This window comes from Salvelinus fontinalis, chromosome 5, assembly GCF_029448725.1.
Source record: "Salvelinus fontinalis isolate EN_2023a chromosome 5, ASM2944872v1, whole genome shotgun sequence".
NCBI classification, from domain to species: domain Eukaryota; kingdom Metazoa; phylum Chordata; class Actinopteri; order Salmoniformes; family Salmonidae; genus Salvelinus; species Salvelinus fontinalis.
Window position 1 is genome coordinate 55,065,519 of NC_074669.1, and position 64,170 is coordinate 55,129,688.

General features: G+C 40.6%; 4 protein-coding genes across 5 annotated transcripts; 2 read left to right on the forward strand and 2 right to left on the reverse strand.

The window, feature by feature from the left end:
* Positions 1 to 6,406: 6,406 nt before the first annotated feature.
* On the forward strand, positions 6,407 to 21,105 carry LOC129855873 (ribosomal protein S6 kinase beta-2-like). 2 transcript variants are annotated; one of them, XM_055923967.1, is made up of 16 exons: positions 6,407 to 6,627; positions 7,502 to 7,556; positions 7,846 to 7,883; positions 11,514 to 11,628; positions 11,797 to 11,865; positions 12,081 to 12,228; positions 12,389 to 12,446; positions 12,639 to 12,739; positions 12,876 to 12,966; positions 14,638 to 14,728; positions 14,897 to 15,004; positions 15,274 to 15,336; positions 15,597 to 15,674; positions 16,459 to 16,566; positions 17,063 to 17,175; positions 18,823 to 21,105. In XM_055923967.1, the coding sequence occupies exons 2-16, from the start codon at positions 7,503 to 7,505 to the stop codon at positions 19,013 to 19,015; spliced, it is 1,428 nt and encodes a 475-aa protein (XP_055779942.1). In that variant the 5' UTR covers positions 6,407 to 6,627; position 7,502; the 3' UTR covers positions 19,016 to 21,105. The 2 variants fall into 2 exon arrangements, with proteins under 2 accessions (XP_055779942.1, XP_055779944.1); XM_055923969.1 differs by lacking the exons at positions 6,407 to 6,627; positions 7,502 to 7,556 and adding an exon at positions 10,231 to 10,446 and having other exon boundaries at positions 7,869 to 7,883.
* A 771-nt stretch (positions 21,106 to 21,876) lies between these two features.
* LOC129854804 (uncharacterized) lies at positions 21,877 to 24,593 on the reverse strand. Its single transcript, XM_055921949.1, has 2 exons — positions 24,448 to 24,593; positions 21,877 to 23,015 (listed from the first exon to the last, which is right to left on the reverse strand). Exon 2 carries the CDS (start codon positions 23,008 to 23,010, stop codon positions 22,066 to 22,068), a length of 945 nt encoding a protein of 314 aa, XP_055777924.1. The 5' UTR covers positions 23,011 to 23,015; positions 24,448 to 24,593; the 3' UTR covers positions 21,877 to 22,065.
* LOC129856129 (SLAM family member 5-like) lies at positions 24,304 to 33,501 on the forward strand. The gene is made up of 6 exons (XM_055924235.1): positions 24,304 to 24,361; positions 27,085 to 27,226; positions 28,963 to 29,198; positions 31,209 to 31,532; positions 31,725 to 32,021; positions 32,115 to 33,501. Exons 1-6 carry the CDS (start codon positions 24,304 to 24,306, stop codon positions 32,252 to 32,254), a joined length of 1,197 nt encoding a protein of 398 aa, XP_055780210.1. The 3' UTR covers positions 32,255 to 33,501.
* Positions 33,502 to 37,113: 3,612 nt separating this feature from the next.
* On the reverse strand, positions 37,114 to 40,438 carry LOC129856131 (SLAM family member 5-like; the record flags this gene model as incomplete). Its single annotated transcript, XM_055924236.1, has 3 exons — positions 37,114 to 37,145; positions 37,700 to 37,999; positions 40,072 to 40,438. Coding segments are annotated over 3 exons (699 nt in total), but the record flags the coding sequence as incomplete, so codon positions are not given.
* Positions 40,439 to 64,170: the final 23,732 nt, after the last annotated feature.

Sequence of the window (64,170 nt, forward strand, 5' to 3'; positions counted from 1 at the left end):
TTATGAAAACTTAGGACACTAAAGAGGCCTTTCTGCTGACTCTGAAAAACACCAAAAGAAAGATGCCCACGCTCATCTGCGTGAAATTGCCTTAGGCATGCTGCAAGGAGGCATGAGGAATGCAGATGTGAGACGCCTAAGATGGCTACACAGAAGAAGCAGTATGGCTGGTGGCACTGTCATGCTGGAGGGTCATGTCAGGTTGAGCCTGCAGGAAGGGTACCACATGAGGGAGGAGAATGTCTTCCCTGTAACGCACAGTGTTGAGATTGCCTGCAATGACAACAAGTCCAGTCCGATGATGCTGTGACACATCGCCCCAGACCATGACGGACCCTCTACCTCCAAATCGATCCCGCTCCAGAGTACAGGCCTCTGTGTAACGCTCATTCCTTCTGTGATAAACGTGAATCCGACCATCACCCCTGGTGAGACAAAACCGCGACTCGTCAGTGAAGAGCACTTTTTGCCAGTCCTATCTGGTCCAGCGACGGTGTGTTTGTGCCCATAGGCGACGTTGTTGCCGGTGATTTCTGGTGAGGACCTGCCTTACAACAGGCCTACAAGCCCTCAGTCCAGCCTCTCTCAGCCTATTGCGGACAGTCTGAGCACTGGTGGAGGGATTGTGCGTTCCTGGTGTAACTCGGGCAGTTGTTGTTGCCATCCTGTACCTGTCCCGCAGGTGTGATGTATCAATCCTGTGCAGTTGTTGTTACACGTGATCTGCCACTGCGAGGACGATCAGCTGTCCGTCCCGTCTCCCTGTAGTGCTGTCTTAAGCGTCTCACTGTACGGACATTGCAATTTATTACCCTGCCCACATCTGAAGTCCTCACGCCTCCTTGCAGCATGCCTAAGGCACGTTCATGCAGATAAGCAGGGACCCTGGGCATCTTTCAGCGTCCCTACTGGGGTCCCTCAGGGGTGCGTGCTTAGTCCCCTCCTGTACTCCCTGTTCACCCATGACTGCGTGGCCAAACACGACACCAACACCATCATTAAGTTTGCTGACGACACAACAGTGGTAGGCCTGATCACCAACAATGATGAGACAGCCTATAGGGAGGTCAGAGACCTGGCAGTGTGGTGCAAGGACAACAACCTCTCCCTCAATGTGAGCAAGACAAAGGAGCTGATCGTGGACTGCAGGAAAAGGTGGGCCGAACAGGCACCCATTGACATCGACAGGGCTGTAGTGGAGCGGGTCGAGAGTTTCAACTTCCTTGGTGTCCACATCACCAACAAATTATTATGGTCCAAACACACCAAGACAGTCATGAAGAGGGCAAGATGACGCCTTTTCCCTGTCAGGAGATTGAAAATATTTGGCATGGGTCCCCAGATCTTCAAAACATTCTACAGCTGCACCATTGAGAGCATCCTGACCGGTTGCATCACCGCCTGGTATGGCAACTGCTCGACATCTGACCGTAAGGCACTACAGAGAGTAGTGCGTACGGCCCAGTACATCGCTGGTGCCAAGCTTCCTGCCATCCAGGACCTACATAAGGCGTTGTCAGAGGAAGGCCCCAAAAATTGTCAGAGACTCTAGTCACCCAAGTTATAGACTGTTTTCTCTGCTACCGCACAGCAAGCGGTACCGGAGCGCCAAGTCTAGGACCAAAAGGCTCCTTAACAGCTTCTACCCCCAAGCCATAAGACTGCTGAACAATTAATCAAATGGCCACTGGACTATTTACATTGAACCCCCCCCCCCCCCCCCCCCCCCATTTGTTCTGTACACTGCTGCTACTCGCTGTTTATTATCTATGCATAGTCACTTCACCCCTACCTACATGTACAGATTAACTCTACTACCCTGTACACCTGCACATTGACTCGGCACCGGTACCCACTGTATATAGCCTTGTTATTGTTATTTTATTGTGTTACTTTTTCTTATTTTTTACTTGAGTTTATTTGGTAAATATTTTCTTAACTCTTCTTGTACTACACTGTTGGTTTAAGTAAGCATTTCACGGTAAGGTCTACACCTGTTGTATTTGGCGCATGTGACAAAGTTTGATTTGAATTCTCAATCAGATGAGATCCACAGCTAACTCAAATGTAGTTTAATTCTTAAATGTGGGCACTAATTAAAGTTAATATTCTAATTCTCTAGGTCCTCCATTCCCAAACCTGAAGCAGCCTGTCCCCAGCAGGAAAGAGCAGGAAAATGTGTTCGCTTAAGGTACAACTTCCTATTGACGAAATGTAAGATATTTCGATTTTCTGACATGAATAGAATCATATACAAGCAATCAATGACATTAGTTTTATAAAGCCCCTTTTACATCAGTAGTTGTCACAAGTGCTTATACAGATACCCAGCCTAAAACCCCAAAGAGCAAGCAATGCAGATGTAAATCAAATCAAATCAAATTGTATTTGTCACATGCGCTGACTACAACAGGTCTAGACTTTACTTACAAGCCCTTAGCTCCCATTCAGCATGATATTCTATACTGGCATTCAGCTCCGCTTTCAATAGACTTTCTGCTCTAGACATTGAATATACTGATCATCCACTGCATTAGAAGCCATGTCCATTTTCTTTACCACAGTAGTAACTTAAAGAATGGAGAGTAGTTAAACATATTATTTCAACCAAGAAAAACTGGCAAACTACCCATGTGGGACCCAACTTTTCATGACAACTTCTAATTCTCTTAATAACTATAACTCCTTACACTCAGACGAATTGGCCTATATGGAGAGGGCCAAGTCGAAATGTTTCTCACTGAAGAAATATGAGACGCCTATGCATAACCATGGTAAAAACTGAAAGGGAACACTTTGGAGATTATGTGAAAATGATCAGAACAAAGGTGAGGACACAACAGTCAACCTGACACAATACAGAATCCCCCAAAAATGTATGTACCCAGGCCATTCCCTGCTAGCCATCCACATCGCTCCGGCCAAACTGATGTTTGTTCTCCACAATGAATGCATGTAGCGATTTAAAAACTAGGCAACCAAAGACTAGAGAGAGAGATGACCTGGAGAGAGTTCCAGACCTCAGCTTTTTATGAAGCAGAAAAGCAGAGATGAGTGGCTGACAAGGGAAAATGAAGACAACATGCATCTCTCTCTCACACACACAGTCTATAAATATGTAAATACCTTGTAAGATATCTAGGCCTAAAACTCTAGAGTGCAGTAAAACATGTTTATCATTAATAACTGACAGAATTCTATAATGAATACATATTACAATAATAATACATAGGGTGACCAGTAGTTACAGTATTGTGATTTTTTAGTGTTTTAATTACTCAACAAGTAGTGCCCCAAGGTGGGATTGAACCGTGTCTCAAAAGCAGCAGAAAAGGTTAACTAAGGTCACAAAAATGTCCTTTACGGCTATACACGTCACGTCTGGCCCGGCACGGATAGCTGCAACAAAAAAGATGCTAAACTAGGTGACATTAGCTAACATTAGCTGGCTAGCAAGTAGAGGTAGCTAGCTAAATGCTTGCACGCTCAATGGCTAGCTAGCTAGCTATCAATGTTGTTGGATAGCTGGGGAAAAAACATGCTAAACTAAGCGGCATTATGCAACAGCATATTTACACATCATTTCAATCTAAAACTGCTTATAACTCACCTGAGCACTGTTGAGACTTAGCTAGGCAGACAGGTCAGAACAGGTGTCTGTCTGCTCTTCGATTTGTTTTGCTAGCTTTACAACAACACACAGAACCAATTAATGTATGAGCATTGGACATGTACTTAATTAATCGATTTGTTCCATAGACAGTAGAGTCAACAACTCACTGCAAAAATATTTTGTAGTGTACAGACTACCGGTACACATGTTTGCATTTCTGATTAAATTGCAAAGAGGTGGGACAGACAGTAGGTGGAAGTTAGTATAAAAGTATAGCTCCTTTTCCTATTATTATAAAGTCACATTGTAGGCCAAGCCCTCATGCAGTCTTTTTTAAAATTTTAATTTCAAAAGGCCCAAGTGCAATACAAATACGAATGACAAAATATGCAGCAGGAAATCTTACACACTGAGACAAAATAATTCCTTCCTTCCTGATAAACTTGACCCAAATTCCAGAGCTGTTGACCACAATATCATTTGTCTTAAGATAAATAATCAAAATACATGCTGTAGGACTATAGCATTCAGGTGTCTTATACATTATACTGTAATCAGACACTGAAACACACTGAGCAAGACAAGCATACAGAGCAGCTTATTCTGACCAGACCGTTTAGGTTGCCATGTTTCTTTTCTTGGTCTTGTGATGAGTGATGCAAACTGCCAGTATCATCCCCAACAGACCCAGTCCAACTACAGCTGCATGCAGATGAGCGAAGGAGAGCCCGGAGGTACAACTACACAATGCAGGCGAAGCTAAAAAGGAGAAGTATAGGAGAGAGGCAGGGGTTAACTTTACCTTTTTGTTAGTGTTGAATGCAGTAGGACACAGCATTTAAGTTGTAATATCATTTTGTTTCTAGATTTATGTTACCTTGTTCATAAGTGGCAGAAGATCCATTTATAGCTTCAAGGCCAGACACTGAAAAATAGTGACATAAATTACTTATGAGATCGGTTGATGATTATGTGTACCCCCAGTGATGATGAATAGGTTTGTAAACTTCAAAGTTCACAGTTGGAGAGACTGAACATAAAGTGAGAATATTATTTTGTGACAGATTTAACAATTCAATTGTTCTAAATTAAGTAGCTGGCCAGCGCAAGTGAGATTTGGCTCTGGATGCCAAGATGAATGTGAGAGTAAACATGATATTAAAAGGATTTTGTGAAACATACACGTATGTTTTTGACTAGCAAAAATCCCCTCTTACCGTGAAGTCTGCTTCCTCCCCCAAGCATCATACTTTTCCCAACCTTTCCCATGCAGTAATACAATCCACGGTCTGCATCCTCAACGGTCTTGATTTTCAATGCCAATGACCTGTTGGCAATCTCTGCCTCGAAATGAAGATTGGATCGATGCCCATAGATGATATTTCCACCATTTAGACTCACACACATTAAAACGGCAGGAGTCTGCTCAGGTTTGTGCTTCAACCAGGTTATCTCGTAATGGTAAGAGATATTACAGAGCAAAATGGCAGTATCTCCAAGCTGGACCTCTCGAAACACAGACTCCTCCACAGACTGCCGTGGCTTGACAATGAACACTGTTTGATAGATAGGTCACAACACATTAGGCAATTTTTCTATTTCAATCAAAGAAGAAGAAAAAAACATGTATAATCAAATCAGGCTATTCATTAAGAAGACCCTCTGAAATTCCAATAAATTGTACTCACAAATCATTAAGATAAACCAAAGAGATGCCATTCTCTGTGTGCTGTTACTAGCAGAATTACAGGTCACAGGTTCCAGTCTGACAATGGACAGTTATGTTTACTTGTAAAACCACTAGTTCCGAGAAAGTTCCACTTCCTTTCAGATGTAGACCACCTTTATTAAAAAAAAGTTAGCAGCCCAAATCAGGTTTGCCATTTGCAAACCTTCAGCCTCATACCTTGAAACATATGATTTTATACAAAATTGCCTAAGCCTCCTCCTAAAAAAAAAAAAGAAGCTTTGTCGTAAATGGTAGCATGCATAGTGCGATGGTTTGGTGTTGTATTCTCATAGGTGAAACAACAGTTGCTTTTGAGCTGGTGTGTTATGGACTGGTCTTGCAGGAAGCTGCACTCACAGAGGTGTTTAGGTTGTAGGCCTAAGTGGCCTTTCTCTCTCTCACTTCTGTTTACCCAAGAAATGAAACCACCAAAAGAGCTACTGCCTTTGATTGAAACAGTCAAAGCCAGAGACAATAACCAAAAACAAAGATTGCTTGTTACTTCCAAATAGGCTAGGTAACGCATCTGTTGGAGTGGGGGTTTTTCTTAGGTTTTGTTACTTTTTTATCAGTTTGATAAAATAGTTGAATTGTCTCCAGAGATATAAATATCATTGTCATCCTTATAATAACAAAAACATGGCATTCTATTCCCTATAAAGTGCGCTTCTTTTGACCAGAGCCCTATGGGGTGCTCGACAATAGGGTGTCAGGGCCGCATACATAATGTCCATAACCTCGATATTGAAACTGGGATAAAGCCAGTTGGTGGAGAGACCACAATGTCCCTGACCCCTGAACAGCTTCTACGGAGCTGGAATGCAATTTTTTCCACCAATGGGAATTGCCTCTCTGACCCATGTCTGCACTTGTCAAAATGCCCATGTCCACTTTTCTATAAACTTTTTTTCATGTACGTATCTTGCTATATTTGTGATTTTACATTGTATATTGATTGTTCTGTTTTGTTTATAATAAAATAAAAAACAGTGCCATAAACTGATATACTGCTATAAAATAAAAAGCTGCCAATCGCAAGACTTTTACTGATGACGTAGCTAAAAAAAGGTAAAAGTTCAATCACACATGCCAAAAGAAACAAACATCAGAACAGCAACAAGGACCAGAGCGAGGTGACAGACAGCTTTTTAAGATAATCGTATTCTTATTTATGACTACAGTTTAGATCAAACGAGATTGTTGCGAGCGACACGGCAAGGAAAGTGGAATCAGCCAACCTGGGTTCCTTATAAGCTCACTGACTCAGTGGTCACGACGAATGAAGGTATGAGCCGAGGTGAAATGCTAGGCTAGGTTAGCTAACGAACGTTAACTGCATAAGACGACTCACAGGTGATAAGTTAACGTAACTAGCTAGCGGTAACGTTAGCTGTCAACCCGATGTGATCATTACATAAATATGTATGTTTGATACAGTCAATTTTGTCATTTTACCTAGCTCAAGTGACACAACAAACTTGGTTCTCTAATGTCTTACTAACATTACATTCCAACACAGTCTGAACTTTCACATGAGCTGGCTAGCTCTCTGACTCTGGTTCTCTTGATTCTAACGTTAGCCGATTAAACTAAATAATGCGATTTTAAGATGGAGGCGACTAGTGTGGCTGTGAGCGGACTGGAACTCCGACATCACATAAATTACGTTTTTATCAATAACTACTGATTTCAGCACCCAACCATGCGGGCTATTCTTTTGAGTCCTGAAATAGTTCGTTTTTGATAACGTCTTTGTAACGTCGGGAGCTCCTGTCCCCCAGACTAGTCACCGCTGAACTCCATCGTAAATCGTTGAGTTTAGTCAGTTATTTCCAACTATGCCTGTTGACAACGCTCAACAGTATTAGCTAGCTAGCATTAGCATTGCCTTCCCTGCCCGCGGGCCCAGTAGGAAATATTCTCTACTGCATAAACTTCACCCATAAGACCGATTCGCCTGCCTAGATCCCATCTAGGTTAACGTTAGATAACGCCAGCTTCTTGTCCTGCTTTGACAGTGTAGTTGCTTAGTATTTTCACGTCAGGCATAGCTAGCTGGATAGTAACAACAACTGCGTGTTTCATTGCTAACTCTCTGTCGTTGTTTTTGTAATGACATATCACACCTAGCTAATCTATAACTCTAATTTATTTCGCAGGATGGCTGGTGTTTTCGATATTGACCTGGAGTCAGAAGACCTTAGCGATGCAGAGGTGGGGATTTGTCACTTGTTTTGTTGGTGATTTGAGGACACTTTTTTTTTTATGGAAGCAAGTTAGGGTACCTAACTAACTTGCTATCAGAGCGTCAGATCAGGGTTGTGTTCAGTGTAGTGAAGAAAACGCCCATAATAAACAGCATATAAACTACAACGTTGTTCCCCAAAACAAAGATGTATGCATGTTCTGTGATATTAAATAATGCTTTCGGCAGTGACCCTTCACTTCTCTACAATGAATTAACTTTGACCCCTCTCTCTTCTGTCCCTCTTGTGCTCTGTAGGATGACGTTTGTGACTTCACCTTAGCAGAGACAGACCCGTAAGTGGAACTCTGAATTTAGTCACTTGTTCACCATTCTTGCATGAGACTATATTGACGAGATGGCGCCGGAGAACAAGGCTGATGATTTACGTATTCCTAACCAATTGTGGTTTTTGGTTAGTTTCTTTCCGTTGTTTGTAACTTAATCTTTAACTTATTTTCTATGTAATGTTGCTGCTAACGTCTCTTATGACCGAAATTAACATCTGGGCATCAGAACTGCGATTACTCACCAAGAAGTGGCAGAATCCTTTTTTTCCTTTAATGAGCCTGAGGTGAATGATATACTGCTTCCCCGGGAACAGGCCCAGATCCCTGTCATTTGCGTGAAGAGAAGGTAGAGAAAAAGGGTCCAGAGGGTGGGCTGCCTTCTGAGAATTCGTAGGCGATCGAGTAAACCCCCATTGCCTTCCATTCTGCTAGCAAGCGTGCAATCTTTGGAAAATAAAATCGATGACCTACAAGGAAGATTAAACTACCAATGGGACATTCAAAACTGTAATATCTTATGCTTCACGGAGTCGTGGCTGAACGACGACATTATCAACATACAGCTGGCTGGTTATACTCTGTATCGACAGAACAGCGGCGGCGGATTATGTATTTTTGTAAATAGTAGCTGGTGCAAGATATCTAAGGAAGTCTCAAGGTTTTGCTCACCTGAGGTGGAGTATCTCATGATAAGCTGTAGACCACACTATCTACCTAAAGAGTTTATCTGTATTTTTCATGGCTGTCTACGTACCACCACAGACTGATGCTGGCACTGACTGCACTGAATGAGCTTATTCCACCGGAAGCAAACAGGAAAACGCTCACCCAGAGGCGGCGCTCCTAGTAGCCGGAGACTTTCATGCAGGGAAACTTAAATCCGTCTTAACAAATTTCTATCAGCATGTTAAATGTGCAACCAGAGGGGGGAAAAACTCTGGACCACCTTTACTCCACACACAGATATGTGTACAAAGCTCTCCCTCTCCTCATTTTGGCAAATCTGACCATAATTCTATCCTCCTGATTCCTGCTTACAAACTGTCAGATTCTGGGTTAAACTTGGGACATTGTTATACTCAGAAGTATAGTATCTAAGTAGAGATAGAGACTGTTTTTTACATCAGAAGTTAAGGTTTATCTGTAGGAGCATGTGTTGGGGTGGATGGGAGGAAGTCACAGGATTGCTAGAGGGGATACGGGTGGAGATCTTTGGATTAGGCATCAAGGGGGTTGAGGTCAGGTCAGATCCCCCTTAAGGTAATAAACCATTGCGTCTTCCTGTCGAACCATAAAAGATTGGAGAGAAAGAGTGCCTAAATTGAAGTGTATATATATATATATATATATTTGTGGTGGTGGAAACATGTATTTGTCTGAATGCAGCTGTATTGACCCTCTGGGCAGAATACACTTGGTTAAGCTTTCATATTGTCCGTTGAGTGTTTTTACTCTGAGAAATAGAACCGAACAAAAATTAAAGGAGGAAGCACCAGTGACTCAATCAATGAAAAAGTGGTCAGATGAAGCAGTTACCAAACTACAGGACTGTTTTGCTAGCACAGACAGTTCTGGGATTCCTCCAATGGCATTGAGGAGTACACCACATCAGTCATTGGCTTCATCAATAAGTGCGACGACGTCATCCCCACAGTGACTGTACGTACATACCCCAACCAAAAGCCATGGAATCCAGGCAACATCCGCGTCGAGCCACAGGCTAGAGCTGCCGCTTTCAAGGAGCGGGACTCTAACCCCGAAGCTTATAAGAAAATCCGCTATGCCCTCTGACGAACCATCAAACAGGCAAAGCGTCAATACAGGACTAAGATCGAATCTTACAACACTGGCTCAGATGCTCGACGGATGTGGCAGGGCTTGCAAACCATTACATACTACAAAGGGAGGCACAGTCGGGAGCTGCGCAGTGGCATGAGCATACTAGACGAGCTAAACTACTTATGTTCGCTTCGAGGCAAATAACACTGAAACATGCTTGAGAGCAACAGCTGTTCCGGAAGATTGTGTGATCACGCTGTCTGCAGATGTAAGACCTTTAAACAGGTCAGCATTCACAAGGCCGCAGGGCCAGACGGATTACCAGTACGTGTACTGTGAGCATGCGCTGACCAACTGGCACGTGTCATCACTGACAGTCTGTAATATCAACATGTTTTAAGCAGACCACCATAGTCCCTGTGCCCAAGAACACTGTTACCTGCCTAAATGACTACTGACCTGTAGCACTCACATCTGTAGCCATGAAGTGCTTTGAAAGGCTGGTCATGGCTCACATCAACACCATTATCCCAGAAACACTAGACTCACTCCAATTTCCATACCGCCCTAACAGATCCACAGATGATGCAATCTCTATTGTACTCCACACTGCCCTTTCCCACCTGGACAAAAGGAACACCTATGTGAGAATGCTATTCATTGACTACAGCTCAGCATTCAACACCATAGTGCCCTCAAAGCTCATCAATAAGCTAAGGACCCTGGGACTAAACACCTCCCTCTGCAACTGGATCCTGAACTTCCTGACGGCCACCCCCAGGTGGTAAGGGTAGGTAACAACACATCCGCCACACTGATCCTCAACACGGGCCCCTCAGGGGTGTGTGCTCAGTCCTCTCCTGTACTCCCTGTTCACTCATGACTGCACAGCCAGGCACGACTCCAAACCATCATTAAGTTTGCAGATGACACAGCAGTGGTAGGCCTGATCACCGACAATGATGAGACAGCCTATAGGGAGGAGGTCAGAGACCTGGCTGTGTGGTGCCAGGACAACAACCTCTCCCTCAACAAGATCAAGACAAAGGAGATGATTGTGGACTACAGGAAATAGAGGGCTGAGCACGCCCCCATTCTCATCAACAGGGCTGTAGTGGAGCAGGTTGAGAGCTTCAAGTTCCTTGGTGTCCACATCGCCAACAAACTAACATGGTCCAAGCACACCAAGACAGTCGTGAAGAGGGTACGACAAAACCTATTCCCCTCAGGAGACTTAAAAGAAGCTTCTGGCCATCCAGGACCTCTACACCAGACGGTGTCAGAGGAAGGCCCTAAAAATTGTCAAAGACTCCAGCCACCCTAGTCATAGACTGTTCTCTCTGCTACCGCACGGCAAGCGGTACCAGAGCACCAAGTCTAGGTCCAAGAGGCTTCTTAACAGCTTCTACACCCAAGCCATAAGACTCCTGAACATCTAATTAAATGGCTACCCAGACTATTTGCATTGTCCCCCTTCCCCCCTCTTACACTGTTGTAACTCTCTGTTGTTATCATCTATGCATAGTCACTTTAATAATTTTACCTACATGTACATATTACCTCAACTAACCGGTGCCCCTGCACATTGACTCTGTACCGGTACCCCCCTTTGTGTTGTCTGGCTATTGTTATTTTACTGCTGCTCTTTAATTACTTGTTACTTTTATTCGTACTCATTTTAAAAAAACTGCATTGTTGGTTAGTGGCTCGTAAGTAAGCATTTCACTGTAAGGTGTACACCTGTTGTATTCGACGCATGTGACTAATACAATTTGATTTGATCTTTCACTGAATCCTTTAAACTCACCCTCACTCATTCCCCTCTTCCTAACTCTCTCTTATCCCCCTCTCACTTAGTGTTCAGACAGAAGAGATAGAGCTGACCAGTGCCATTGTCAACAGAGACAGTGAGAGGATCGGACCAGACAGCTTTGAGCTGCTAAGTGTGCTGGGCAAGGGGGGCTATGGCAAGGTGTGTGTTTGTGTGTGTGTGCGCGTGCGCACTTGTCAGTTAATCAGTGCGTGTTTGCGTTTCTAAGAGTTTCAGCTTCACAATGTACTTGGATATACACCATGCTCTTGATCAGAAACTCATCCCGTTTGTCATCGACCTATTTAACAATTGTATTTCGACTTGCAGGTTTTCCAGGTACGGAAAGTGCAGGGTGCACAGACAGGGAAGATATTTGCAATGAAGGTTTTAAAGAAGGTACATATGATTCCTCTTAATCATTTTTCTCAACCAAAAGAATGCTCTAAACATTGCTACGGTACCAGGGCAAAATGTAATATCTCTAATTACACAACTGACTTTCTCCTATCTCCACCCCCTCCTCCTTTCTCTCTTTCCACCCATCCCTCTCGTTCTCTTTCTCTCCTTCTGCCCATCCCTCTCTCTCCTTCCTGACTTTCTCTCCCTGCCAGGCGAAGATCGTGTGTAACGCCAAGGACACGGCCCACACGCGTGCAGAGCGGGAGGTTCTGGAGACTGTGCGGCACCCCTTCATCGTGGACCTGCTGTACGCCTTCCAGACCGGGGGTAAACTCTACCTCATCCTGGAGTGTCTCAGTGGTGAGCGACGGAGGGAGAGGGACCTGCTGTATGCTTTTGACCTCATCCTGGAGGGAGGGAGGAGACATGGGTCGGACAACCATGTCTATCTCTGAATCCTGGCACTTCAACTTCGACACTTCTATTGCTCTGTCTCCTTCATCTTGTTTTTGTTTATCAGGTGGAGAACTGTTCATGCAGCTGGAGAAAGAAGGAATCTTCATGGAGGACACAGCCTGGTAAAAGCGAGAGATGCTTAGTTTCAGGTTATCATTGAGAAAGGATACAAGTGTGAGGCTGAGGCCAGTGGATTTCCATGTGAACATTTTGTAGAAGAGAGGAGGAGAAGATGAGATAATAGTTTGACAGTATGTGTTGCGCATGTGTAAAGAGGAGTGTTTAATAAATGTTTTTCCCTCTTTGACAAACAGTTTTTATCTGGGCGAGATCGTGCTAGCTTTGGGACACCTCCACTCAAATGGAATCATCTACCGAGACCTCAAACCAGAGAATATCATGCTGAACCACCAAGGTGTGTCTGTCTGTTACGTAGAAATCAATGTCAGTGAGATTAAAATAGTATCTTTTTTTTTTATAATTGATCTGCTATGGATTGGATTAATGTTAGAATTTAGAATTGACACAGATATTGTGTTTCTGTCTCCCAGGACACATCAAGCTGACTGACTTTGGCCTGTGTAAGGAGTCCATTCACGACGGAGCGGTCACGCACACCTTCTGTGGGACCATAGAGTACATGTGAGTCTAGCACCACGCTGATGAGGATGCCGTCTCTGAGTAGGCTATCGCCAAAGATTTTATAGCTAAACCAAGATAGACCACAGCCTGTCGTTTCCAATGTGAACAGATGAGTCATAGTGGGTAGAACAAGCAAAGAGGTGGGCAGAGCCAAGCACGAGCTAGCGAGATCCTATTGGCCCGTTCTAGCATACATCTGCATATTTCCGTTAGGGAACACCTACTCTGTGAAATGTGCGTGTACAATGACTCAATTCAACTTTGCACTCCTAAAGAATGCAATTTGTTCAACTTTGGCAAAGGCTACGGTCTACAAAATGTAGTCCACTCTGTTCATAACATATTCTTGTTTTGGGAACAGAACTGTGTTGAGATCCAATGTTTCATCGATGAGAAAATGTGCAGAATGTAGGCCAAAATCCTTCTCGTTCCGTCTTCTCCCACTGCCCGCCAGTGGGCTTCCTCTCACTACCATATTTGGTAGTGAGTGGAAACGCCACGCGGATGCTTCATATTTATGCGTCCAGTGAAATATCTGTCTCATTGTTCTATCTGTGCTATCGCTCTCTGAGACTGCACTACGGGTCGCTGTAGTTCAGATAGGTCTTCGTTCACCTAACTAGTTCTAGTGCAATTCTTTCCCTCCTCCCCGAAGTCAAGTGTGGATTTAAAAACATTACATTTGTCAATGGGCTGCATGGCCTAGTGTGACATTTCCACCATTTTCCTTACACTAACTATATTTTTATCCACTGTTTTTATGTGAGTTAAAGTCATAGCGTAAATAAAATAAATCACAACAGTTATGATGGTACAATTTTATAAAGGGGGGTAGCTAGACAGTAATGCGAACAGATAATTTGTTGAATCAACATCTTTTTGTTTCTGTAAAATTAATTATATGAGAAATGGCGGTGGAAACTCCTTTATGTGCACATATTGATGTAATAACCATCATATTGAAGTAAACTTGAGTCACAAGATGATATGGTGTGTGGTCGTCCCACTACGACTGGGCAAAACCATTCAATTTATTAGGCTACAGATGACGTTACTTATGATAAACTTCACAGGGGGGGTGAAAGGTCACATTGATCTTGATGCTTTTTTACAATAAATATGGAGTCTGATTCTGGTCACATGATGATGGATGCTTGACATATAAAAATATTCTTATCCATAATAGAATATATTTATGTAGACTAGCTTACCTGCGCGCACGCTATCTGAGCGCACTTGCCAAGACCAGCGTAGGTACATTTGCTACAGTTTGTGACAACTGTAGGTAGAGTTGAAAATGCTAATGAAACACAGAATTTTAGATTTTGGTTTCGTACATGAAAACTTAAGCGCAAAATGTTTTTTTGCGTGTACTACGTCATCACACACTGATTTAAAAAAAAAAAATTTTTTATCCGCACCAATTCTGTTTGGTGGGGAAGATGTGCAGATTTTATTTATTCGGATTTTAGGATATTCGCATACAAATCTGTCGCATATTGGGTTCTCTTTCAATCCATGAAGGGGAGTGAACAGTTCACACGTCCAGGAGAAGGTTGAGAATCGAATCACAGCCAATGCTTATGACTCTTCTACTTAAGTCTCTGCGTTCTCTATCCCCTCACGCTTTCCCTCTTACATTTTCTCGCCCTCCACCTCTCTCGCTCTCAGGGCTCCAGAGATTCTGACGCGTACAGGACACAACCGGGCGGTGGACTGGTGGAGTCTTGGAGCCCTGATGTATGACATGATGACGGGATCGGTGAGAGAGCGCCTACATGAATGAAGGAACAAATGATTGGGAACGTTTTTGATGCTTCTGAGTGTTAAGTACAGTAAGCCACTATTCTAAACCAATCAGATACCATTTGAAAGACGTTTGACTCAAACCTCTGTGGTCTTCCCGCCTGTCCCCGTCACTCCCCCGTAGCCTCCGTTCACTGCTGAGAACAGGAAGAAGACCATTGATAAGATCTTGAAGTGTAAACTCAACCTACCGCCCTACCTCACACTGGACGCCCGAGACATGATCAAAAAGGTAGAGACGCCCACACCTCTCCACCTGGTTAGGTTGAAGAACATTCATCATCCTAAGAATAGAGGTCAATTTCTCTCTCTCACCCACTGCCTTTACTCTCTCTTGTTCTGTCTCTCCTCTCTCGCTACATCTCTTTTTCTTCATCTCTCTCAGTTCAATGTAATTCAAAGGGCTTCATTGGCAGGGGAACGAACATATGTTTACGTTGCCAAAGCAAGTGAAATATATAATCGTCTCGCTCTCTCCGTCTCTTTTGTCTCTGTGTGTAGCTGCTGAAGAAGAGTCCTCTTCAGAGGCTAGGCTCCAGTGCGGCAGACTGCAAAGACATACAGGTGATAGACACACGTCTCCCGACGATTTTCTATTGACATCGTCAAGCTTCTGTAATAGGCTTGGGGTCAATACAGGAAGTGAACAGAAATGTCTACCTCCTTGAATTGACTGAAATGAAATGTACCCTGACCCTGCTTTATGATCAGCGCTAATACTGATGGCAATTGAACAAAATCCAATAGTTCATGAGCCTCTACCTGCGTTGTACAGGGATAAATTCTAAGTGCTGCAGTTTTTTGTTTTTCTGCTGGTTTTACAGAAGCATCCTTTCTTCAGACACATCAACTGGGACGACCTGCTGAATAAGAGGTGTGAGCCGCCCTACAAGCCATGCCTGGTACGACCACTATACTACTGTCACTCTCTCAATACTCCCTTTTTTATTCAATAGCTAAAAATGTCAAATCTGTACTGGGTCTTTTTAAATAATTGAGGAGGTACCTGTGAAGTTTGAAACTGTGGCATGCCACTCTGAGCACAGTTTCTCCATCCCTCTGAGTACGGTTACATGCACACAATAATAGGATTATTGGGGATAGTCAGGCGAATATAATAGTTGGTTTAAAACTTTTACATGCTTTGCAAGAAGATCGATTTCCCTAATAATCCTGCTTACATGGAAAGCGGAAATGGGACTGATGGGACTTTTTGATGAATGCAGAAAATCGGCACTCAAAATAAACGTTCTACCACAGCGACCATGTTTTTTTGGGGAAGCCTTTTTGATTCTGAGTTCTGAGAACAATTTCTAAGATGCATACATTTTTGTTTTTCCGAACTCACTTCACTCGTACATTAGACGGAGGCTTGCGCTGCTGGGACACCAATTGAGCTGTTTTACACCTAATAATTCAAACGATTGCTCAGAAAACCAGGTGTTTTAATCGGCGTATGCTTACTTTGATTTTGACCTTACTTAGATTATGATAAGCAGAGTAAAGTGTTTACATGACTATTGCTGTGCTCGGCCTACTGCCATAATCAGTTGAAGATCTAATTATTAGTGTGCATGTGAACGTACTCTCATCCCCCGCATTTATTTATCTTCTCTTACCATTTCTCTCTCTATTCAACCACTTCCCCTTCTCTTTTTCTCCTCTCTCTCGCTTCACCCCCTGTAGCAGTCGGATGAGGATGTGAGTCAGTTTGACACGAGGTTCACCAAGCAGACTCCGGTGGACAGTCCTGACGACTCCACAATCAGCCACCAGCACGAACACGCCTTCACTGTGAGACTTTTACATTTTAGTGCTTTAACAGATGCTCTTATCCAGAGTAACTTACAGTAGTGAGTGCATACATTTTCAGTACTGGTCACACATGGCATTGCAAGTGCCACGCTCTACCAACTGGGCCACACGGGACCACGATTACCTCCTTTGTCCACCTTTTTCACCGCTCCATCTCTCGTCTTTTGCTCCCTTCATCTTTTCCTTCAGTAATTTTCCTCCTCCTTTCACATCCTCTCTCTGTCATGGGTTCACACTTTCTTCTCAACCTGACACATGAGTCATGTTCATTTGGCACTAAACGGAACAAAATTGACAAATGGAGACTAGTCCAATAAAAGGTTGTGTTTAGTTTTAAAACGGTTTCAGTTGCGAGTATTATTGAACCTTTAATAAAACACCTCTTATTCTGGTCTTTCCCAAACCAACAGTAGTGAAAGTGTTGCTGGAATGACTAGTCATCCTATATAATTAATTAATGGATGTTGTCTGTCAGGGTTTTACCTATGTAGCTCCCTCTGTGTTGGAGAGTCTGAAGGAGGGCTTCTCCTTTGAGCCACGGACACGTCCCGTACGCAGACACAACAGCAGTCCACGCACCCCCATCAGGTGACACACACACACGTATGCACGGACATACTCACCTTCGGATTTGTTTTTGACTGAAGCTATATATTTTAATTTGGCTCTACTCCAGCATTTTGGATTTGAGATCAAATGTTTTATATGAGGCGGCAGTACAGAAATCCACCTTTTTTTATTTGAGGGTATTTTCACATATCTGTTTTACCGTTTAGTCTCCATTTGAATGTGTCATAAGTATTTGGACATATTCACTTAGTGTGTTAAAGTAGTCAACATTTTAGTGTTTGGTCCCATATCTCTAGCAAGAAAGTATTCGTACCCCTCGACTTATTCCACAGTTTTTGTTATTGCAGCCTGAATTCAATTATTCTTTAAAATCTTCAAGCACTGTCAAGTTGGTTGTTGATCATTGCTAGACAGCCATTTTCCAGTCTTGCCATAGATTTTCAAATAGAATTAAGTCAAAACTGTAACTAGCCACTCAGGAACATTCAATGTCGTCTTGGTAAGCAACTCCAGTGTATATTTGGCCTTGTGTTTTAGATAATTGTCCTGTTGAAAGGTGAATTTGTCTCCCAGTCTGAAAATCAATCTGAACCTGGTTTTCCTCTAGGATTTATTTTAAAACCCTAGTCCTTGCAGATGACGAACATACCAATAACATGATGCAGCCACCACCATGCTTGAAAATATGGAGAGTGGTACACAGTCGTGTTGGATTTGCCCCAAACATAACGCTTTGTATTCAGGACATAAAGTTATTTTATTTATTTTTTAATTTAATTTTAGTGCCTTTTCATTTTCAGTAAATGTTTGAAAATGTCAAAAAATTATTCCACTTTGACATTATGAGGTATTGTCTGTAGGCAAGTGACACAATCTCAATATATACATTTGGGGTGTGTGAATACTTTCTGAAGGCACTGTACCCCCCATAACATGATAACCTCTCACCATTACCAATAACAAGGGAGGTTAACACTTTTTGGGGGGAGAGGAATGATATTTATGCCTAACTCTCTCAGACTTCATTATTCACGATTTTAATTTGTGATTATCCGTAATCATGATGGCGTACATATTAATGTAGAAGTGTTCAGAAACATTCTATTCTTGTTTACAATAAAAGTGACTCAAATGACAGTTATTTAAAATTAATTTATGTAAGGTACAAAATAATCTGAAATGAAACCAAACTACAAATGCATCCAACAAGTTTTTAGAGTGACACGCGTAATGTAGTCATGTGTGCTAGGATTATGGGACCAAATACTACACTTTTGACTACTTTAATACACTAAGTGAATTTGTCCAAATACATATGAGACCTTCAAATGGGGGAGACTAGATACATAAAGTGCTTTCATTTCTTTACGGTAAAACAGATATGTATGAAAATACTTTCAAATAAAAGGTGGCTGTACTGTCTGTACTGTCGCCTCATATGAAACATTTGATCTCAAATCCAAAATGCTGGAGTATAAAGCCAAATGAAAAGATTTCGCTTCACTTTTCAAATAAATACTTAGGGTAGTGTATATGCATAAACATGCACGCCATATATATATACATACACACACACACACCTTAACCCCACCCCATGATTGATAGGTATTTCCCTTATCTAATGTCTCATTTCTTTCTATTATTGTTCTTCTTCTCTCTCCTCAGTCCTCTCAAGTTCTCTCTCCCCGGGTCATTCGCCAAGTCCACAGGAGGATCAGGGGGAGGAGAGAGCGAGTCGGACCTTCTCTCCCAGACCTCGTTCCATCTCCCGCCAACCACCCCGCCCACCGACAACGGCGCCACGCAGCCAATCCGCACGCCGGGCCGGAACAAGAAGCAGAAGGGTAACCGGAGATGAACTGGAGTAGGCGGAGTCCGCGCTTTTGGCCGCGTTCCAGGCCGATTACTTTGCAGTCGTGCCGCGCGCATCCACCAATGGCTGATTGCCACTTCATCAACAGTTGGGCGCTGGTTGCTATATCATACGATGTGGTTAGCTGATATGTTTAACACCTATCCAGGCATTGTGACATCTGGCAGACGACTGCTAGTCCGTCTGGAACGCGTCCGTCCTCAGGAGGCCCTGTGTTTCTCACAGGCTCAGTTCCCAAACCTCATACTGCGCACTCGCCCTTCCCCTTATACCCTCGTTGACTCATTCCTTTGAGGTCTGAATGGGGGTGAGCTTAGTGGTCATTTTGAAGAGCTACAGGGTGTATAGCTCTTTGTTCCAGCCAAGCACTAACACACCTGATTCAGGTCTTGCTGATTACTCTTGTAGAATCAGATGTGTTAGTGCTGGGCTGGTGCCCACCGCCACCTACCAGGGTTGTGACTAGAGGGAAGTACTACGACCGGACGTGACTTTTCGTAGCAGGTTAGGAGATCATTTTAGCGAACCCTAACCCTTTTCTTAACCTAGGTCTCCTAACCTGCCACGTTAATGATCCTAACCTGCAGCATAAAAGTAACTTTTGGTCGTAGCTGTACTCCCTCTAGTCAGAACCAGCTACCAAGGGTGGGGTCAATATCTGTTAACTCCTGAATTGACTTGAAATGGAATTGACCCTGACCTTGCTTACGCTACGAGGGCCAGCCACTGCTTCTACATGTCCAGTTGTCACAGACCCACTAAGGGAAGTCCACAAGAGTTTAGGGAACGGGTCGAGTTATCAGTTTGGGATCCAGCCACTTCACTTGAAATGTTTCTCAACTTGGCACATAAGCAAAGAGAACACCAACTACTGCCAAAGCATTTGACATTGCTGTTATCAAAATGTTAAAGGTCGACTTTGGGAAGAAATAACAGCTTTAAACTGTATAACTGATCAATGCACTATCATACCAGGTTATTTAATGCTTTTAAAAAAAATAATAATAATTGAATAAGACATTTCACTACAGAAGTGGCATTTTCTCCCTGAGCTCCAGTTTCTGGCATAAAACAAATCATGTGAAATGTCGTCCACATGTACTGGAGGAGTTCCTGGCTAGCTACATTGGCTAGTGTAGCGAACTTGGTCGCGGCACGCATGACCAGAAAAACACATCAATGAACCACCAAAGGCACAGCCCATTTTCTGTTTGGAAGTTGAGAAATAGGCAGTGTTGGACCGTATTTCATTCCCAAAGTCGACCTCTAAATGGTTCATTTTAGGCTAGTGATCATTGTCATAATGCAGGAATGAAAGTATTGAATGACGCACATTTCCAAAAACACTTGTGTAAAATAGACACTTGGCTTAAAGATAATCTTTAAAATATATAGTATTTTTTTTGATTTATGGGAACGACCGCATTTGTACACGAGCTCGTATTACAGCTGTGACGCAATCCTGCTCATATGTATGAGTCCCATGTGTCTGAAGCAATGTTGAACTAGCCTTTTATTTTCAACATGCACTCCTACCATTTACTTTACTCATGTCACGTAGAACCAGAGTTCTAGCAAACTGTTGTATATGTGGGCAGACCTGGGTTCAAATAGAATTCGTTTTCTAACCGCTTTAGCTCTGCTTGATTGAGCTTGTCTGGCGAAATGGGACCAATGGTCGGAACTCTGCCCATCTGGCGCTCCAGTCAGGCTCAATCAAACGATCAAAGAAAATGGATACTATTTGATTTTGAACCCAGGTCTGGTGCCAACGTGGCACATGTTCACATTCTTTGGCGCATTCTGTTTATCCATGGCTCTTTCATAAACCATCCTGTCTTACAATTGTGAGGACTAGTTTTGGAGGACACAAGACCTCTATCTATATGTCATATATTGGTCTGGGGAGGGAAATAATATTGACAAATGTATATTTCATTTAAATATAGTATTATTTAATGGACTGATGTTTTCTGGATCAAAGTGGAATATTTGATTAGATTTTTTCTGGCTAATGTGGTGAGGAAGATAGGGTTGCAGAATCCTGAAGAATAAAGACATATTGAATGTCTGGACTCTGGTGTTCATTTTGGTTTAATGCAATGTCTGTCTGGCTCTGTATGGTCAGTCCATCTGTCTGTCACAGGAATTGAACAACAGCCTCCATAGTCTAGAGGTAATGTAGGATATATTTCCCTAACTGTGCTGTTGACCTGTGGGTCAGTCCTAATAATTGAATAATTCTAACACTGATTAAACAATCACTGAAAACTTTCTCTTGCACACGTACGGTTGCGGTCAAATACACTGAGTACACCAAACATTAGGAACACCTTAACGTTAAGTTGGGGGGGAAAATCCCTACTTTATCTGTCTCACCTTCATCTACACTGATTTGAAGTGGATTTAACAAGTGACATCAATATTGGATCATAGCTTTCACCTGGATTCATCTGGTCTGTCTGTCATGGAAAGAGCAGGTGTTCTTAATGTTTTGTGTACTCGGTGTATTTTGGCGCCTTTGCACTTTTTCAATGGAGGTCAATGCAGCAGAATGTTCTGTTTTCTCTTTACTAAACTGATTGAATAGATATTTTTACCCAGTAGGCACCTGCAACTTACCACGGGTGAGAGAAATTACACACAATCACCTACCTCCAACCAAATGAATTATAATTTAGTCCAGGACATTTACTTTGAAGTGACAAATCTCAATATCTGTTTAAAAAAAAAAATGTAGGTGCAGTTGAAAATCAAACAAATACACGTGAACACAGTTTTTTCAACGTCAACTTATTTTAGCAGAAATAGTGAATTGTGCAAATGTGTGTAATATAAATTAGAAGCAGGAATCTATTAGTCAGTTTATTAAAACACACATGTAACAGGGATTACCAAAAAACTATATTTGGCTGAAATTAACATTTACACGCTTAAATGAAAAATAGACTATAGGAAGAGTGAATTGAGTCACAAAATTAACATCAACAATTCTCTTATTTTATCACAATCTTAACCCCTTCCTCCCTCTTTCCTTACAGTGCTGTGAGGTCACAAGTATCTCCCTCACCGGAGATTTCCCCTGTTCGCTCTTCTTCACCACCCTCCTTCCTTCCATCAGTCCTCTCTCCTTTCATGTTATCCTGGCCTCCCTCGCTCCCACTCTTTCCCTTTACCACCTCCTCCTTTTTCTCCTCATCCTCCAGGTTCTTGGCTCTCTCGCTGAGGTCAATCCCGTCTAAACTGGAGTAGTCGTCTGAGGAATCTCCGACATCCTGTCCCCCTGTCGCTCCTGTAGCAGCCTCTCCATCTCCACTCTTCCCCTCTTCCTCGTCCCCCTCTCCCTCTTCCTCGTCCCCCTCCACCACTCTCTTCCCAGGCCAGAGGCTGAGCCCCAGCCAATCCTCCAGGCTTCTAACCCTGCCCCTCATGCGCTCCCTGACACCCAGTAACAGCCGAGGGGCGGAGCTGTCCTGGCCTGAGTGGCGGGTGTTCCACTTGTAGAAGCACAGCACGGTAATCAGTACGAGAAGAATGATGACCAGGAGCACGATGAACCGCGTACTTAACCGAGCAGGTGAGGGTTTAATATGGGATGGAGTGGTTGAGGTGGTGGGGGAGGTCTTGGGAAGAGATGTAGGTATTGTCTGTTTAGTGAGTGGGGGGGATGTGGTCTTTTCAGTCTGCTGGGTTGTGTTTCCTGATGTTGCAGATGTCTGACTCTCTGTGGATGTGGGTGTACCATTCGGGGGGGCTATTGTCATGCCAGAATGATGACCATGCATGCTTCTGTCATGCTTCTCAGTTGTGGATTGGTCAGTGGAGGTCCCGGTATCATTCAACAGTCCACCTCTCGTGCTCGTCTTTGCAGTTTGTGTGTCATCGTTGACAGTTCCATTAGAGTCAGGCGTGGCTTCATGGACGAAGATCAAGAGGACCAGAGAGAGCATGCTCAGAGCCAGGGTGATATTGGCCTTCATTGTGACTGCGAGAGAGAGAGAGAAATAGAGGATAAGGTGATGTCAGCCCAACATGGTGGGTGATGGGAAGAAATGTAAAACAGGCCTAAAAGACTCATATGAGGTGGAGAATGAGGACAAGAAACAGAAACACCAAAGTAGGTCACAACGTATTTGCTATTTTAAGTGTAACAACAAAAGGGACTTCAAGTTCATATTTATGTCAAGATTTATTTCATGCATCGGAAACACAAAGGTGCGCACGCACCGACACACAGGAAATGGCGGTGTGCTCCAGGAGCTGCTGTTAACAGGAACTTAAGACTGCTTGCGGCTGAGCCACCTGTCCCGCATCCTCCCTCGTTTTGCAAACTGAAGCACCATTTGACAACGCATGCGAACGAGCAGAAGAAGGTCCACGAGAGGAAAAAGAAATAGAACACCCAGTCTAAACATTCACGTTGCAATCGCAGATTCAAAATGGCAGAGTTTTTCCCGTAAGAAAGCAGAAACACTTAAGTAACTGAAGATTTGGACCACTGCAAAGCCTTCTAACCTTCTCTACATTCCTGAACAACAGCACACACAGAAGTGGTCAATAACCACTGTATGGCCAATTTACTCTCCTTCACTCAATTCAAGTAATAAAGCAGAACTATAGACTATATAACCTCATCTGTTCTGTCAGTATAATCTTTGTAGTGCTTCAATTGCTTAGCTGTGTTGTGGTAACCAGGCCCAGCCCACAGAGAACTATTAGAATCCAACACTCAAACCAACATGAATTTCTAAAACGGACAACTGATTGTGTCTGTGCATGTTTCCAACTGATAAAACAAATCAAGTTGGATTGTATTGGAATGACTATGTCCATCCTCAGGAGTCTAAATCCTTCTTGAACACAACCAAAACGATGCTAATTTTGCTTGGTCAATTCTCAATCGTGAAAAAACGGAAATCAAGAACATCAATGGAAATATTAAGTCCTGCTTAAATAGGAAGTGGAATACAGGATGAGAAAAGTAGAAATCAAGTGTGGTCACATAATGTGCTGCCCCAAAACACTGTCATGTTCAGATAGCCTAGTGGAAAGGTTGCTGGATCAAATCCCCAAGCTGTTAGGTAAAAATGTGTTCTGCCGCTGAACAAGGCAGTTAACCCACTGTTCAAGGTAGGCTTTCATTGTAAACGAGAGTTTGTTCTTAACTGACTTCCCGTGTTAAATAAAGGTTATATATTTGTAAATGTTTTTGAAGTGGTGGGGTCGAGAGCGGTTGGGGGCGAAAGGTGTGAACATCGGGAGGTGATGTAGAGATGGACACCAGAGAAAATGAGAGGATCAACGACAAAGGCACAGAGAAAGACGGTCAGAGTGAGCAGAAAGCATCAAACATGACAAAGAAAACAATGACTTATCAAACGAATAAACATGACATGAAATCAAAGCGTTCAACTCACCTGATCAATGTGATCGATCGGTTCTGAAGTTGACAGGGAAATAAAACTGAATGAATGAGACGGAGAGAAACGATTGAAAGAGCGGGGGCTCTTGCAGATGTGCACGAAAATCAGTTAGAGAGAGAGAAAAAGAACAGGGAGGGAAGGAAGGAAGGTGGGTGGGGGTAAAACACGGTGAGACTGACGTGTGTGAGGCTGCAGAGGAGAGAGTGAGAGATGGTTCAAATAAATCACAAAAAATCTGTGATAAAAATACTATCAGAGAGAGAGAGACAAAATGTGTATGATTTGAATTTTGTTTATCAGCCAGGTGAAAAGATGGTGGGGGAAATAAGTGAGTGAATTGACCCCAGATTATTGGTGTGATTAAAAAAGATGATTGGTTTAATTCAGTGGTGTAAAGTACTTAAGTACTGTCGTGTCTTTACTATCATTAACTGAAGACTTAGTTTTTATCAAAGATTCTCTGTGATTATTACGTGATTAAACTGATTAATCATGTAACTGTAATTAACTAGGAAGTCGGGGCACCAAGGAAAATATTTAGATTACAAAGTTATAATTTTCCTAATATAACTTTTCAGATGTTTTCATATCTGATCAATAGTCTTCTGATTAATGAATTCTTCTTTACCTCACGTTAGTCTCATTCCAAACGTCGTAAATTGTTGGTTATCTGCACGAACCCAGTCTTCACTATGATTCATCCATACTTCAATTGTCTTAAATCATTTATTCATTAACTAACTAAACAATCACAGAAGTGCACACACAAACAAACAAAGTAAATATGGTTACAAGAAATGATAGGGGAATGTGCCCTAGTGGGCTAAACCGGCATGTCGGCTTGCTGTACAAAAGGGAAGTGGGTGTCGACTGAGATAAGACAAAACATGAACGCTCACTCATTTGGGAACAATTGCAATCAATATATATATTTACGTGTGTCGTCGGGGTCTCTGTTGAAAAGTTTGTTTCTGTTGGAGAGTTTGTCCGCCCTCTCTGTCGTGGTTAGAATGGATAGTTCAGAGGGACATTCATTCATGACGTTATGGATAGATGTTTCGTCAGTTGTCGCTCTTCGCGTTCAATGATACCGAATTCCTAGCTGCAGACTAGTAATTAATATCAAAGACTTGTTCTTATTCTGTCGGTATCGATAGTCTAAGAGTTTAACCACGTGGGATGGTTAAAAGATTCAGCAGTCTGGCCTCAAACCTTGGCCCTCTCGTTTTTCGAGGTAAGCTGGACTGCAACCTTTGTCCTCTCGTAATTGAGAGGAACATGGTCTGTTGAGAAATTCTCAAGGTGGGGGTTATATTCGGAATTGCAGAAAAGGTCCTGTCCCAGGATGCCCGACCATAACTGTGCTCATGGGCGGTCCTCTGATTTAGTTAAACTCCAAAGGGAATTGGAGTTTCCTTCATTAACAGTCCAAAATCACATTACACAATTCCACAAACAGTATCACCCTCACTCATCCATCTTATACAACAATTAGATGTAAACCTCATATCTGAGGCTATTATATAAACAGCGTTATGGTAATGTGGCTGTATTGTCTCCCATGAGTTTCACAAAATTGTACCAAACAAACCAGTTTGTAGCTGGATTCTTCACCGATCTTTTATACCTTCTCCAGAACATAAATGTTGTTCGAACCTCAAGTTCTGTGAGGTGGAAGAAATTAATTTGTTCTCTATGAAAATTCACTCTGCCTCTATACTGTGGCCATGAGGAGATAATCTCCTCCAGAAATGTACGACCTCTCTCTGACCACAGCAGCCTGGGTGTAGGAGACAGGGAGAGGGAGATGGGGCTTGCTGTACCCAAAGAGGGCAACGTCATGACAGTACAAATACTTTAAAGTACTACTTAAGGAGTTTTTTGGGGTATCTGTACTTTACTTTACTATTTATATTTGGACTACTTTTACTTAATTCCCAAAGAAAAGAATGTACTTTTTAATCTATACATTTTCCCTGACACCCAAAAGTACTCGTTACATGTTGAATGCTTAGCAGGACAGGAAAATAGTCCAATTCACACACTGAACAAGAGAACACATGATCATCCCTGCTGATTCTGGTCTGGCAGACTCACGAAAAACAAATGCATCGTTTGTAATTGATGTCTTAGTGTTGGAGTGTGCACCTGGCTGTCTTTACATTTTTAAAAAACAGAAAAGGGTGCCATCTGCTTTGCTTAATATAAGGAATTTGGAATGATTTTGACACAAGTATATTTTAGGAATTCCATTTACTTTTGATAGTTAAGTATATTTAGAAGCAAATAGACATTTACTCAAGTAGTATTTTAATGGGTGGCTTTCACTTTTACTTGAGTAACTTCCTATTTTTAAAGGTATCTGTACTTTTACTCAAGTATGACAACTGGGTACTTTTTCCACCACTGTTTAGTTTCCGAATGGGATCTTTGACTGTGTGGTAACGGGTAATGTGCTGGTGAGAGGAGAGTGGGTGGGAAGATCATTCATTGTTTTGTTATGACACAATGGAAAATGTGACGCACAACTAAGTGAATTATAAATGCTATAATAGGATATTACATGTTCAACGTTTCTGATAATAGGAAAAGCAGTGAACAGTTGTTTCACTACTCATTGCTGTATCACAGTGCTTCACACTGTACAGTCCAGCCGCCACCTGGTGGCCTTCCTGGCTGACTACATTGCAGACGCTTGCCAGCTAACCACATCACGTGTTACAGCTATCTGGTTCCGCGACTGCACAGTCGATGACGTGGCACGGAACTATTGGTTAATGCATGCAGCGTGTTAGCAGGGGAACTCGAACCCATATGATATCGCAATCTGATGCCCGACTGTGCAGTCGATTTAAGTGGCACGCAACAATTAGTTGATGCAATGCAACGTCTTTGAAAACTCGACCTACATCTTAATGAACAGAGAGATTGTAGATGAATAGACTCCGCCTCTTCTATGTGTGTGGAGACAGACAAAGTGACCGAAAATCAAAAACAGAATGTTTAGTTACGACCAGATAGATTTTGGGCTGACTGAGGAGATGGCACCATACTTGATACTTATTCTCGTACTTTGCTTGCTGGCAGGTAAACTGGAAAGGGATTTTTGAACAGGTGTCTCACGACATGTTCTGTTGTTTTCTAGGTTTCTAGGGTTATTTGATTTCTGATTTTGCTTCAAATTATTAAAACGTGTTGCAAAATATCAATGAAAGAAAATATTAATGGTAGAATTTGAGCTTCAAAGCCACATGATAAAGATGTTCACTTGTATTTATATTGGTCTATTCTACATAATAGAACAGCTTTTTAACGATAATCTACCTGTTGTTAAAACGTGCTTGTTATTTAGAAGAGCATTATTTCTGATGCCGGTTCAGGTTTGAAATACATTTAGCCTTAAATTGCTGCACTAAGCTAATATTTCCACATTATGTTTCACTAAATTAAAGGGGAAGTACAGTATTTTAACGTTAGATGGTTCCTCACCCCGGAAAGTAGTCTATGGGCCAAGAGAAACTCTAATCCATTGGTTCAGATTATGTTAAACAGCCACTACAAACTTCGGCTACCTTTAGTCACCGCTAGCTAAAAAATCTATATGGGAGGGAGAGGGGTATGTGGCACATGTTAAAAATGTTCGGGCTAAATAAACTGAAATCACCTCAATTATTTGGTTACGGTGTTGTTGTTTTTTACATGTGCTGCATGCCTCTACTACTACATTATTGATTTTTAGCTAGCGGTGGCTAAAGATAGCTGTGGTTGTTTAAAGAAAACTGAACCATGGATTATAGTTTCTCCTGGTCGAAAAGACTACTTTCAGTAACCAACTAACATGCAGTTGAAAAATACTGAACTTCCCCTTTAAGTAGCAGTGATTGTAGTAGCCCAGCAAAATCAAATGACCATTTAGAAAACACATCCTGTCCCTGCTCTGTGTAGACTTAGCTCTTCCTGTGTGGTCTGGGCTCTGGCCCCTGATGCAAGAACTCTGGTTTGACCCATTTTCGGTGAGTAACTGTTGTTTCGCCGTGTCCCAGATCTGAAGAGTTCTGCTCAGACTGAGGTGAAGGATGTGAGACGAGGAGTGCGAGAGACAGTCACTCTACACACTGGACGTACCAAACTACACCGAGGCGATCACATACTATGGACATATGGTCCAGTGAGTCCAGAAAAAAAGAATAGCTCAGCTTAGCATAGGTGTGAATAGAACAGACTATGGTGAGAAGTTCAGAGACAGACTGCAGATGGATACTCAAACTGGATCTCTCACCATCGGAAACCTCATCATAAATGCCTCTGGACTTTATGACCTACATATCATCAGCGAAGAGATCTCATTCCAGAGATTTAATTTAATGTCTATAGTGAGTGTGTCTTTACGTCAATGTATTTTTAATGTGTCAATGTACTTAAATAACATGTTATTCATTCTGGTTTCCCAGCTCCGGTGTCTACTCCTCACATCAGGAACCTCACAGTTTACCAGTCAGTCCATTGAAGTAAGAGCTGTTCAGTGGTGTGTTTTGTGGACAACCGGAGAGAGGTGACCCTGTCCTGGTACAGAGGAGAGGAGAGACTGACCAAGGCTAGCTTCCCCGACCTCTCCTCCGCCAACCTGTCTCTCCCTCTGGAGATAAAGCTACAGGACAAAGATATCTACAGCTGTGTGGCTGCCAACCCAGTCAGCAACCAGACAACCAAACTCAACGTCGAGGAGCACTGTCCTCAGTATGTAGGTATGACAATAATCCATGATGGGATATTCATTTTAAGCTATTAAGCTATTTGAACACTTGTCTGCCCTAGTTGTAGTAACTCATCTGTCTGTCTGTCAGATTCCTGTGCCCAGTGCATCAGCCTGACTGAGTTGGTGGTGTGATTGTTTCTGTCTGCTCTGGTGGGTGTGGCCATGACTGTTTTGCTGTTTCATCACTTCAGACAAAAAAAGACACTCTCAGGCTCAGCCCTGACTGTCTCATCACATGCCCTAATACACTTCTGTGTAGTACTGTACAATAGGTTCATTGGGAAGATTCTATTCAATTCTATTCTACCATTCTGGTTTGTTCAGTTCTATCCGACTTCTATCCGACTTCTCGTTTTTGGTTCAGTCACTCTCACAGCTTTGTCAGGATTCAGAAGACTTTTAAAAAGCCTATGCTTCTGAAGTAAATATGCAGTGTTATGTCACTGCTTTCATTGTACATAACACATGTATGTAGATTGATGCCTCTTTTGCAAAAATTCTGCTGCATTGTTAATGATCTTAATTCACAAACATCAATGCTTATGTGTGAGACTCATCCAATGCAGACCTGTCATTGTCTTACTGTAAAGTACATAATTTTTAATAAAACATTGATCTGGAATGTGTCAGCACCGTTCATATTCTCTGAATTCACGTCAGGTAGTAGAGGTGCAAAATAACTTATTTATACATAATAAACTAATTCAGGGTGGAACATATTTATTATAATGATTATGATGATGGACAATATTTACAGTGTGTGTGATTTGGCCTTTATTTTGGTAGACAGAGACACCGCCATGGATATAACTCTTAAATACTCCTTTACTTTGTACAATGCCGCCACCCAGTGGATATTATTGTTGAGATCACAAATTCAACAAACATTTACAGTTGAAACAGCATCGACTCCTCCTCATGAGCACGGACAGGCCAGTGGTACAAATGATCAAAGACCACCAAGGTGTCCCTGAAATCCCTTTTCTGTAATAGAGTCCCTTTTCTGTAATAGACTTTTCTGTCACACAATTCATTAAAACATACCCCTATTTCAGACCCATCAATGTCTTATGAAGGCCAGAGTAGCGTATTTTTTTTATTTAACTAGGCAATGCTGTTATTAAGAACAAATTCTTATTTTCAATGATGGCCTAGGAACAGTGGGGTAACTGCCTTACTCAGGGGCAGAACGACAGATTTGTAGCTTGTCAGCTCAGGGATTCGATCTTGCAACCTTTCGGTTACTAGTCCAACGCTCAAACCACTAGGCTACCTGCCGCCCCTGTTGTACATCATCTATGCCACCCAGTGGAAACTAATACAGCAGTCATATATGAGCTGAGAGATTAAGGTTGTCGATGAGGTGACTCCGCCTCCGCTGTGGGGAAAGACAGGAAGTCAAAGACCACTGGAAATAAGTCGTATCAGTGTAGTTACGACCAGATAGATGTTGGACTGACTAAGAAGATGGTACGCTATTTAATACCTACTCTCTTGTTTTTCTTGGTGGCAGGTAGCATAAATCATTTTTTTAACAGGTTTTTACAGCTATGTTCTGTTATTTTGTTATGACGTGGATATTTGATTTAAATCAAAGTATTTAAACTATGCTTATTAGTGGTTGAAAGATATCAGTTAAATACAATACTAAAGGTAGCAATAAGAGGGAATAAGCCTGTATCATCTAAAATGTCCTTTGTGTTCCTATTTTACTGATGCACATAATATAATACCTGAATACAACTTTAATTGGTGTGGCATTTCTCCTATTGTGTACTTAAAATATGGTGTTATATTGAGGAATCAAGAAAATGTCCACATACATTTAAATTTTTTAGACAGAGCAATGGCGATTGTAGTAGTTAAAGCTGTTAGAATTTCCTGTCTGTTCAAAAAGAGGAAGCTTGGCTCTTCCTGTGTGGTCTGGACTCAGGCCCCTGATGTGTGAAATCTTCTTAGACTAGGTGGGTGACTTATCAAACGTGTTACTGTGTTTCAGGTCTGAAGGCGGAAGTGAAGCCACCGAGAGGGAGAGAAGGGCAGACTGTCACGCTACACACTGGACTTGCCAAACTACAGAGTGACGCAAAGATATTTTGGATATTTGGACCAGTCAGTCGAGAGATATTCATTGTTGAGAGTCAGGTCTTCAGAGGAGAAGTTATAACTGAGTACAAAGGGAGATTCCAAGGCCGACTGCAGCTGGACAGACAAACTGGATCTCTCACCATCAGAAATCTCACCCTCGACGACTCTGGAGTTTATCAGCTTCAAGTCGTCAGTGAACAGGTCACCTACCACAATTTCAGTGTCACAGTCTACGGTGAGTGTGTGTTTTATATCAGAGCAAGAGACCCGTTTTCAATCAACATCAAACAAGATCTGTATTTAGAGTTAAGTTGTTCATGGTAAATCCACAAATTCCCTTTGCTATTGTTCATTATAAATGTGACTTTTAGTCTATGTTATGTCCTGTAATCACCGTAGTAACTGTTGGTCTCTCCTGGTGTCCCAGCTTCAGTGCCTACTCCTAACATCAGAAACACCCCACATAATCCCTCAGTAGACAGTCGGTTGGTCAGTGGGAGCTGTTCCGTGGTGTGTTCTGTGGCGAACGGGAAAGAGGTAACCTTGTCCTGGTACAGAGGAGAGGAGAAACTGAACAATACAAGTAGTCCCCATCAGGCCGACCTGTCGCTCCCTCTGGAAATTAAAGGAAAAAACAGTGACACCTACAGCTGTGTAGCAACCAACCCTGTCAGTAACCAGACAACAAAACTCCGCATCGAGGAGCACTGTAGGCAACATGCAGGTATGTCAACAGTCCATAGCATACTGATATTGGATCAATTGATATGTGTAATGTGACTCTCATTGTCCGTGTGTCTCTCTCTCTCTCTCTCAGACTCCAGTGACTGTGCCCGGTGCATCACCCTGACAGAGTTGGCGGTGCGATCAGTCCTGTCTGCCCTGGTGGCTGTGGCCACGATGGCTCTGCTGGTTCATCACTTCTGGCACAGACGAAACCCTTGGACTCAGACCTGACTCTCTGGGGTATCACTATTTCAAAAACTGTCCATGGTTTTGCGTGGACTTGAACAGTGTCGTGGTATTGTCATTTACATGACGTGACAAATGTCAGGACATAATGAGAAGAAAAAACGAACACCCTTCCCTTTCATGAAGTAACACTTGTACTTGTCTTTTCTTACTAGTACTGACTTTGCTGATAGCCTCATGAGGAAAATGTTTTGATTACTATGACATGTTACGTCTCTCTTAGCTACCTTAAAGATAAACGCACAAACTGTAAGTCGCTCTTGATAAGAGCGTCTGCGAAATTACTCAAATGTATATGGAAAAGTAACTATGTATTGGAAACAGTTTTATAACTTAACAAGTTGTTTCCACTTGCCCACTAATGTCAATTGTTATAGCAAAAGCATAAGGATACCTGTCCAGACTACATAACTTTGTCATAACCATGAAAAGTGTCATAGTGTTTGTTGGTGGGCTTTTTTGTTTTGTTTTAGGAAGGGTGGACATTGCTCTCCGTGTCATAATGCTATCACAGTGTCATTGGTGCTTTCACTCATGGAGATCACGTGTCAGACACATAACAGCACTTTAACAGGGGCCTGTTAAGACTTAGAATAACTATATTTTTTTCAGCAGGAATCAATCTTGTCAGGTACTAACAAGGACATTGAATCAACAGTTTGTTGTATGTTCAAATATGCTAAAAATATTATACTACATATCAATTATTAAAATCACAACATTCTCTCAGCATTTGTATTTTGGCACACTGTTAGGCTAGTTAGCTCCCTGAGCAGAGCTCCTGGAGCTGTGCAGCAATAGTGCTTTTCTGTGGTGATGACAACCAGAATCTTTTTGTTGTGCAATCTGGAGATTGTTATGAGTTTGAAATAGTGTCTAGTGCCTACACTCTTAGCTGAAAAAATATATATCTAGAACCTAAAAGGGTTATTTGACTGGTCTGATAGGCAAACCCTTTGAAGAACCCTTTTTGTTTCCGTTCCATCCAGGTAGAACCCTTTAGGGTTCCATGTAGAACCCTTTCCACAGAGAGTTCTACATGAAACCCAAAAGGGTTCTAACTGGAACCCAAAAGGCATTTTTTTTTTATCTGGCCCCTCATCCCTAGCACCCAGTTGGGTTGATTAAAGTTTCCCTGCTCCTCAGCACAGATAAAACAAACAATAAACACTTCTATAGACGCCAAATAGCCTACAGGTTTTGGTTTCATTTGCATTTCCTTAGATGAGATGAGAGGTTGCTGTTGTAGTTAAGTTAACATTAACACGCAACAGACTGCCTTGTAAGGGAATAACCGCACACCTCAGCGGTGTGAGAATGCAAGAGGCCTCAATATCTAAGCGATACTGATGGCAAACAATGATGAAAGTGGAAGGTAAATTCAATCCAAATAAAGAGATATATAAACGTTTGATATGAAACGGTTGAAAACTGTAGCTCCACATGGCACCTTCTACGGAAGCAAATGGAATGAAACAGCAAGGGACCCACCTGAATATGTCTAATAGAAACTCTCATTTTTGTTGCAAAAAGTTTTCAGTTTCGAGGAAACGGTTTCCATCGCTAAACGTTTTGCAACAGTGTCCGACACTGTCCTAATTAGAGTTCAACTTATGCTATGTTACCTATAACCCTTTATGTTACTATACTAGCAAACCCACAGTTGGTGTTACAATAACCATAAAATCCCACCGGACACAAACTGGTTGAATCAATATTGTTTCAACGTAATTTGTCGACGCATTGTGACGTGAAAAATAGATTGAATTTGGAAAAGGTCATCAATGTTGTTTTGAGTGGAACGTTTCAACCACCGGAGTACACTGAGTTTGCAAAACATTAGGGACACTTTCCTATTATTGATTTGCACCCCCCTCTGCCCTCAGACCAGCTTCAATTTGTCAGGACATGGACTCCACAAGATGTTGAAAGCATTCCACAGCGATGCTGGCCCATGTTGACTCCAATGCTCCCCACAGTTGTGTCAAGTTGACTGAATGTCCATTGGGTGGTGGACCATTCTTCATACACATGGGAAGCTGTTGAGATTGAAAAACACAGCAGCGTTGCAGTTCTTGAGACACTCAATCCGGTGCGCCTGGCACCTACTACCTACGATACCCCGTTCAAAGGTACTTCAATCTTTTGTCTCACCAATTCACCTTCTGAATGGCACACATACACTATCCATGTCTCGAGGCTTCAAAAAATCCTTATTTTACCTGTCTCCTCCCCTTCATCTAAACTGATTGAAGTGGATTTAACAGGTGACGTCAATAAGGAATCATAGCTCCCATCTGGATTCACCTGGTCAGTCTGTCATGGAAAGAGCGGGTGTTCCTAATATTTTGTACACTCAGTGTACAGTGTGTCATCATGGTAATCAATTTTCAACATAGACAAACCTTGTTTAACATATGTTGATTTTGTACCTTTGAAACAACATCAGATCTTCAACCACTATCAGAATAAAAACAATAGGCTCGGCAACACCTCCTACTGGAGAGTTAATCTATATACAGTTAATCTATATACCCATTTGGTCTCCCATCCAGGGTCTTAATCAAGCCCAGCTTTGATATTTGTCACTGCCTATTACCAATGTGCTATTGTGAGAATGATTACTGAGAGATCTCTTAATAACTAAATAGATTCACTGTTGCCATCGAAGTCATTCCAAAGGAAAGGTTTAACAGAGAAAATGAAACGTAACCATACTTTATAGGTCATATTTCATCAATTATACTATTTAGGCCTTTATAGCATTTGCAAAGTCACCAACAGCTATTGTTTAAAGTTCAACCCAGTGTTCAACTAAAAATAGACAATACATATAGGCCTACAGTTTCCAGCTTTGGTTGATTTCTAGAAAGAATAGGACCAAATCAAATCAAACTTGAAATAGATTTTGTGTTTGACATGGAGACCGGAATCCAACTTATAATTTGTATGTTTTGTAAACAAACTGGATATTGAATTACGTTTGGTTGTCAACGCAACCAAATATCATTTGAAGGAGATGTATCTTCTGCTTGGATAGTTTCATCTGTCCCACTGACTTAGTCTGGCTTTAATTCCAGTTTGTCTACAAATTAATAATTTATTTGTTGGATTCACATAAGTTAAGGAATAGGACTACTCAAAACCAATCAAAAATGAAATGCACTTCAAATAAAGTTTGATTTAATGCTATTCTTTAACTTCGATTTTTGGTTGAGGTGGAGATGTGAATCTGACATATAAAAAAAAAAACATGACCTTTATTTAACTAGGGAAGTCAGTTAAGAACAAATTCTTATTTAAAATGATGGCCTACCCCAACGACGCTGAGCCAACTGTGTTCGGCCCTATGGGACTCCCAATCACTGCCAGATGTGAGGCAGCCTGGATTTTAACCAGGTACTGCAGTGACCCCAGTACTAGCTGTGGCACTAGAGATTCTGGGTTCCAGTCAGGCTCTGTCGCAGCTGGCCGCGACCAGGAATCCCATGGGGCGTTGTAACATTTGACCCAGCATCATCTGGGTTAGGGGAGTGTTTGGCCAGCAGGGATGTCCTTGTCCCATCGCGCTCTAGCGACTCACTCGTGTAGCGGGACAGGTGCAGTGGACACTGACACCATCACCAGGTGTATGCTGTTTCTTCTGACACAGGCTGGCTTCTGGGTTTAGTGGGCATTGTTTCAAGAAGCAGTGCAGCTTGGTTGGGTTGTGTTTCTGGGGATGCACGCCTCTCCCGAGTCCGTAAGGGAATTGAAGCCATAAAAACAAGACTAACTACCAATTGGATACCACAAAATTGGGGAGAAAAATGGGGTAAAAAATATATATATTTAAAAAAAAGTTAAAACAGTGATTTTCAAACATAAGAATCGCAGTGAAGTGAGGAGCACCGTGATGTCACAGAAACGTGCTGGAGACACTGGTTTGCTACTGGAAATAATGAATATGAGGTTGAAAAGTGGCGGAATTGCCCTTTAAGGCTATCTTACAAACAAATGTTACAAAATTTATTCAGCTGTTGGTCAATTTCTTCAGCAAATGATCAGGTCTATATAATTATCAAACATACATTAGTAATGGAAAGGAAACACAGACTCTTTGTTTAAGTATTAAAATAATCCTTTAGTAAGACAATTGTAGACAGAAGTTGGTACAGAGAAGAGGAGTGATTATTTGCTGCATATGTAACAGTATAACTTTAGTACGTCCCCTCGCCCCGACACGGGCGCGAACCAGGGACCCTCTGCACACATCAACAACTGACACCCACGAAGCGTCGTTACCCATCGCTCCACAAAAGCCACGGCCCTTGCAGAGCAAGGTGCAACACTAGTTCTAGGTTTCAGAGCAAGTGACGTAACTGATTGAAACGCTAGTAGCGCGTACCCGCTAACTAGCTAGCCATTTCACATCCGTTACACTCACCCCCCTTTCAACCTCCTCCTTTTCCGCAGCAACCAGTGATCCGGGTCAACAGCATCAATGTAACAGTATAACTTTAAACCGTCCCCTCGCCCCGACACGGGCGCGAACCAGGGACCCTCTACACACATCAACAACTGACACCCACGAATCGTCGTTACCCATCGCTCCACAAAAGCCGCGGCCCTTGCTGAGCAAGGTGCAACACTACTTCTAGGTTTCAGAGCAAGTGACGTAACTGATTGAAACGCTAGTAGCGCGTACACGCTAACTAGCTAGCCATTTCACATCCGTTACACATAAAACACATCCTTTGTTCATGTCAAAATGTGCATTCTGTTTTTACAGTGGCAGGGACGCAGTCTAATGAGTTCTCTTTCTTCAGTGGGGAAGAAGGTGAAATGCAGGGTCTGACAGTAGGCTACACCACAGAGCCCTCCTCTTCTGGACTCCCTGAGGTGGATACACAGCACCCTGTACAGTGAGCACAAAAACAATTGCGCATTTCAACACTGCTCATACCATACATACAAACATACCATACAGTATCAACCATGACAGGAGTACTTTGTCTTTAGGCTACTCAAGTAATATGTCACTTACCTTTAATATCTTTCTTTTTCCAGATGCAGTATATTCCGAAAAGTAACAGTAGGCCGAGTATTATCGGAATGACTGTGATTAGAATAGGACCTGATTCTGTCAAAATAAAAACAGGAAACAAACTGATGAGTCCCAAAACAATATGTACACTTTACCCTGTTTCTTCTCATAATCTAATTTAATAGTGTCTGTAAATCATTCTACTTTTTGGCTTAATTTAGTCAGGAAAAAAAAAAAGTTAACTGAATGCTGTTTATGTGGGCTGTTCCTGTAGATAAATATTATTGTTTTATATGGTGTCTAACCCCCAGCGCTGGAAGAATAGCAGTGAATGGGGATCCAAGTAAACTAATTAACCAGTCCAATAACAAAGAAAAAGTTGCACAATACCATTAATGACCTACCTACAAACTGAAGGCAGAGCGTTTCAATGTTGAGTTTGGTTGTCTGGTTGCTGACTGGGTTGGCAGCCACACAGCTGTAGATATCTTTGTCCTGTAGCTTTATCTCCAGAGGGAGAGACAGGTTGGTGGAGAGGTCAGGGCTGCTGGTCTGGTTGAGTCTCTTCTCTCCTCTGTACCAGGAGAGGGTCATGTCTCTCCGGTTCTCCACAGAACACACCACTGAACAGCTCCCCTTCTCTGATGAACTGTCCAGAAAATCACCTTCAGGGATTTTTCTGACTTGAGGAAATGGTACTAGAGCTGGGATATAAAAATACAATGATTTAACACAGATTCATGTCATTCATATTGGTCCTCTGGGTAGGAGTACAACTCTCACTAGTAACAAAAGTGTGGTGAGCACATTCAGTTTTTTTTTATTACTTTGGTGTAAATTTCACAAGTATGTGGTACATTTTCACAACTCTAAGCACCAAAATCTAAACAGATCAAAACTGCTCATTTCAAAACTAAGCACATTTTCAATTGACTGTGCAACACAACAGTCACTTGTTCACTGCACAAAATCCCCCTTTCAATTTGCATTCATATTCAAAGTATTTGCTCGTCACAATGCAATACTTGGTGTGACGTTAACACAGTGGTAGGATTTTACAGTGAGGTAGGAGGCAACAATGCGGATCTAGTTTTTCCCACTGTTTGACAGTCAAAACTCGTACCAGGAAATGGACATTAAACAAGGTAATCGTTTAATATTCGTTTTGATATACCTTCACGTTTTAATTGTTTATATGATCACGTTGTAGTTGTAAGTTTCGATAAGTAGGCCTAGGCTAAATACATGATCAGACAGAGCTTTTTAGGCTACCGAGCAACGCACAGCAAGAGGTTTTGCGCGCACAATCCATTTGTCTGCGTTCGACCACAAACTCAAAACATGGTTTATTTTATTTGACAGGTGATCAAAAAACAAGACATCGGATAACATGACTAACCCCACATTATTATAAGAACATACATGTGATTCGCATAAACGGTTTCCATTCTCAATGTCTGGTTAGGCCTATTTATAATACGGCTTTAGATTAGGTGACTGAGAACATAATAACAATCGCTACAATGGTGTTGTAAATATCAGAATTTAATTGATACACTTTAAGCTGATGATTTATGCTGATGATCCTGTAGCAGTTACAGTAACACGTCACAGAAAAGTTGATATTGTATAATGTTGCTTGGGGCAGAAACGACAAAGTACGCTACATCAATAACTTTGCCTGTAGGCTTCTGTTTTACAATACATGCCACAATACTCCTATATCTGTTTAAAGAAACTGTTTCTGTAAAAAAATAAAAATCTCAACATGCTCCAAAGTTTGATAAACTGTATGTCAAATGTTATTTATCCTCTATTTTTCATTCTATTCAGCACTTCAAAAATATCCGTTTTGAAAATTGTATCATGTATTTTGTGCTATTAGGTTAAATGTTACATTAAAATGACTAAATGGTGAGCCTATATCATTGTCTGATATACAGTATTGGTGACTAAATTAAATATTCATGTTATTTTCTGGAGGGAAAAAAAAAAAAAAAAGGCAACCCTGAGTCTATCATGCAAAACAAAACCAAAAATTTAAATATAAGTTTTTTTTTTTTTTTCATGAATGACTCAGGGTTGCAAGTTTTTGTCCTCAAATGAATCCTCAATCAAAGGTTCAGAACATAAGACAGGGGGCATTACAAGTGTTGTACCAAGAGTTTAGAAAATATACCTTACATCTGAAAAATGTGCCAAAGTGATTGAAAAAAACTGCAACAACTTGGCTAGCATTATAATATAGCCTCTTATATAATAATAATAATATAGTGCCTATAATAACTATTTTATTGTGCTATAAAATGGAATGGATTTAATGAGGCATTGGAACATCTCCCTGGTCTTTGTGGTTGAATCTGTGCTTCAAATTCACTACTCAACTTAGGGACCTTCAGATGTTGTATGCAGCCTATCGGGTACAGAGGAAGGGGTAATCATTCAAAAATCATATTATATTATTTCACACAGAGTATGTGATTTGTTAGGCCAATGTTAATCCGGGAACTATTTTAGGATTCTCCTAACAAAGGGGTTGAACATTTTATAGTGTTTTCTTTTCACTTTGACATTATGGAGTATTTTGTGTAGATTAATCACAAAAAAATCCCATTGGTCTAAATCCATGTCAATCCCACTTTGTAACAAAACAACATGTGAAAAAATCAAAGAGGGGGGAATATTACAGGCACTGTGTAATGTTGTGTGTCACACCTATGACTGTAAGGTATGGGCATTGGGTCCCACTTGAAACACTGTTATATATAAAACCAACACTCACCATAGACAGTTAGATAGAATCTCTGAGATGTTTTGTGTGTATTAAAAATGTCTATCTGATAAACTCCAGAGTTGTTGAGGGTGAGATTTCTGATGGTGAGAGATCCAGTTTGTCTGTCCAGCTGCAGTCTGTCTGGGAATCTTCCTTTGAATTTTGTGATGTTCTCTCCTCTGATGACCTGACTCTCAACTATTGAGGTGTTTGGAATGACTGGACCAAAGGACCAAAATATCTTATCAGCCTGTAGTCCAGTTAGTCCAGTGTGTAGAGTGACATTCTGCCTCTCTCTCCGTGTCAATGTATTCACTTCAGCATTCACAGCTCCCAACAGATCTGGAAGCAAACAAATAAAATATGAATGTGTTGTTCAGTAGCAAAGACAATGTGCACAAATCGACTGTGTGTGTGTCAAGGTTATTATGGTTTTGTTTTAAGTTTAGCTTAAGTTTGTTTTCAGATCTACTTTACTAGTTTTTATTTAGTTTAAGTTTTATAAAAATATGTATTTTTCATTTTATTTGTTTTAGTGTTAGGGACAGAAAGTTGCCTATTTGTAGGAGGCTAGGAGCCATTTATGTTTTAGTGTTTTGGGTGTAAGTCACTTTCATGCAGCTGTGGGGCGGTAATGGTACGTTCAAGACAACTGGGAAAATCATGACATGTGTTGTAGTAGTTGTTGAGCGGCTTCACTGCAAGTATATTGTATGTTTTAAATATACCTTCTTTTTTTAAATCATTAAATTCAAGTAAAAAAGTCGGAGCTCTAGGAAAAGGCCCGAGTTGGAATTCCGAGTTGGAAGACAGTTCAAAATTCAAAACGATGTTTCCCTGTAAGAGCTCGTTTTCTTCCGAGTTCCCAGTTGTGTTAAACGCCCTGAAGTCGAAGAGTTCTGAGTTCCCAGTAGTTTTGAAATCGGCATAATGCATAAGGTGATGGGTCAGGTCATAGGTTAGGTTTAAACGTAGACTGAACGAGATTACGTAGATACCACAAACTAAACTGTAGTACTGTGTCTATTGCCACAACCTGGGCCCGGTTTCCCAAAAGCAGCAAAAAGTTAATCAGTAGAACCTTCATAGGAACATCTTTAAAATCTCCGAGCTGTTTTCCAAAGCAATATCTAATAGGCTAGCCTATACATTATGAGGAGACCTGCCTGTAAATTACAGCAGTAACAAATCAAATCAGTGGATTTGTCACGTGCGCCGAATACAACAGGTGTAGTGTAGACCTTACAGTGAAATGTTTACTTACAGGCTGTAACCAACAGTGCAAAAAGGTATTAGGTGAACAATAGGTAAGTAAAGAAATAAAAACAGTAAAAAAGCGAAAAATAACAGTAGCGAGAGGCTATATACAGGCACCGGTTAGTCGGGCTGATTGAGGTAGTATGTACATGTAGATATGGTTAAAGTGACTATGCATATATGATAAACAGAGAGTAGCAGTAGTGTAAAAGGGGGGTTGGGGGGCACACAATGCAAATAGTCCGGGTAGCCATTTGATTACCTGTTCCGGAGTCTTATGACTTGGGGGTAAAAACAAACACGAAATACAATTTATATAGGAATAGCCTACTTACCGATGACGAAAAGTACTGATATTCCCAAATATTGAAGCCTTGTCATTTTATAGTTCTCTATTACTGGGACTTCATAGGTCTCTTCACATCCGCTTTATTTGCTCTACGCTTTCAGGCGGGCGCACCGTTAATAGTTTAAATGTCCTCCCTAGATTGTTCCAGTGTACAGCGTAGCGCTTTCGCGTCGCAACTTTCAGCTCTTCCTTTTATTGGCGGATTCCAGAAAGGGCTCGCTTGGTAAGAGCTCTATGTTAGTGTATAAGCGCATAAGTATAGGCTACCCGCAGCTATTCAATAGTTTGGAGCAGCTAGCTATCCTCTCCATCGGGGTGCTCTGCTGTACCGTCTTGTTTGTTCTTCGTCCTTGATTTTATTACTTGTGCCAACCTGGGCGATACTCGGTTTGGTCTAGCGGTATTGCGGCGCTGAGGGTTTGACACAGCTTTCCTTGGTCAATTGACACAATCTAGTCCCGGTTAGTCATCTCAATGGGCGCGTTCGAGCTGACCGCTTTTGTCAAGTCAAAATGTATTGCATTCTGGGGATACACATTTTCCGACTTGCATCTACATGTCAACTGCACGAACTTTACAAAAATTATGTGATCAAATGTCATGAAGTTGAGACTGCAGTCGACTGCAAGTTTCTGCATTTGCTCTTAACAAACGTCATCCTGCAGCCATCACATTGTAGGTGGCTCTATTGTCACCCAATCATTAGGGTGCTTTTATTTGACGCATGCGAACGTGACCAAAGACATGACTGAAACGCGAACCAATTTCCTGCAATGTACGTGTACAGTGAATACACACAAAAAATTGGCACCCAGTTGGGCTGATTAAAGTTTCCCTGCTCCTCAGCACAGATAAAACAAACAATAAACACTTCTATAGACGCCAAATAGCCTACAGGTTTTTGGTTTCATTTGCATTTCCTTAGATGAGATGAGAGGTTGCTGTTGTAGTTAAGTTAACATTAACACGCAACAGACTGCCTTGTAAGGGAATAACTGCACACCTCAGCGGTGTGAGAATGCAAGAGGCCTCAATATCTAAGTGATACTGATGGCAAACAATGATGAAAGTGGAAGGTAAATTCAATCCAAATAAAGCGATATATAAACGTTTGATATAAAACGTTTGAAAACTGTAGCTCCACATGGCACCTTCTACGGAAGCAAATGGAATGAAACAGCAAGGGACCCACCTGAATATGTCTAATAGAAACTCTCATTTTTGTTGCAAAAAGTTTTCAGTTTCGAGGAAACGGTTTCCATTGCTAAACGTTTTGCAACAGTGTCAGACTAATGAATACACTGTCCTAATTAGAGTTCAACTTATGCTACGTTACCTATAACCCTTTATGTTACTATACTAGCAAACCCACAGTTGGTGTCACAATAACCATAAAATCCCACCAGACACAAACTGGTTGAATCAACATTGTTCCAACGTAATTTGTCAACGCATTGTGACGTGAAAAATAGATTGGATTTAGAAAAAGTCATCAATGTTGTTTTGAGGGGAACGTTTCAACCACCGGAGTACACTGAGTTTGCAAAACATTAGGAACACTTTCCTATTATTGATTTGCACCCCCCTCTGCCCTCAGACCAGCTTCAATTTGTCAGGACATGGACTCTACAAGATGTCGAAAGCATTCCACAGCGATGCTGGCTCATGTTGACTCCAATGCTCCCCACAGTTGTGTCAAGTTGACTGAATGTCCATTGGGTGGTGGACCATTCTTCATACACATGGGAAGCTGTTGAGAGTGACAAACACAGCACAGTTGTAGTTCTTGAGACACTCAATCCGGTGCGCCTGGCACCTACTACCTACGATACCCCGTTCAAAGGCACTTCAATCTTTTGTCTCACCAATTCACCTTCTGAATGGCACACATACACAATCCATGTCTCGAGGTTTTAAAAAATCGTTATTTTACCTCTCTCCTCCCCTTCATCTAAACTGATTAAAGTGGATTTAACAGTTGACGTCAATAAGGAATCATAGCTCCCACCTGGATTCACCTGGTCAGTCTGTCATGGAAAGAGCAGGTGTTCCTAATGTTTTGTACACTCGGTGTACAGTGTGTCATCATGGTAACCAATTTTCAACATAGACAAACCTTGTTTAACATATGTTGATTTTGTACCTTTGAAACAACATCAGATCTTCAACGTTATATCCACTATCAGAAAAAACCCAATAGGCTGGGCAACACCTCCTACTGGAGAGTTAATCTATATACAGTTAATCTATATACCCATTTGGTCTCCCATCCAGGGTCTTAATCAAGCCCAGCTTTGATATTTGTCACTGCCTAGTACCAATGTGCTATTGTGAGAATGATTACTGAGAGATCTCTTAATAACTAAATAGATTCACTGTTGCCATCGAAGTCATTCCAAAGGAAAGGTTTAACAGAGCAAATGAAACGTAACCATACTTTAAAGGTCATATTTCATCAATTATACTATTTAGGCCTTTATAGCATTTGCAAAGTCACCAACAGCTATTGTTTAAAGTTCAACCCAGTGTTCAACTAAAAATAGACAATACATATAGGCCTACAGTTTTTAGCTGTGGTTGATTTCTAGAAAGAATAGGACCAAATCAAATCGAACTTGAAATACATTTTGTGGTTGACATGGAGACCTGAATCCAACATATCATTTGTACATTTTGTAAACAAACTGGATATTAAATTACGTTTGGTTGTCAACGCAACCAAATATCATTTGAAGGAGATGTATCTTCTGCTTGGATAGTTTCATCTGTGCCACTGACTTAGTCTGGCTTTAATTCCAGTTTGTCTACAAATGAATCATTTATTTGTTGGATTCACATAAGTTAAGGAATAGGACTATTCAAAACCAATCAAAAATTAAATGCACTTCAAATAAAGTTTGATTTAATGCTATTCTTTAACTTCGATTTTTGGTTGAGATGGAGATGTGAATCTGACATATATTTGTTTTTAAACATGACCTTTATTTAACTAAGGAAGTCAGTTAAGAACAAATTCTTATTTAAAATGATGGCCTACCCCAACGACGCTGAGCCAACTGTGTGCCGCCCTATGGGACTCCCAATCACTGCCAGATGTGAGGCAGCCTGGATTTCAACCAGGTACTGCAGTGACCCCTCTTGCACTGTCTTAGACCACTGCACCACTCTGGATAATATCAATTATTAATTTGAAGATGAACTGGAATTAAAGCCAGACTAAGTCAGTGACACAAAAGATACATCTCCTTCAAATGTTGATATTTGGTTGCATTGGCAACCAAACACAACTCAATATCACTTTTGTAATACAGTAAATAGCCTATTAACTTGTCGACAAGTTAACAAGTGATATGTTGGATTTACGTCTCCAACTAAACCAAAAATGGAAGTTAAATAATAGGATTAAATCAGTGGCTCAGATGAAACTATCCAACCATTAGATACATACAGTATCTTTTAAATGTTGATATTTGCTGTGTTGTCAACCAAACACAGTTCAATATGACTTTTGTAATACAGTAAATAGCCAAAAGCTTAAGGGCAATTACACCACTTTTCAACCTCATTTTCATTTTCTCCGTCACAATACCAGTCTCTACATATGTGAAAATGGTGCATGTATAATTTGTGGGGAAAATATATACATTTATTCATGTGATGGCATCATCAAAGGTTAAAACATTTAGGGCCTCCTGAGTGGGGTGGTGGTCTAAGGCACTGCATCACAGTACTAGGTGTGGCACTAGAGATTCTGGGTTCGAGTCCAGGCTCTGTCGCAGCTGGCCGCAACCAGGAATCCCATGGGGCGTTGTAACATTTGACCCAGCCTCATCTGGGTTAGGGGAGTGTTTGGCCAGCAGGGATGTCCTTGTCCCATCGCGCTCTAGCGACTCACTCGTGTAGCGGGACGGGTGCAGTGGACACTGACACCATCACCAGGTGTATGCTGTTTCCTCTGACACAGGCTGGCTTCTGGGTTTAGTGGGCATTGTTTCAAGAAGCAGTGCAGCTTGGTTGGGTTGTGTTTCAGAGGATGCACGCCTCTCCCGAGTCCGTAAGGGAATTGAAGCCATAAAAACAAGACTAACTACCAATTGGATACCACAAAATTGGGGAGAAAAATGGGGTAAAAAAATATATATTAAAAAAAAAAGTTAAAACAGTGATTTTCAAACATAAGAATCGCAGTGAAGTGAGGAGCACCGTGACGTCACAGAAACGTGCTGGAGACACTGGTTTGCTACTGGAAATAATGAATATGAGGTTGAAAAGTGGCAGAATTGCCCTTTAAGGCTATCTTACAAACAAATGTTACAATATTTATTAAACTGTTGGTCAATTTCTTCAGCAAATGATCAGGTCTATATAATTATCAAACATACATTAGTAATGGAAAGGAAACACAGACTCTTTGTTTAAGTATTAAAATACTCCTTTAGTAATACAATTGTAGACAGAAGTTGGTACAGAGTAGAGGAGTGATTATTTGCTGCATAAAACACATCCTTTGTTCATGTCAAAATGTGCATTCTGTTTTTACAGTGGCAGGGATGCAGTCTAATGAGTTCTCTTTCTTCAGTGGGGAAGAAGGTGAAATGCAGGGTCTGACAGAGTAGGCTACACCACAGAGCCCTCCTCTTCTGGACTCCCTGAGGTGGATACACAGCACCCTGTACAGTGAGCACAAAAACAATTGCGCATTTCAACACTGCTCATACCATACATACAGATATACCATACAGTATCAACCATGACAGGAGTACTTTGTCTTTAGGCTACTCAAGTAATATGTCACTTACCTTTTAATATCTTTCTTTTTCCAGATGCAGTATATTCCGAAAAGTAACAGTAGGCTGAGTATTATCGGAATGACTGTGATTAGAATAGGACCTGATTCTGTCAAAATAAAAACAGGAAACAAACTGATGAGTCCCAAAACAATATGTACACTTTACCCTGTTTCTTCTCATAATCTAATTTAAGTGTCGGTAAATCATTCTACTTTTTGGCTTAATTAATTTAGTAAGGGAATTTTTTTTTTTACTGAATGCTGTTTGTGTGGGCTGTTCCTGTAGATAAATAGTATTGTTTTAAATGGTGTCTAACCCCCAGAGCTGGAAGAATAGCAGTGAATGGGGATCCAAGTAAACTAATTAACCAGTCCAATAACAAAGACAATGTTGCACATTACCATTAATGACATACCTACAAACTGAAGGCAGAGCGTTTCAATGTTGAGTTTGGTTGTCTGGTTGCTGACTGGGTTGGCAGCCACACAGCTGTAGATATCTTTGTCCTGTAGATTTATCTCCAGAGGGAGAGACAGGTTGGTGGAGAGGTCAGGGCTGCTGGTCTGGTTGAGTCTCTTCTCTCCTCTGTACCAGGACAGTGTCATGTCTCTCCGGTTCTCCACAGAACACACCACTGAACAGCTCCCCTTCTCTGATGAACTGTCCAGAAAATCACCTTCAGGGATTTTTCTGACTTGAGGAAGTGGTACTAGAGCTGGGATATAAAAATACAATGATTTAACACAGATTCATGTCATTCATATTGGTCCTCTGGGTAGGAGTACAACTCTCACTAGTATCAAAAGTGTGGTGAGCACATTCAGTTTTTTTTTTATTACTTTGGTGTAAATTTCACAAGTATGTGGTACATTTTCACAACTCTAAGCACCAAAATCTAAACAGGTCAAAACTGCTCATTTCAAAACTAAGCACATTTTCAATTGACTGTGCAACACAACAGTCACTTGTTCACTGCACAAAATCCCCCTTTCAATTTGCATTCATATTCAAAGTATTTGCTCGTCACAATGCAATACTTGGTGTGACGTTGACACAGTGGTAGGATTTTACAGTGAGGTAGGAGGCAACAATGCGGATCTAGTTTTTCCCACTGTTTGACAGTCAAAACTCGTACCAGGAAATGGACATTAAACAAGGTAATCGTTTAATATTCGTTTTGATATACCTTCACGTTTTAATTGTTTATATGATCACGTTGTAGTTGTAAGTTTCGGTAAGTAGGCCTAGGCTAAATACACGATCAGACAGAGCATTTTAGGCTACCGAGCAACGCACAACAAGAGGTTTTGCGCGCACAATCCAATTGTCTGCGTTCGAGCACAAACTCAAAACATGGTTTATTTGATTTGACAGGTAATCAAAAAACAAGACATCGGATAACATGACTAACCCCACATTATTATAACATACATGTGATTCGCATAAACGGTTTCCATTCTCAATGTCTGGTTAGGCCTATTCATAATACGGCTTTAGATTAGGTGACTGAGGACATAAAAACAATCGCTACAATGGTGTTGTAAATATCAGAATTTAATTGATACACTTTAAGCTGATGATTTATACTGTAGCAGTTACAGTAACTTCACAGAAAAGCTGATATTGTGTAATGTTGCTTGGGGCAGAAACGACAAAGTACGCTACATCAATAGCTTTTACTGTAGGCTTCTGTTTTACAATACATGCCACAATACTCCTACATCTGTTTCAAGAAACTGTTTATGTAAAAAAATAAATCTCAACATGCTCCAAAGTTTGATAAACTGTATGGAAAATGTTATTTATCCTCTCTTTTTATTCTATTCAGCACTTAAAAAATATCCGTTTTGAAAATTGTGTCATGTATTTTGTGCTATTAGGTTAAATGTTACTTAAAATTACTAAATGGTGAGCCTATATCATTCTCTGATATACAGTATTGGTGACTAAATTAAATGTTCATGTTATTTTCTGAAGAAAAAATGATTTTTCATGAATGACTCAGGGTTGCAAGTTTTTGTCCTCAAATGAATCCTCAATCAAAGGTTCAGAACATAAGACAGGGGGCATTACAAGTGTTGTACCAAGAGTTTAGAAAATATACCTTACATCTGAAAAATGTGCCAAAGTGATTGAAAAAAACTGCAACAACTTGGCTAGCATTATAATATAGCCTCTTATATAATAATAATAATATAGTGCCTATAATAACTATTTTATTGTGCTATAAAATGGAATGGATTTAATGAGGCATTGGAACATCTCCCTGGTCTTTGTGGTTGAATCTGTGCTTCAAATTCACTACTCAACTTAGGGACCTTCAGATGTTGTATGCAGCCTATCGGGTACAGAGGAAGGGGTAATCATTCAAAAATCATATTATATTATTTCACACAGAGTATGTGATTTGTTAGGCCAATGTTAATCCGGGAACTATTTTAGGATTCTCCTAACAAAGGGGTTGAACATTTTATAGTGTTTTCTTTTCACTTTGACATTATGGAGTATTTTGTGTAGATTAATGACAAAAAAATCCCATTGGTCTAAATCCATGTCAATCCCACTTTGTAACAAAACAACATGTGAAAAAATCAAAGAGGGGGGAATATTACAGGCACTGTGTAATGTTGTGTGTCACACCTATGACTGTAAGGTATGGGCATTGGGTCCCACTTGAAACACTGTTATATATAAAACCAACACTCACCATAGACAGTTAGATAGAATCTCTGAGATGTTTTGTGTGTATTAAAAATGTCTATCTGATAAACTCCAGAGTTGTTGAGGGTGAGATTTCTGATGGTGAGAGATCCAGTTTGTCTGTCCAGCTGCAGTCTGTCTGGGAATCTTCCTTTGAATTTTGTGATGTTCTCTCCTCTGATGACCTGACTCTCAACTATTGAGGTGTTTGGAATGACTGGACCAAAGGACCAAAATATTTTATCAGCCTGTAGTCCAGTTAGTCCAGTGTGTAGAGTGACAGACTGCCTCTCTCTCCGTGTCAATGTATTCACAGCTCCCAACAGATCTGGAATCAAACAAATAAAATATGAATGTGTTGTTCAGTAGCAAAGACAATGTGCACAAATCGTGTGTGTGTCAAGGTTATTATGGTTTTGTTTTAAGTTTAGCTTAAGTTTGTTTTCAGATCTACTTTACTAGTTTTTATTTAGTTTAAGTTTTATAAAAATATGTATTTTTCATTTTATTTGTTTTAGTGTTAGGGACAGAAAGTTGCCTATTTGTAGGAGGCTAGGAGCCATTTATGTTTTAGTGTTTTGGGTGTAAGTCACTTTCATGCAGCTGTGGGGCGGTAATGGTACGTTCAAGACAACTGGGAAAATCATGACATGTGTTGTAGTAGTTGTTGAGCGGCTTCACTGCAAGTATATTGTATGTTTTAAATATACCTTCTTTTTTTAAATCATTAAATTCAAGTAAAAAAGTCGGAGCTCTAAGAAAAGGCCCGAGTTGGAATTCCGAGTTGGAAGACAGTTCAAAATTCAAAACGATGTTTCCCTGTAAGAGCTCGTTTTCTTCCGAGTTCCCAGTTGTGTTAAACGCCCTGAAGTCGAAGAGTTCTGAGTTCCCAGTAGTTTTGAAATCGGCATAATGCATAAGGTGATGGGTCAGGTCATAGGTTAGGTTTAAACGTAGACTGAACGAGATTACGTAGATACCACAAACTAAACTGTAGTACTGTGTCTATTGCCACAACCTGGGCCCGGTTTCCCAAAAGCAGCAAAAAGTTAATCAGTAGAACCTTCATAGGAACATCTTTAAAATCTCCGAGCTGTTTTCCAAAGCAATATCTAATAGGCTAGCCTATACATTATGAGGAGACCTGCCTGTAAATTACAGCAGTAACAAATCAAATCAGTGGATTTGTCACGTGCGCCGAATACAACAGGTGTAGTGTAGACCTTACAGTGAAATGTTTACTTACAGGCTGTAACCAACAGTGCAAAAAGGTATTAGGTGAACAATAGGTAAGTAAAGAAATAAAAACAGTAAAAAAGCGAAAAATAACAGTAGCGAGAGGCTATATACAGGCACCGGTTAGTCGGGCTGATTGAGGTAGTATGTACATGTAGATATGGTTAAAGTGACTATGCATATATGATAAACAGAGAGTAGCAGTAGTGTAAAAGGGGGGTTGGGGGGCACACAATGCAAATAGTCCGGGTAGCCATTTGATTACCTGTTCCGGAGTCTTATGACTTGGGGGTAAAAACAAACACGAAATACAATTTATATAGGAATAGCCTACTTACCGATGACGAAAAGTACTGATATTCCCAAATATTGAAGCCTTGTCATTTTATAGTTCTCTATTACTGGGACTTCATAGGTCTCTTCACATCCGCTTTATTTGCTCTACGCTTTCAGGCGGGCGCACCGTTAATAGTTTAAATGTCCTCCCTAGATTGTTCCAGTGTACAGCGTAGCGCTTTCGCGTCGCAACTTTCAGCTCTTCCTTTTATTGGCGGATTCCAGAAAGGGCTCGCTTGGTAAGAGCTCTATGTTAGTGTATAAGCGCATAAGTATAGGCTACCCGCAGCTATTCAATAGTTTGGAGCAGCTAGCTATCCTCTCCATCGGGGTGCTCTGCTGTACCGTCTTGTTTGTTCTTCGTCCTTGATTTTATTACTTGTGCCAACCTGGGCGATACTCGGTTTGGTCTAGCGGTATTGCGGCGCTGAGGGTTTGACACAGCTTTCCTTGGTCAATTGACACAATCTAGTCCCGGTTAGTCATCTCAATGGGCGCGTTCGAGCTGACCGCTTTTGTCAAGTCAAAATGTATTGCATTCTGGGGATACACATTTTCCGACTTGCATCTACATGTCAACTGCACGAACTTTACAAAAATTATGTGATCAAATGTCATGAAGTTGAGACTGCAGTCGACTGCAAGTTTCTGCATTTGCTCTTAACAAACGTCATCCTGCAGCCATCACATTGTAGGTGGCTCTATTGTCACCCAATCATTAGGGTGCTTTTATTTGACGCATGCGAACGTGACCAAAGACATGACTGAAACGCGAACCAATTTCCTGCAATGTACGTGTACAGTGAATACACACAAAAAATTGGCACCCAGTTGGGCTGATTAAAGTTTCCCTGCTCCTCAGCACAGATAAAACAAACAATAAACACTTCTATAGACGCCAAATAGCCTACAGGTTTTTGGTTTCATTTGCATTTCCTTAGATGAGATGAGAGGTTGCTGTTGTAGTTAAGTTAACATTAACACGCAACAGACTGCCTTGTAAGGGAATAACTGCACACCTCAGCGGTGTGAGAATGCAAGAGGCCTCAATATCTAAGTGATACTGATGGCAAACAATGATGAAAGTGGAAGGTAAATTCAATCCAAATAAAGCGATATATAAACGTTTGATATAAAACGTTTGAAAACTGTAGCTCCACATGGCACCTTCTACGGAAGCAAATGGAATGAAACAGCAAGGGACCCACCTGAATATGTCTAATAGAAACTCTCATTTTTGTTGCAAAAAGTTTTCAGTTTCGAGGAAACGGTTTCCATTGCTAAACGTTTTGCAACAGTGTCAGACTAATGAATACACTGTCCTAATTAGAGTTCAACTTATGCTACGTTACCTATAACCCTTTATGTTACTATACTAGCAAACCCACAGTTGGTGTCACAATAACCATAAAATCCCACCAGACACAAACTGGTTGAATCAACATTGTTCCAACGTAATTTGTCAACGCATTGTGACGTGAAAAATAGATTGGATTTAGAAAAAGTCATCAATGTTGTTTTGAGGGGAACGTTTCAACCACCGGAGTACACTGAGTTTGCAAAACATTAGGAACACTTTCCTATTATTGATTTGCACCCCCCTCTGCCCTCAGACCAGCTTCAATTTGTCAGGACATGGACTCTACAAGATGTCGAAAGCATTCCACAGCGATGCTGGCTCATGTTGACTCCAATGCTCCCCACAGTTGTGTCAAGTTGACTGAATGTCCATTGGGTGGTGGACCATTCTTCATACACATGGGAAGCTGTTGAGAGTGACAAACACAGCACAGTTGTAGTTCTTGAGACACTCAATCCGGTGCGCCTGGCACCTACTACCTACGATACCCCGTTCAAAGGCACTTCAATCTTTTGTCTCACCAATTCACCTTCTGAATGGCACACATACACAATCCATGTCTCGAGGTTTTAAAAAATCGTTATTTTACCTCTCTCCTCCCCTTCATCTAAACTGATTAAAGTGGATTTAACAGTTGACGTCAATAAGGAATCATAGCTCCCACCTGGATTCACCTGGTCAGTCTGTCATGGAAAGAGCAGGTGTTCCTAATGTTTTGTACACTCGGTGTACAGTGTGTCATCATGGTAACCAATTTTCAACATAGACAAACCTTGTTTAACATATGTTGATTTTGTACCTTTGAAACAACATCAGATCTTCAACGTTATATCCACTATCAGAAAAAACCCAATAGGCTGGGCAACACCTCCTACTGGAGAGTTAATCTATATACAGTTAATCTATATACCCATTTGGTCTCCCATCCAGGGTCTTAATCAAGCCCAGCTTTGATATTTGTCACTGCCTAGTACCAATGTGCTATTGTGAGAATGATTACTGAGAGATCTCTTAATAACTAAATAGATTCACTGTTGCCATCGAAGTCATTCCAAAGGAAAGGTTTAACAGAGCAAATGAAACGTAACCATACTTTAAAGGTCATATTTCATCAATTATACTATTTAGGCCTTTATAGCATTTGCAAAGTCACCAACAGCTATTGTTTAAAGTTCAACCCAGTGTTCAACTAAAAATAGACAATACATATAGGCCTACAGTTTTTAGCTGTGGTTGATTTCTAGAAAGAATAGGACCAAATCAAATCGAACTTGAAATACATTTTGTGGTTGACATGGAGACCTGAATCCAACATATCATTTGTACATTTTGTAAACAAACTGGATATTAAATTACGTTTGGTTGTCAACGCAACCAAATATCATTTGAAGGAGATGTATCTTCTGCTTGGATAGTTTCATCTGTGCCACTGACTTAGTCTGGCTTTAATTCCAGTTTGTCTACAAATGAATCATTTATTTGTTGGATTCACATAAGTTAAGGAATAGGACTATTCAAAACCAATCAAAAATTAAATGCACTTCAAATAAAGTTTGATTTAATGCTATTCTTTAACTTCGATTTTTGGTTGAGATGGAGATGTGAATCTGACATATATTTGTTTTTAAACATGACCTTTATTTAACTAAGGAAGTCAGTTAAGAACAAATTCTTATTTAAAATGATGGCCTACCCCAACGACGCTGAGCCAACTGTGTGCCGCCCTATGGGACTCCCAATCACTGCCAGATGTGAGGCAGCCTGGATTTCAACCAGGTACTGCAGTGACCCCTCTTGCACTGTCTTAGACCACTGCACCACTCTGGATAATATCAATTATTAATTTGAAGATGAACTGGAATTAAAGCCAGACTAAGTCAGTGACACAAAAGATACATCTCCTTCAAATGTTGATATTTGGTTGCATTGGCAACCAAACACAACTCAATATCACTTTTGTAATACAGTAAATAGCCTATTAACTTGTCGACAAGTTAACAAGTGATATGTTGGATTTACGTCTCCAACTAAACCAAAAATGGAAGTTAAATAATAGGATTAAATCAGTGGCTCAGATGAAACTATCCAACCATTAGATACATACAGTATCTTTTAAATGTTGATATTTGCTGTGTTGTCAACCAAACACAGTTCAATATGACTTTTGTAATACAGTAAATAGCCAAAAGCTTAAGGGCAATTACACCACTTTTCAACCTCATTTTCATTTTCTCCGTCACAATACCAGTCTCTACATATGTGAAAATGGTGCATGTATAATTTGTGGGGAAAATATATACATTTATTCATGTGATGGCATCATCAAAGGTTAAAACATTTAGGGCCTCCTGAGTGGGGTGGTGGTCTAAGGCACTGCATCACAGTACTAGGTGTGGCACTAGAGATTCTGGGTTCGAGTCCAGGCTCTGTCGCAGCTGGCCGCGACCAGGAATCCCATGGTGCGTTGTAACATTTGACCCAGCCTCATCTGGGTTAGGGGAGTGTTTGGCCAGCAGGGATGTCCTTGTCCCATCGCGCTCTAGCGACTCACTCGTGTAGCGGGACGGGTGCAGTGGACACTGACACCATCACCAGGTGTATGCTGTTTCCTCTGACACAGGCTGGCTTCTGGGTTTAGTGGGCATTGTTTCAAGAAGCAGTGCAGCTTGGTTGGGTTGTGTTTCAGAGGATGCACGCCTCTCCCGAGTCCGTAAGGGAATTGAAGCCATAAAAACAAGACTAACTACCAATTGGATACCACAAAATTGGGGAGAAAAATGGGGTAAAAAAATATATATTAAAAAAAAAAGTTAAAACAGTGATTTTCAAACATAAGAATCGCAGTGAAGTGAGGAGCACCGTGACGTCACAGAAACGTGCTGGAGACACTGGTTTGCTACTGGAAATAATGAATATGAGGTTGAAAAGTGGCAGAATTGCCCTTTAAGGCTATCTTACAAACAAATGTTACAATATTTATTAAACTGTTGGTCAATTTCTTCAGCAAATGATCAGGTCTATATAATTATCAAACATACATTAGTAATGGAAAGGAAACACAGACTCTTTGTTTAAGTATTAAAATACTCCTTTAGTAATACAATTGTAGACAGAAGTTGGTACAGAGTAGAGGAGTGATTATTTGCTGCATAAAACACATCCTTTGTTCATGTCAAAATGTGCATTCTGTTTTTACAGTGGCAGGGATGCAGTCTAATGAGTTCTCTTTCTTCAGTGGGGAAGAAGGTGAAATGCAGGGTCTGACAGAGTAGGCTACACCACAGAGCCCTCCTCTTCTGGACTCCCTGAGGTGGATACACAGCACCCTGTACAGTGAGCACAAAAACAATTGCGCATTTCAACACTGCTCATACCATACATACAGATATACCATACAGTATCAACCATGACAGGAGTACTTTGTCTTTAGGCTACTCAAGTAATATGTCACTTACCTTTTAATATCTTTCTTTTTCCAGATGCAGTATATTCCGAAAAGTAACAGTAGGCTGAGTATTATCGGAATGACTGTGATTAGAATAGGACCTGATTCTGTCAAAATAAAAACAGGAAACAAACTGATGAGTCCCAAAACAATATGTACACTTTACCCTGTTTCTTCTCATAATCTAATTTAAGTGTCGGTAAATCATTCTACTTTTTGGCTTAATTAATTTAGTAAGGGAATTTTTTTTTTTACTGAATGCTGTTTGTGTGGGCTGTTCCTGTAGATAAATAGTATTGTTTTAAATGGTGTCTAACCCCCAGAGCTGGAAGAATAGCAGTGAATGGGGATCCAAGTAAACTAATTAACCAGTCCAATAACAAAGACAATGTTGCACATTACCATTAATGACATACCTACAAACTGAAGGCAGAGCGTTTCAATGTTGAGTTTGGTTGTCTGGTTGCTGACTGGGTTGGCAGCCACACAGCTGTAGATATCTTTGTCCTGTAGATTTATCTCCAGAGGGAGAGACAGGTTGGTGGAGAGGTCAGGGCTGCTGGTCTGGTTGAGTCTCTTCTCTCCTCTGTACCAGGACAGTGTCATGTCTCTCCGGTTCTCCACAGAACACACCACTGAACAGCTCCCCTTCTCTGATGAACTGTCCAGAAAATCACCTTCAGGGATTTTTCTGACTTGAGGAAGTGGTACTAGAGCTGGGATATAAAAATACAATGATTTAACACAGATTCATGTCATTCATATTGGTCCTCTGGGTAGGAGTACAACTCTCACTAGTATCAAAAGTGTGGTGAGCACATTCAGTTTTTTTTTTATTACTTTGGTGTAAATTTCACAAGTATGTGGTACATTTTCACAACTCTAAGCACCAAAATCTAAACAGGTCAAAACTGCTCATTTCAAAACTAAGCACATTTTCAATTGACTGTGCAACACAACAGTCACTTGTTCACTGCACAAAATCCCCCTTTCAATTTGCATTCATATTCAAAGTATTTGCTCGTCACAATGCAATACTTGGTGTGACGTTGACACAGTGGTAGGATTTTACAGTGAGGTAGGAGGCAACAATGCGGATCTAGTTTTTCCCACTGTTTGACAGTCAAAACTCGTACCAGGAAATGGACATTAAACAAGGTAATCGTTTAATATTCGTTTTGATATACCTTCACGTTTTAATTGTTTATATGATCACGTTGTAGTTGTAAGTTTCGGTAAGTAGGCCTAGGCTAAATACACGATCAGACAGAGCATTTTAGGCTACCGAGCAACGCACAACAAGAGGTTTTGCGCGCACAATCCAATTGTCTGCGTTCGAGCACAAACTCAAAACATGGTTTATTTGATTTGACAGGTAATCAAAAAACAAGACATCGGATAACATGACTAACCCCACATTATTATAACATACATGTGATTCGCATAAACGGTTTCCATTCTCAATGTCTGGTTAGGCCTATTCATAATACGGCTTTAGATTAGGTGACTGAGGACATAATAACAATCGCTACAATGGTGTTGTAAATATCAGAATTTAATTGATACACTTTAAGCTGATGATTTATACTGTAGCAGTTACAGTAACTTCACAGAAAAGCTGATATTGTGTAATGTTGCTTGGGGCAGAAACGACAAAGTACGCTACATCAATAGCTTTTACTGTAGGCTTCTGTTTTACAATACATGCCACAATACTCCTACATCTGTTTCAAGAAACTGTTTATGTAAAAAAATAAATCTCAACATGCTCCAAAGTTTGATAAACTGTATGGAAAATGTTATTTATCCTCTCTTTTTATTCTATTCAGCACTTAAAAAATATCCGTTTTGAAAATTGTGTCATGTATTTTGTGCTATTAGGTTAAATGTTACTTAAAATTACTAAATGGTGAGCCTATATCATTCTCTGATATACAGTATTGGTGACTAAATTAAATGTTCATGTTATTTTCTGAAGAAAAAATGATTTTTCATGAATGACTCAGGGTTGCAAGATTTTTGACCTCAAATGAATCCTCAATCAAAGGTTCAGAACATAAGACAGGGGGCATTACAAGTGTTATACCAAGAGTTTAGAAAATATACCTTACATCTGAAAAATGTGCCAAAGTGATTGAAAAAAACTGCAACAACTTGGCTAGCATTATAATATAGCCTCTTATATAATAATAATAATAATATAGTGCCTATAATAACAGTTTTATTGTGCTATAAAATGGAATGGATTTAATGAGGCATCGGAACATCTCCCTGGTCTTTGTGGTTGAATCTGTGCTTCAAATTCACTACTCAACTTAGGGACCTTCAGATGTTGTATGCAGCCTATCGGGTAAAGAGGAAGGGGTAGTCATTCAAAAATTATATTATTATATTATTTCACACAGAGTATGTGATCTGTTAGGCCAATGTTAATCCGGAACTATTTTAGGCTTCTCCTAACAAAGGGGTTGAACATTTTATAGAGTTTTCTTTTCACTTTGACATTATGGAGTATTTTGTGTAGATTAATGACAAAAAAATCCCATTGGTCTAAATCCATGTCAATCCCACTTTGTAACAAAACAACATGTGAAAAAATCAAAGAGGGGGGAATATTACAGGCACTGTGTAATGTTGTGTGTCACACCTATGACTGTAAGGTATGGGCATTGGGTCCCACTTGAAACACTGTTATATATAAAACCAACACTCACCATAGACAGTTAGAGAGAATCTCTGAGATGTTTTGTGCGTATTAAAAATGTCTAGCTGATAAACTCCAGAGTTGTTGAGGGTGAGATTTCTGATGGTGAGAGATCCAGTTTGTCTGTCCAGCTGCAGTCTGTCTGGGAATCTTCCTTTGAATTCTGTGATGTTCTCTCCTCTGATGACCTGACTCTCAACTATTGAGGTGTTTGGAATGACTGGACCAAAGGACCAAAATATTTTATCAGCCTGTAGTCCAGTTAGTCCAGTGTGTAGAGTGACAGACTGCCTCTCTCTCCGTGTCAATGTATTCACAGCTCCCAACAGATCTGGAATCAAACAAATAAAATATGAATGTGTTGTTCAGTAGCAAAGACAATGTGCACAAATCGTGTGTGTGTCAAGGTTATTATGGTTTTGTTTTAAGTTTAGCTTAAGTTTGTTTTCAGATCTACTTTACTAGTTTTTATTTAGTTTAAGTTTTATAAAAATATGTATTTTTCATTTTATTTGTTTTAGTGTTAGGGACAGAAAGTTGCCTATTTGTAGGAGGCTAGGAGCCATTTATGTTTTAGTGTTTTGGGTTAAGTCACTTTCATGCAGCTGTGGGGCGGTAATGGTACGTTCAAGACAACTGGGAAAATCATGACATGTGTTGTAGTAGTTGTTGAGCGGCTTCACTGCAAGTATATTGTATGTTTTAAATATACCTTCTTTTTTTAAATCATTAAATTCAAGTAAAAAAGTCGGAGCTCTAAGAAAAGGCCCGAGTTGGAATTCCGAGTTGGAAGACAGTTCAAAATTCAAAACGATGTTTCCTTGTAAGAGCTCGTTTTCTTCCGATTTCCCAGTTGTGTTAAACGCCCTGATGTCGAAGAGTTCTGAGTTTCCAGTAGTTTTGAAATCGGCATAATGCATAAGGTGATGGGTCAGGTCATCGGTTAGGTTAGGTTTAAAGGTAGACTCAGCGAAATTACGTAGACACCACAAACTAAACTGTAGTACTGGGTCTATTGCCACAACCTGGGCCCGGTTTCCCAAAAGCAGTAAAAAGTTATTCAGTAGAACCTTCATAGGAACATCTTTAAAATCTCCGAGCTGTTTTCCAAAGCAATCTCTAATTGGCTAGCCTATACATTATGAGGAGACCTGCCTGTAAATTACAGCAATAACAAATCAAATTAAAGTGTATTTGTCACGTGCGCCGAATACAACAAGTGTAAACCTTACAGTGAAATGCTTACTTACAGGCTGTAACCAACAGTGCAAAAGGGTATTAGGTGAACAATAGGTAAGTAAAGAAATAAAAACAACAGTAAAATAGACAGTGAAAAATAACAGTAGCGAGGCTATAACAGTCGCGAGGCTTTAATATACAGGCACCAGTTAGTCGGGCTGAATGAGGTAGTATGTACATGTAGATATGGTTAAAGTGACTATGCATATATGATAAACAGAGAGCAGCAGCAGTATAAAAGAGGGGTTGGGGGGTGGCACACAATGCAAATAGTCCGGGTAGCCATTTGATTACCTGTTCAGGATTCTTATGGCTTGGGGTAAAAACAAACACCAACACGAAGTACAATTTATATAGGAATAGCCTACTTACTGATGATGAAAAGTACTGATATTCCCAAATATTGAAGCGTTGTCATTTTATAGTTCTCTATTATTGGGATTTCAGAGGTCTCTTCACAGCCGCTTCATTTGCTCTACGCTTTCAGGCGGGCGCCAGGTTAATAGTTTAAGTTAGGGCAGTTAGGCCCCTCCCTGTTTCTTTTTTTTCTTTTTTTTCAGTGTACAGGGTAGCGCTTTCGCGTCACTACTTTCACCTCTTCCTTTTATCGGCGGATTCCAGAAAGGGCTCGCTTGGTAAGAGCTCTATGTTAGTGTATAAGCGCAAAAGTATAGGCTACCCGCAGCTTTTCAATAGTTTGGAGCAGCTAGCTAGCCTCTCCTTCGGGGTGCTCTGCTGTACCATCTCGTTTGTCTTTCTTCCTTGTTTTTATTACTTGTGTCAGTGTGCCAACCTGGGCGATACTCGGTTTGGACTAGCGGTATTGCGGCGCTGACGGTTTGTCTTAGTTGTCTGTGTAGACAGGGAGAGGACGTAGATGCACAAAGGAAACTGGGTCAATTGCCACAATCTGGTCCCGGTTTCCCAAAAGCTAAAAAAAGTTAATCAGTAGAACCTTCATAGGAACATCTTTAAATCTCCGAGCTGTTTCCCAAAGCAATCTTTATTATTGTTGCACTTGAAAAAGCTCGTCATCTATCGCTAAAAACTTAAAAGTCGACTACAAATAAAGTTGCCACTCTTTGCAAATTATACAAGCCAGCAATGTATAAAAAAAATGATTGAAATGAAAACCGAGATGATTCCATTTCATGTTCAATCAATTGAGTTATCAGAATGACGGCACAAACCGTAATTCTTTTACCAAACTTTGCTTCTGCGCTGTTCAAAGACCGACTACAGATGGATGCTCAGACTGGATCTCTCACCATCAGAAACCTCACCATCAACGACACTGGACTTTATCAGCTTCAAATCATCCGTGAACAGGTCACCTACCACAATTTCATTCACAGTCTACATGAGTATGTTTTAAATCAAATCAAGAGACCAGTTTTCAATCAACATCGAACAAGATCTGTATTTACAGTTAAATTGTTCATGGTAAATCCACAAATTCTCTTTGCTATTGTTCATGATGAATATGGTCTTTCAGGCTGGGATCTTTAGTCAATGTTATGTCCAATAATCACTGTAATAACTGTTGGTCTCCAGGTGTCCCAGCTTCAGTGCCTACTCCTAACATCAGAAACACCCCACATAATCCCCCAGTAGACAGTCGGTTGGTCAGTGGGAGCTGTTCCGTGGTGTGTTCTGTGGCGAACGGGAAAGAGGTAACATTGTGCTGGTACAGAGGAGAGAAGAACGGGAAACCCATTCACCTTCTGAATGGCACACATACATAATCCATGTCTCAAGGCTTTAAAAATAAATCCTTATTTAACCCGTCTCCTCAACTTCATCTACACTGATTGAAGTAGATTCAATAGGTGACATCAATTGCCTCGTTAAATAAAGGTTAAATAAAAAAATAAAGGATCGAAGCTTTCACCTGGAATCCCCTGGTCAGTCTACAGTATGTCATGGAAAGAGCATGTATTGTTTATTCAGTGTATGTCATCATGGTAACCAATTTTCAACATAGACAAACCTTGTTTAACATATGTTTATTTTGTACTTTTGAAACAACATCAGATCTTCAACGTTATATCCACTATCAGAATAAAAACAATAGGCTGGGAAGCACCTCCTACTGGAGAGTTAATCTATATACAGTTCATCTATATACACATTTGGTCTCCCATCCAGGGTCTTAACCAAGCCCAGCTTTGATATTTGTCACTGACTATTACCAATGTGCTATCGTGAGAATGATTACTGAGAGATCTCTTAATAACTAAATAGATTTACTGTTGCTATCGAAAGTCATTCCAAAGGATCGGTTTAAAATAGCAAATGAAACGTAACCATACTTTATTGGTCATATATCAATGATACTATTTTAGGCCTTTATAGTATTTGTAAAGTCACCAACAGCTATTGTTTAAAATTCAACAAAGGGTCCAACTAAAAATAGATAATACAAATAGGCCTAGGCTTTGAAGCTTTGGTTGATTTCAAATTTTAACATCATTGAAATGTGGTATTCACGTCTCCATCTCAACCAAAAATGAAGAATAAGACTAAATCAAACCAATCAAACATTAAATGCACTTTAAATAAAGTTTGATTTGATTTAGTGCTATTCTTTAACTTTGAATTTTGGTTGAGATGGATTTGTGAATCTGACGCGTCAATGATACATTTGTAGACGAACTGGAATTAAAGCCAGACTAAGTCAGTGACACAAAAGATACATCTCCTTCAAATGTTGATATTTGGTTGCATTGGCAACCAAACACGTCTCAATATCACTTTTTTAACGCAGTAAATAGCCTATTAACTTGTCGACAAGTTAACAAGTGATATGTTGGATTTACGTCTCCAAATAAACCAAAAATGGAAATTAAATAATAGGATTAAACCAGTGGCTCAGATGAAACTATCCAACCATTAGATACATACAGTCTCTTTTAAATGTTGATATTTGCTGTGTTGTCAACCAAACACAGTTCAATATGACTTTTGTAATACAGTAAATAGCCAAAAGCTTAAGGGCAATTCCACCACTTTTCAACCTCATTTCATTATCTCCATCACAATACCAGTCTCTACACATGTGAAAATGTCGCATTTATACGTTTTCTAGAAATAAAATATACATTTTAAAAGGCGATGTGATGGCATCATCAAAAGTGAGTTTCAAACATGAGAGTCACATTGAAGTGATTAGCACCGTGATGTCACAGAAGCATTTTTTTTAAACCACAGATCATAGAAACGCGCTGTAGACACTGGTTTGGTATTGGAAATAATGAGTATGAGGTTGAAAAGTGGTGGAATTGTCCTTTAAGACTATCTTACAAACTAATATAACATGTATTTATTTAACCTTAAAATGAGTAACACATACATGGCCACATTGAGGTTACTGTAACTATAAATGTCAAGTGTGCATGTTCAACAAAGCATACATGGGTTGCAGCTCTGTGGAAATCTTCACAATTGCTTTAATGATCTGTGCAGAATCTAGAACAACGTTGATCACTTGCACTATATACTTTTAATGTAATCTCAACTGCAATATACTGTAATTGTAATGTAACTTACTTGTGCTATTAGATGAAACAGTGATATTTTGTATAAATACAAAATGTATTCCCATTTTAACTTTGTTGTGCTTTTAAATGGTTGAATGCACAGTGATAACACATTTCAATGACAACTAAACCAAAAATCAGACGTTGTTTTTCCATTTGAATTTGGTTATGCTTTTAGATGGTTGAAGGCATACAACATATTGGGATTTCAAAAAACTTCTGTCTGTCCTTATTGAGTCGGTGAATAAAGTTTGAAATCTACTGATCAACATTGGAACCAATTATTACCCAAATGTCCATATTGAAATGATGTGGTGAGCCCAGTTGGAGGCTTCTAATACCGTAATAAATATGGATTGTTTCCATTTAATAGTACTCATTTTCTAGACATTCTACATAGTCATAAAATCCCCCTAAATGAGATCTATACATTTTATTTTCTACCTCCAAAACGGCTCTTATCCACTTTGCAGCAGATGTCTTATATAACTGCACTGTCAGGGGCATATTTCAGGAAGTTCACTATTTTATTACATGGGTTATTGTTAGATGATCGCAAGCGAACTTGGCACTAGGTGTCACCCTGTGAGAGAGTTTGTCACATTTATGATGTACCACTGCTGCAGCACAGACATTTTGAAAAGTAACTTCTAAATCAATGCATCTGTAGCCCTCAGGAGATTTGACTACATTTAGACAGGCATCCCAATTCTGACCCCCACCCCCACACACACACACACTAATTGGTTTTCTGACCAATCAGCTCTGAAAATGATCTGATGTGATTGGTCAAAATAATAATTAGTGGGAAAAATATCAGAATTGGGTTTTGTGTGTAAATACAGTCCGAGATACTCAAGCTTCTCTACCACAACATATTCTCAGAGATGAGTGATTGTTTGCTGCATAAAACACATCCTTTGTTCATGTCAAAATGTGCATTCTGTTTTTACAGTGGCAGGGATGCAGTCTAATGACTTCTCTTTTTTAAATGGGGAAGAAGGTGAAATGCAGGGTCTGACAGAGTAGGCTACACCACAGAGCCCTCCTCTTCTGGACTCCCTGAGGTGGATACACAGCACCCTGTACAGTGAGCACAAAAACAATTGCCTATTTCAACACTGCTCATACCATACAGACAGACATA

Coding starts and splice junctions, on each gene's coding strand:
- LOC129854804 (XM_055921949.1), bottom strand. CDS start 23,010: ATGAAGGCCAATATCACCCTGGCTCTGAGCATGCTCTCTCTGGTCCTC.
- LOC129856129 (XM_055924235.1), top strand. CDS start 24,304: ATGGACACCAGAGAAAATGAGAGGATCAACGACAAAGGCACAGAGAAA. Junction 24,362..27,084: donor CACAGAGAAAGACGGTCAGA/GTGAGCAGAAAG, acceptor GCTGTATCACAG/TGCTTCACACTGTACAGTCC. Junction 31,533..31,724: donor TTTCAGTGTCACAGTCTACG/GTGAGTGTGTGT, acceptor CTGGTGTCCCAG/CTTCAGTGCCTACTCCTAAC.
- LOC129855873 (XM_055923967.1), top strand. CDS start 7,503: ATGGCTGGTGTTTTCGATATTGACCTGGAGTCAGAAGACCTTAGCGAT. Junction 11,629..11,796: donor GCAAGGGGGGCTATGGCAAG/GTGTGTGTTTGT, acceptor TTCGACTTGCAG/GTTTTCCAGGTACGGAAAGT. Junction 12,447..12,638: donor TTCATGGAGGACACAGCCTG/GTAAAAGCGAGA, acceptor TTTGACAAACAG/TTTTTATCTGGGCGAGATCG.